This window comes from Rhinoderma darwinii, unplaced genomic scaffold (assembly GCF_050947455.1).
Source record: "Rhinoderma darwinii isolate aRhiDar2 unplaced genomic scaffold, aRhiDar2.hap1 Scaffold_122, whole genome shotgun sequence".
NCBI lineage: Eukaryota > Metazoa > Chordata > Amphibia > Anura > Rhinodermatidae > Rhinoderma > Rhinoderma darwinii.
Window position 1 is genome coordinate 568734 of NW_027461956.1, and position 72089 is coordinate 640822.

General features: G+C 44.0%; 1 protein-coding gene across 1 annotated transcript; it reads right to left on the reverse strand.

Moving 5' to 3' along the window:
- Window positions 1-610: 610 nt before the first annotated feature.
- On the reverse strand, window positions 611-56077 carry LOC142699062 (uncharacterized). The gene is made up of 4 exons (XM_075847977.1): window positions 55998-56077; window positions 54300-55017; window positions 18170-18463; window positions 611-664 (listed from the first exon to the last, which is right to left on the reverse strand). Exons 2-4 carry the CDS (start codon window positions 55002-55004, stop codon window positions 611-613), a joined length of 1053 nt encoding a protein of 350 aa, XP_075704092.1. The 5' UTR covers window positions 55005-55017; window positions 55998-56077.
- Between the last annotated feature and the right edge of the window lie 16012 nt (window positions 56078-72089).

Sequence of the window (72089 nt, forward strand, 5' to 3'; positions counted from 1 at the left end):
AGAGAGCTCATTTCTCATCAATTTTGGTAGCCAGCCATGGTCCAGGATGTTCAGGACTATGTGGCTTCCTGTTCCTTCTGCTCCCAGAACAAAACCTCCAAGTCCAGACCATCTGGTCTTCTTCTACCTCTTCCAGTCCCTGATTCTCTGTGGCAACATATTGCGATGGACATTGTGAGGGATCTACTCCTTTCATCCAAATGCAATACCATCTGGCCGGTGGTAGATCGCTTATTTAAAATGGCACATTTTGGTCTTTTGTCTTGTTTGCCTTCTGCTCCTCATCTTGCCGGTCTCTTTATACAGCATATATTTCGCCTGCATGTTCTTTCCCATCATATTGTTTCAGGCCACGGTGTACAGTTCACCTAAAGATTTTGGAGAGCTCTGTGTGGCCTGCTGGAAGTCAAGTCAGATCTTTCTTCTGAATACCATCCACAGTTCAATGGCCAAGTGGAGAGGGTCAACCAGATCCTAGAGAACTTTCGACACCATTTCAGGCAACGTGTCCGCTAGTATCAATTGTATCAGTTATTACAAAATGTTTCTTCACATTTAAGTGTTTTATCTGCTGCTGGGGCGCAATCGCCACCTCCTCAATTTGCTGCCTTCAGTCCTGGATTGCATCTTCCAACTCCTCCACGTTACAAAGGCGACTCCAAGCCTTGTAGAGGATTAAATCAATGCACAATCCGTTTTGAGCTAGTAGCGCAGCAATTAGCTTCCGACCACGCTAAGGTAGCCAACATCTTGTCTCTACTGTCTGGTGAGGCGCAGGCCTGGGCTTCACCTCTATGGAAAAGGAAAAACCCATCATCTTTGTTATCCAAGAATTTTTCACGACTTTTAAAAAAGTCATCATCTGCTTCTTCGTCACTACTCCAGTAGGACAATATGCCATCCAGTTTTGCACATTATCCACAGAGTTACAGTGGAACATTGATTCTCTTGTCGCTATGTTTTGGAAAGGTCTGGCAGACCGCATCAAGGATGAACAGGCCCTGTATTAACTACCGAGGTCTTAATGAAATCACGATAAAAAAAAAAACACGTTCATTTCCAAGCTCTTTGACTGACTGCAAGGTGCTAAGATTTTCACCAAGCTAGACTTACGTGGTACTTACAATTTGATTCACATCTGTGAAGGGAATGAGGGAAAAATCATGTTTAACACTAGAGATGGAAACCATGAATATCTAATTGTGCCTTTTGGTCTCAGAAATCCCCCGGCTGTCTTTCAAGAACAAGTTAACGACATTTTGCAAGATCTATTATACGGCTGTGTTTTGTTATATTTGGATGCCATTTTTGTTTTCTCCCTAGACCACTATACTCATCGCAAGCAATAGAGTCTTGTTCTGCACCGACTTACAGAGAATCATCTATATGCCAAGCTTAAAAAATTGCTTTTTGAGTGATCCAGACTGTCTTTTGTAGGATATATCTCTGATCAAGGAATTCAAATAGATCCAGCAGTACTTAAATTGTCTAGTCCCCATGGACTCAAAGCCATACAACGACTTCCTGAAGTTACTAATTATGATCGACAATTAATTCCTAAATTTTCTTACCTGGTGGCACCCATCTCTGCTATCACCAAAATGGGTTTCATTGCCAAAATTCGGACTTCTAAAGCTGTTTCTGCTTTCCTCAGCCTTAAACAGGCATTCTCCTCTGCCTTAGTTCTCCATGGACCGGACTACAGTAAAACCTCCATCTTGGAGAAGCAGGTCTCATCGGTAAGGAGTGCGTGCTGTTCTTTTTCAAAAAAATTATAAAGCAAAAACGCTTTCCTGTGGATTCTTCTCCAATGCCTTGTCCCCTACCCAGAAAAATGATGGCATTGGAGATCAGGAACTCTTGGCCATAAAATTAGCTCTCGAAGAATGGAGACGTTTGCTAGAAGGTGCTCATTATGCCATCACTGTCTACACCGACCACAAAAATGTATTGTATCTGCAAACGGCATATAAACTAAACCCTCATCAAGCAGGTTGGACTTGGCTTACCAAGTTGCTCTGGTTGTACTGTAATCTGGTTCGTAGTTGACTGTTTTTTGAAGATGGCACACTTTATTCCTCTGACCGGCCTTTCTTCTGCTAAAAGTCTGTCTAATCTCTTCAGTAAACACATTTTTCGTCTGCGATGACTCCCTAAGCATATCGTGTTCGATAGAGGAGTGAAATTTACTTCAAAGTTCTAAAGGCCACTCTGCAAGTTGTTTGAAGTTAAGTTGGATTTTCTTTCCGCCTACCACCATTAATCTAATGGAGAATTGGAATGGTTCAACCAGGTTTTGGAAAACTTTTTCAGCAATTTTGTGTCCGCACTTCAAGATGACTGGACTAGTCTCCTTCCGTGGGCAGAGTTTGCTTATAATAACTACACCTGGGAATTCACACCTTTTTTCTTGATTTATGGACAGCATCCAAGAATCCCTCTGCCAGTTCCAACACTGTCCAAAGTTCCAGCAGCCAGTTTCACTCAATTCTTGCATAGAGGGCAGGAGGCCAAGGAGTCTATAAGTAAAGGAGTAGGCCGATTGAAGGGAAATGCATACAAGAAGTATAGAGTTCCTCCACAATTCCACCCAGGAGACAAGGTCTAGTTATCCACCAAGTACATTTGTTTGAGGACCCACTGTTTTAAATTGGATCCTTGGTTTTCTACAAGCTCCGACTCCCACAGTCTTTGAAAACTCCCAAATGTTTTCATGTGCCTCTTCCCAAGTCTCTGTTCCGGAATCACTTCTCCAAGAAGTTTCCTCGTTCTCCTGCTTCCTCCACTCCTGATAGAGAGTATGAAGTCAACGGGATTCTGGGCACCAAGAGGTCCAGAGGGAAGCTCCGGTACCTGGTCAATTAGAAAATCTTTGGTCTGAGGAGAAATGTTGGGAACCTGAGGAAAATGATCATGCTTCATCTCTCCTCTGGAAATGTTGTCTTCACTTTCCCCACAAGGCTAAAAAGAGGGGGCATAAGGCTCTCTGCGGCTGCCATATACTTACCTCTACATGACGTCCTCTGGCTCCTGGCCACCACCACATACCTCCATCACTACGTGACATACACCTACTAACCCACACTTACTATATTGCACACATCCATTACATACCTACCTTCCTACCTGCACTCACTATATAACACTCATCCATTATATACCTACCGATCTGCACTCACTATATTACACTCATCCAATATATACCTACCTATCTGCACTCACTATATTACACTCATCGATTATATACCTACCTACCCAAACTCACTAATTTACACTCATCTATTATATACTTCTTTGCACTCACTAAATAACACACTTCCATTTTACACAAACCTACCCACACTCACTATATTATACTCATCCATTACCATTTATTTTAGCCTCTTTAGGGCTCTATGTGCTCTGACCCTTTTCTAGGGCATCTGTTTTTGGCCCCACGCAGGCACCATTTCAGTGGTCCTCGGGCACTATTTATATAGTCCTTACTCGGGAACCATTTCTATGGTCTTCATCTAGGTACCATTTATTTTGCCTCTTTAGGGCTCTCTTTGTTTTGGCCCTTTTCTAGGGCATCATCTGTTTTTGGCCACAGGCAGGCACCATTTCAGTGGTCCTCGGGCACTATTTATATGGTCCTTTCTCGGGCACCATTTCTATGGTCCTCATTTGGGTACCATTTATTTTGGCCTCTTTAGGGCTCTATTTGTTTTGACCCTTTTCTAGGGCATCTGTTTTTGGCCACACGCAGGCACCATTTCAGTGGTCCTCGGGCACTATTTATATAGTCCTTTCTCAGGAACCATTTCTATGGTCTTCATCTAGGTACCATTTATTTGGCCTCTTTAGGGCTCTCTTTGTTTTGGCCCTTTTCTAGGGCATCATCTGTTTTTGGCCACACGCAGGCACCATTTCAGTGGTCCTCGGGCACTATTTATATAGTCCTTTCTCGGGCACCATTTCTATGGTCCTCATTTGGGTACCATTTATTTTGGCCTCTTTAGGGCTCTATTTGTTTTGACCCTTTTCTAGGGCATCTGTTTTTGGCCACACGCAGGCACCATTTCAGTGGTCCTCGGGCACTATTTATATGGTCCTTTCTCGGGCACCATTTCTATGGTCCTCATTTGGGTACCATTTATTTTGGCCTCTTTAGGGCTCTATTTGTTTTGACCCTTTTCTAGGGCATCTGTTTTTGGCCACACGCAGGCACCATTTCAGTGGTCCTCGGGCACTATTTATATAGTCCTTACTCAGGAACCATTTCTATGGTCTTCATCTAGGTACCATTTATTTGGCCTCTTTAGGGCTCTCTTTGTTTTGGCCCTTTTCTAGGGCATCATCTGTTTTTGGCCACACGCAGGCACCATTTCAGTGGTCCTCGGGCACTATTTATATGGTCCTTTCTCGGGCACCATTTCTATGGTCCTCATTTGGGTACCATTTATTTTGGCCTCTTTAGGGCTCTATTTGTTTTGACCCTTTTCTAGGGCATCTGTTTTTGGCCACACGCAGGCACCATTTCAGTGGTCCTCGGGCACTATTTATATAGTCCTTACTCGGGAACCATTTCTATGGTCTCCATCTAGGTACCATTTATTTGGCCTCTCTAGGGCTCTCTTTGTTTTGGCCCTTTTCTAGGGCATCATCTGTTTTTGGCCACACGCAGGCACCATTTCAGTGGTCCTCGGCCACTATTTATATAGTTCTTACTCAGGAACCATTTCTATGGTCCTCATTTGGGTACCATTTATTTGGCCTCTTTAGGGCTCTCTTTGTTTTGGCCCTTTTCTAGGGCAACATCTCGTTGTAACCTTTCATCTACAGCGTAATCTCGCGAGATTACGCTGTGCTCTACTGTAACTACCATAGACACATTAACGAAGTGCAGGGATTGTGAATAGACATCCCGTGGAATGTCTATTCACTGTCAAAACTGTCTTCGGTATTGTTAATGTGTTAGTATAAGACAGCACATAGCGATCTAAAAGGATCCCTATGCGCTGCCTAAATGAATGGAGAGGAGTGCATGACGCTGATTGGTCAGCGTCATACACTCCTCTGTACAACGCCCACTTGGTCTGAAGTAAAAACACGCCCACTTGGGCATTAAGACACTCATTAGCATAAATCTAAAATCGCTAATAAAGTGGTGAAAATAGATCGTTTTTTTAAAAATAGAAAGCATTACTGTCACCTACATTACAGCGCCGATCTCCTAATGTATGAGATTGGGCACTTATAATGTGGTGACAGAGCCTCTTTAACCCCCTCCCGCTGTGGCCACTTTTGACCTTCCTGACAGAGCCTCATTTTTCAAAGCTGACATGTTTCAATTATGTGGTAATAACTCCAGAATGCTTTTACCTATCCAAGCGATTCTGAGGTTGTTTTCTCGTGACACATTGGACTTTATGTTACTGGCAAAATTTCCCCGATACATTCAGTATTTAATTGTGAAAAACACCAAAAATCTGCATTTTTCTCAATTTGAATGTATCTGCTTGTAAGACAGGCAGTTATAACACACAAAAATGTTGCTAATTAACATCCCCCATATGTCTACTTTAGATTGGCCTCTGTTTTTGAAAATCCTTTTATTTTTCTAGGACGTTACAAGGCTTAGAAACTTAGCAACAATTTCTCACATTTTCAAGAAAATTTCAAAAGGCTATTTTTACAGGGGCCAGTTCAGCTGTGAAGTGGCTTTGAGGTCCTTATATATTAGAAACCCCCAATAAGTCACCCCATTTTAAAAACTGCACCCCTCAAAGTATTCAAAACAGCATTTAGAAAGTTTCTTAACCCTTTAGACATTTCGCAGGAATTAAGGCAAACTAGAGGTGAAATTTACAAAGTTCATTATTTTTTTCCAGAAATTCAATTTGAATCCATTTTTTTTGTACCACAGAAGGTTTTACCAGAGAAATACAACTTAATATTTATTTCCCAGGTTCTGCAGTTTTAGGAAATATCCCACATGTAGCTCTAGTGTGATAAAGGACTGAAGCACCGGCCTCAGAAGCAAATTAGCACCTAGTGGATTTTGGGCCTCCTTTTTATTAGAATATATTTTAGGCACCATGTCAGCTTTGAAGAGGTCTTGTGGAACTAAAACAGTGGAAACTCCCCAAAAGTGACCCCATTTGGGAAACTACACCCCTCAAGGAATTTATTTAGGGGTTTAGCAAGCATTTTGAGCCGCCAGTTTTTTTGCAAACATTTTTGGAACTAAGCCATGAAAATTAAAATCTACATTTTTTACCACAACATTTGTGGAGCAATTTCTCCCGAGTAAAACAATACCCCACATGTGGTAATAAACGGTTGTTTGGACACACGGCAGGGCTGAGAAGGGAAAGAGCGCCATTTGGCTCTTGGAGCTCAAATTTAGCAGGAATGGTTTGCGGAGGCCATGTCTCAATTGCAAAGCCCCTGAGGGGACAAAACAGTGGAAACCCCCAACAAGTGACCCCATTTTGGAAACTACACCCCATGAGGAAATTATCTAGGGGTATAGTGAGCATTTTGACCCCACAGGTTTTTTGCAGACATTTTTGGAAGTAGGCTGTATAAATGAAAATCGAATTTTTTTTAAATAAAATGTAGGCTTAGCTATTTTTTTTTCATTTCCACAAGGACAAATGAGAAAAAGCACCATAAAATTTGTAAAGAAATTTCTCCCGAGTAAAACAGTACCCCACATGTGGTAATAAATGGCTGTTTGGACACACGGCGAGGCTGAGAAGGGAAAGAGCGCCATTTGGCTTTTGGAACTCAAATTTAACAGGAATGGTTTGCGGAGGGCATGTTGCATTTGCAAAGCCCCTGAGGGGACAAGACAGTGGAAACCCCCAACAAGTGACCCCATTTTGGAAACTACACCCCATGAGGAAATTATCTAGGGGTACAGTGAGCAGTTTGACCCTACAGGCGTTTTACAGAACTTATTGGAAGTAGGCCGTAAAAATGAAAATCTACATTTTTTCAAAGAAAATGTAGGTTTAGCTAATTTTTTTTCATTTCCACAAGGACTTAAGGAGAAAAAGCATTTGTAAAGCAATTTCTCCCGAGTAAAACAATACCCCACATGTGGTCATAAACATCTGTTTGGACACACGGTAGGGATCAGAATGGAAGGAGCACCATTTGGATTTTGGAATGGTTTCTGGGCGCCATGTCACATTTGCTGAGCCCCTGTAGTACTAGTAGTCATTTGTGTTGCACATGATTAGAAATTCCCATGTAGCCCCAACCTAAAGCATAAAGTTCCTTCATGGGCAAAGCTGCCAACAAAAATAGGTATTTCCCATGATGCAGTAAAGTGATTTGGAAGGATATGGGGGCTGTAGATGGGATCTGCTCCCAATCGTACACGCATTCTCATATGTCTCACTATAGAGACTCTCTTCATGTAAGGGGCAGACATTACAAGATATCTGCAACCCCGGCATTATTCCCCATGTAGAAGATCATTCCCACAAAAATCCTTCATGTGTCTACAACTGTCCATAAAAGAGAGTCATTCATTCCTAAATATGTCACCAATCTTTCCTGATTACGCCATTTTATGGGTGCAACACGTCCGGCCATGTGTAGCAGTATACATATATACTCTATGTGAATAACGCAGACAATACATTCATATTAAATAGTCACCTACCTCTTGTAACTTACCTGTTCACCACATAGGAGTAGGACTGATGACATCATATGAAGACACGTCATCTCTAAAAAGGGAAGAAAAAACAGTAAATAGATTGTAAATAAAAATAATAATTCTCAGTTAGACCCCGTTTACACAGAGTTTTTTTGCAGGCAGAAAAATCTGCCTCAAAATTCATTCAGGAATGGAAAATCTGCCTGCAAATTCTTGCCGCTATTTTCGTGGCCTTTTTCGCTGCATTTTTCGGGTAAAAAACGGCGGAAAGAAAGAGTATGCCGCTTTTTTGTAACACAAGCGGCTGAAAGCCGCCGCGGAAAAAAACGCCTCCGCCTCCCATTGAAATCAATGGGAGGTGGTTTGGGACTTTTTTTTACACTAAATCTGATACGGTTTCCGCATAAAAAAACTTTGTGTGAACTGGGCCTTACAGATGTGTTAACCCTTAACTTGCATCAAGTTATACAATGTATCATAATACCAATTCAATACAATCTCGTGCCATCTAGCAAAAAAAAGCAACATACACTTGTTTTTAACATGGGAGTCTATGGGCGACATATGGCATCCGTCGGAGTAAATACTTTCTTTTACATCTTCGTTTAACATCTCGCGCCATATATCTCGGCTTAGGCCCCATGCACATGACCGTATTTTCATCTATCCGTAAATACTGTCGGTAAATACGAATCCGTAGTCATCCGTATATATATGGAACGATATCCGCAAATACGGTCTATAGTGCATCCGTATTTGATCCGTATATACGTATACGTAAAAAAAAAGGGAGGCTGCAAATGATGTCACTAACATGTTGCTTAGCAACGCTTCTGTAAATACGGATGGTTTATGCATACACATCCGTAGCCGTCCATATATACGGAAGCGCCCATAGGCTTCTATGGGAGAGTGGCAGGTTCTATCATTTTTTCAGCAAAAATACAGAAAGGTGTCCGTGGCCAATAGAAATGAATGGGTCCGTAATTACGGATGAAAAATACGGTCGTTTGCATGGGGCCGAAGACATAAGTTAAAGAGGCTCTGTCACCAGATTTTGCAATCCCTATCTGCTATTGCAGCAGATCGGCGCTGCAATGTAGATTACAGTAACGTTTTTATTTTTAAAAAACGAGCATTTTTGACCAAGTTATGACCACTTTTGTATTTATGCAAATGAGGCTTTCTAAAGTCCAACTGGGCGTGTTTACAGTAAAAGTACAACTGGGCGTGTATTATGTGTGTTACATCGGGGCGTGTTTACTACTTTTACTAGCTGGGCGTTCTGACGAGAAGTATCATCCACTTCTCTTCACAACACCCAGCTTCTGGCAGTGCAGACACAGCGTGTTCTCGAGAGATCACGCTGTGACGTCACTCACTTCCTGCCCCAGGTCCTGCATCGTGTCGGACGAGCGAGGACACATCGGCACCAGAGGCTACAGTTGATTCTGCAGCAGCATCGGCGTTTGCAGGTAAGTCGATGTAGCTACTTACCTGCAAACGCTGATGCTGCTGCAGAATCAACTGTAGCCTCTGGTGCCGATGTGGCCGACACGATGCAGGACCTGGGGCAGGAAGTGAGTGACGTCACAGCGTGATCTCTCGAGAACACGCTGTGTGTCTGCACTGCCAGAAGCTGGGTGGTAACGAAGAGAAGTGGATGATGCTGATTCGTCAGCATCATACACTCCCATTCCTAACGCCCAGCTAGTAAAAGAAGTAAAAACGCCCAGATGTAACACACAATACACGCCCAGTTGTACTTTTACTGTAAACACGCCCAGTTGTACTTTTGCAAGCCTCATTTGCATAAATACAAAAATGGTCATAACTTGGCCAAAAATGCTCGTTTTAAAAAAAATAAAAACGTTACTGTAATCTACATTGCAGCGCCGATCTGCTGCAATAGCAGATAGGGGTTGCAAAATCTGGTGACAGAGCCTCTTTAAGGAAGGACACTTCTGTATATCTGCCCAGAGAAAACCCAGACAACTGTTATCACCCAAATTGTCCACACTCCTGAATGGCAAGACTGCTTAGTAATGTAACGCTACAGTATGGTGAGGTGACATATCACTTCATAACTAGACAGATTTACTATTTATATAGAGATATGATAAAATCAATGCTACGGGGGCTGAAGGGAGGCAGAAAAGAAGAACGTTTTGCTTCTGAGTTATTTCCTGTTAACCCTTTCCTGTCGCTGCACTGGCTATTTATGTAAAGGAAAGGGTATTTAAATATGGCGCCAGCTCAGAAGCAGAGCGGGCGTCATAGCCGCTGGGTCTCTGCTGTGTAACACCGGCTCACACGCGGCAAGATGGTGGGAGCCGGCGTGTTCCTCTAGCAGCTGGCCGCCTTGTGAACGCTCCCAGCCCTGCTATAGGAAGATTGCTATTAGGACCTGCCTGTGGCAGGTCTCAATAACAAAGTACTGATTTCACCATAGACTGCAATACTGTGATATTGCAGTCTATGGCACAAGCGATCCAATGATCGCAGGTACAAATCCCCTAGAGGGGCTAAAAAACAATAAAAATAATTCCCTAGATCACAATATAAAAATAAACATAAACACATTAGGTATCCCTGCGTCCGAAAATACCCAAACTATAATAATATAAAAATATTTATCCAATATGGTGAACACCGTAGCGTGAAAAAAAAAAAAATGTCTGAATCGCTATTTTTTTGCCACTACAACCGCCCACAAAATTTAATGAAGTGTTTGAAATGCCCGATATTCCCCAAAATGGTATCAATAAAAACCACATCTTTCCACGTACAAAAAGACGCCTTACACAGCCCTGTACACAGAAATATAAAAACGTTATTATGGGGGTCACAATATGGTGCAAATATTTTTTTCAAACTTTGTCGTTTTTTTAAAGGTAATAAAACATAACAAAAACTATATAAATTTGGTATCACCGCGATCGTACTGACCCTCAGAATAAAGGTAACACGTCACTTTCACTGTACAGTGAACACCGTAAAAACGAAATCCATAAGAAAATGCCGGCCTGCTGTTTTTTTCCAATTCCACTCCATTCTAAAAAAAAAATTCCAGCTTCCCAGTACATCACACATAATATTAACCCTTTCCCTCTTTAGCCACTTTTGACCTTCCTGACAGAGCCTCATATTTCAAATCTTACATGTTTCCCTTTATGTGGTAATAACTTCGGAATGCTTTAACCTATCCAAGCGATTCTGAGATTGTTTTCTCATGACACATTGGACTTTATGTTACTGGCAAAATTTGCTCGATACATACAGTATTTAAATGTGAAAAACACCAAAATGTAAGGAAAAATTGCAAAAATTAGCATTTTTCTAAATTTAAATGTATCTGCCTGCAGATAGTAATACCACACACAATTATTGCTAATTAACATCCCCCATATGTCTACTTTAGATTGGCCTCGTTTTTTGAACATCCTTTTATTTTTCTAGGATATTACAAGGCTTAGAACTTTAGCAGCAATTTCTCACATTTTCAAGAAAATTTCAAAAGGCTATTTTTACAGGGGCCAGTTCAGTTGTGAAGCGGCTTTGAGGTCCTTAGATCTTAGAAACCACCAAAAAGTCACCCCATTTTAAAAACTTCACCCCTCAAAGTATTCAAAACAGCATTTAGAAAGTTTCTTAACCCTTTAGACGTTTCACAGGAATTAAACAAAAGTAGAGGTGAAATTTACAAACTAAATTTTTTGTTGTTGCAGAAATTAATTTTTAATCCTTTTTTTTGTAACACAAAGTTTAACCAGAGAAACGCAACTCAATATTTATTGCCCAGGTTCTGCAGTTTTAGGAAATATCTCACATGTGGTCCTACTGTGCTAATGGACTGAAGCACCGGCCTCAGAAGCAAAGGAGCAACTAGAGGATTTTGGGGTCTCCTTTTTATTAGAATATATTTTAGGCTTCACGTCAGTTTTGAAGGGCTCTTGTGGTACCAAAACAGTGGAAACCCCCCAAAAGTGACCCCATTTGGGAAACTACACCCCTCGAAGGAATTTATTTAGGGGTATAGTGAGAAATTTGACAAGACAGTTTTTTTGCAGAAATTTTTTGGAAGTAGGCTGTGAAAATGAAAATCTACATTCTTTCAAATAAAATGTAGGTTTAGCAAATTTTTTTTTATTTCCAAAAGGACTAAAGGAGAAAAAGCACCGCAACATTTGTAGAGCGATTTCTCCCGAGTAAAAGAATACTCCACATGTGGTCATAAACGTCTGTTTGGACACACGGCAGGGCTTAGAAGGGAAAGAGCGCTATTTGACTTTTGGAGCTCAAATTTAGCAGGAATGGTTTGCGGAGGCCATGTCGCATTTGCAAAGCCCCTGAGGGACCAAAACAGTGGAAACCCCCCACAAGTGGCCCCATTTTGGAAACTGCACCCCTTGAGGAAATTATATAGGGGTATAGTGAGCATTTTGACACTGCAGGTTTTTTGCAGAAATTATTGGAAGTAGGCCGTGAAAATGAAAATCTATATTCTTTCAAAGAAAATGTAGGTTTAGCTAATTTTTTCTCATTTCCACAAGGATTAAAGGAGAAAAAGCATTTGTAAAGCAATCTCTCTAGAGTAAAACAATACCCAACATGTGGCAATAAATTGCTGTTTGGACACACGGCAAGGCTTAGAAGGGAAAGAACTCCATTTGGCTTTTGGAGCTCAAATTTAGCAGGAATGGCCAGGACACATTTTCAGAGCCCTTGAGGGGACAAAACAATGAAAACGCCAAAAAAGTGACCCCATTTTGGAAACTACACCCCTTGAAGATCTACGTGTGTGGTGATCATTTTGACCCCCACAGGTGTTTCATAGAATTTATTAGAATTGGGCAGTGAAAATAAAAACAATCCTTTTTCATCAATAAGATGTAGCTTTAGGTCAACATTTTTAATTTTCTCAACAAATAAAGGAAAAAAAGAACCCCCCCCCCCAATATTTGTAAAGCAATTTCTCCTGAGTACGGCAATACCCCATTTGTGGTCATAAACTGCTGTTTGGGCACATGGCAAGGAACAGAAGAGAAGGAGCAGCATTTCGCTTTTGGAGCCCAGATTTTGCTGGATTGGTTTCTTGACTCCATATCACCATTGCAAAGCCCCTAAGGTACCAGTACAGTGGAAACTACCCAAAAGTGACTCCATTTGTGATACTACACCCCTTCAGGAATTAATCTAGGGGTGTAGTGAGCATTTTGACCCCACAGCTGTTTCATAGATTTTATTTGAATTGGGCAGTGAAAATAAAAATTACATTTTTTTTCCCAATAAGACGTAGCTTTAGCTCAAAAAATTTAATTTTCTCAAAAAATAAAGTAGAAAAAGAACCCAAAATTTGTTAAGCAATTTCTCCCGACTACGGCAATACCCCATATGTGGTTATAAACTCATTTTTGGGCACACAGCAGGGCTCAGAAGGGAAGGAGCGCAATTTAGCTTTCAGAGTACAGATTTTGCTGGATTGGTTTCTGGTCGTTATGTCGCATTTGCAAAACCCCTGTGGGACCAAAACAGTGGAAACCCCCCCAAAAGTGATCCCCATTTTGGAAACTACACCCCTCAATGCATTTACATAGTGGTGTAGTGAGCATGTTAACTCTGCAGCTGTTTTGCATAAATTAGTGTGCACTCGATATTGCAGAGTGAAAATGGGATTTTTTCCATAGATATGCCAATATGTGGTGCCCAGCTTGTGCCACCATAACAAGACCGCGCTCTAATTATTATGCTGTGTTTCCCGGTTTTAGAATCACCCTACATGGGGCCCTAATCTTTTGCCTGGACATTTGACAGGGCTCATTGCGAGAGTACCATGCGAAATTGAGGCCTAATTTGGCGATTTACACAGAATTGGTTCACAATTGCAGAGGCTCAGATGGGAAATAATAAAATAAACCCCCCAGAAGTGACCCCATTTTAGAAACTACACCCCTCGAGGCATTTAGTAAGGGGTGTAGTGAGCATTTTCACCCCACAGGTTTTTTCCATAAATAAATGTGCTGCGTATGGTGCAAAGTAAAAATTAAATTTTTTCCCCAGAATTGCCAATTCAGTGGCAAGTATGTCGTGCCCAGCTTATGCCACTGTAGACACACACCCCAAAAATTGTTAAAAGGGTTCTCCCGGGTATGGCGGCGCCATATATGTGGAAGTAAACTGCTGTTTGGGCACACTGTAGGGCTCAGATGGGTGGGAGCGCCATTTGGCTTTTGAAGCGTAGATTTTGCTTTGTAGTAGTTTTGTTTGAGTATTACTGGTGTTTCCATTTATAATGTGGGGGTACATGTAAGCTGGGCAGAGTACATCAGGGGCATAGCCAGGTGGCATAATAATGGGGTAAAAAAATAATAAAATGATCCATAGATGTGTGTTACGCAGTGAAGCAATCCTTTCTGCACAGGCCCGTGTCGCACTCATATATGGCGTCCTTTCTTATCCCCCTTTGGTCCACACTCCGCACCTTTGCAGTTTGTGGAATTTTGCTGTGAAATGTTGTCCTGGTATAATATGGGCACCCTCGCTTCTAGCAGATATGTTTGGGCCCCCCCTTCATGGGTCCCTAATTTGAGGGCCCTGATAAATCGTATCTTGAAACAGATGAAATGTTCCCCTCTGATCTGCACAACTGCATGTTTTTATTTCCTGACTTATTGGAGCCATAACTAATTTTATTTTTTCATAGACGTAGCGGTATGAGGGTTGTTTTTTTGAGGGACAAGCTGTAGTTATTATTGGTACCATTTTGGGGTACATGCGACTTTTTGATCACCTTTTATCCTATTTTTTGAGAGGCAAGGTGACCAAGAAACAGCAATTCTGCCATAGTTTTTTTAGGGTTTTTTTTATACAGTGTTCACCATGCGTTATAAATTACATGTTAACTTTATTCTGCGGGTCGGTACGATTCCGGCAATACCTAATTTATGGCACTTTTTTATGTTTTACAACTTTTTGCACAATAAAATTACTTTTGTAAAAAGAATGTATTTTTTCTGTCGCCAAGTTGTGAGAACCAAATATGTATGCTTTATTTATTTTTTTCAATAATAAAGGACTTGATAAGGGAAAAAGGGTGATTGTGTTTTATTTTATTACTTAAAACTTTTATTATATTTTTTACAACTTTTTTTACACTTTACTTTAGTCCCGATAGGGGACTTGAAGGTCCAACTGTCAGATTTTTTTTTCTAATACATTGCACTACCTACGTAGTGCAATGTATTAGATCTGTCAGTCATTCACTGACAGCAAGCCGATTAGGCTTCGCCTCCGAGCGGGGCCTAATCGGCTTCCGTAATGGCAAACAGGAGGCCATTGTTAGGTCTCCTGGTGTCATAGTAGCAGTCGGCAGTTGTGCGATTGCAGGGCACAGCTGCCAATCTGCTAGCAACCACAAAGATCCAGCGATCGGATCTGATCGCTGCATCTGAGGGGTTAATGGCAGGGATCAGCGCTAGCTCCAGTTCCTGCCGTTACATGTGGATGTCAGCTGTAACATAAAGCTGATATCCACCGCTGATGGCTCCGGCTCATCTCCTGAGCCGGCGCCATCTTGCCGGCAGCTACGGAAGCCTTTCAGGCCACGCCTCCGGGCGGAGGCTGGAAGTTTTCCGTGCTAGGCACACCGGGAGGCCACTATTAGGCCTCCGGTTGCCATTGCAGCCACCGACACCCCAGCGATTTCATTGCTGGGGTGTCGATGAGATGCAAACACCTTTAATGTAGCCATCGCTTTTGACGGCTGCATTTAAGGGGTTAATGTCGGGGATCGAAGTTAACTTCGGTCCCGCCGTTACAGCAGGATGTCAGCTGTCAGATACAGCTGACATTCGGGGATGATGGCACCGACTCAGCTTCTGAGCCGGTGCCAAACATTTGGCGTAAGTATACGACATTTTGCGGGAAGCACTGGCTTTCCATGTCGTATACTTACGACAAATTCGGGAAGGGGTTAAATAGCACCATTAGAAAGTACAACTTGTCTCATAAAAATTAAACCCACACATGGCCGTGTCAACGAAAAAATAAAAAAGTTATTACTCTTGGAAGGCAGGGCGGAAAAAAAAAGCATAAAAACGAAAATCAGTCTGGTCCTCAAAGGGTTAAAGGGCTATTCCAGTTTCTGCGAATAAAAATTATTTTTTGTATAAAGGAAAGATATAACATTTTTCAATATACTTTCTGTATTATTTCCTTACGATTTTAATATCTCTTCTTGCTGTCATTGAATAGTAATGTACTTTTTTTTTACTTACATTGGATAAAAATCTGTCAGATGTCAGACCCAAAAATTAAATTCAGACCCCAGACCAGAACCCTAAATTAATTCAGAACCTGATATTAATACTGTCTCTAGACCAGACACCGGAATATATTCAGACCCCTGACTAGACCCCAAATTCAATTAAGACACCAGACCCAGAGCGGCCATTAGTAGTATCTGGGCCCTGTACTGACAAATGGTTAGGGCCCCTTTGGCTCCCAACCTCCATTGTTTACTTTTGGTGGAGACTTGGGTATTACATGATCCTGCTCCAGTATAATAATTGGGGGATCCCCTCACACAGTGCTCCTTGATTTGTGGGTTTATATTGCAGTTCAGTGCTAGAAACAAGTGCTGAATTATCAGAGTGTCTGTATTATTGGATGCCGGATTAAAGGAATTACACTCTATGTTTATATTAACACACAACCTGTAGACATATGAACATTATATACACAACATATATACAGCGTGGCTGCGGGGGAGGGGGGGCTGCTCTGTGTAATGACGGCCATGTGGTGTAATAGAGTATATGGACAGGGGGTGTATAAAGCAGATAGACCCTATAAGTGAGCAGGTGAGAGGGGTAAAGACAAGGAGAATTGTGGGTAAACCAGTGGGCGGACAGGTGTGAAGCTCCACCCCCGCTCTCACCTGTCTTACAGGAAACCTCCGGCCACAGATGAAGACTTCCCAGCGCTCCTGAATCCTCCGCTGCGGTATCTGGGTGACGTCTTTCTGTTCAGGGCTCGGCCGTTTGCTGTACTGACGTCTCCTGCCTCCTAATGCAGAAGCAGGAGGGTCTGTCACACGGGAGGACTTGATGGAGGGGCTGCTCGGTCCTCTGGTCTGGACGCTGCTGCCGTCCCCTCGTCCTCATTTCCATGGAGTGATTGTCACCCCCAGAATCATGGAACTGCTGAATAGTGACGTCACTGGGAGATCCTGAAGCTCCGGCGTCTGCAGAAATGGAGGGATCGCAGGTCCTTGTGCAGCTTCACTCAGATCCAGATAAGATAAAACCGCTCTCCTGCAGGAGTGTCCCCATAATCCAGCGCTTTTATTATCTCCCCTGTGGACATGTCCTGGCGTCTTCTTGTTATAGTCACCGGACGTCTGATTTACCCTCTAACACTGAGATGTCGGCTTCTGATCAGAGTTATGGCGCTCTACCTGCCCCCGATATGTCACCTGAATGGCGCCGTTCTGGAGATCCCCCGCTGTCCTCTACTAGGCCGCAGCTGAAGCCGGTAATAACCATGACAACAGAGCAGCTCTGCCATGAGCCACCCAGGAGCTCGTATAGGAAATATTACAACTGCCATTACCAGTGAGCGGAGATATTGGAAGAGATTTATTATTAGTGTTGAGGCACTAAATCAAATAGAGAAAGTGCCTGGGACTGTATGTGATAGGGGGATGGAAGGGGGGAAAAAGTGCGGGAAAAAATCAGGAGCAGGGATTGGTTGGACAAGGGGATAGAGGAGGGGTTAGGAGCAGATAAATAGTTGAGGTCAAGGGCAGTTCACTATCTTACCTGCTGGAGCTGCAAACGTCAGACGTCTGGTCCTGTGAGAGATCTTCCTCTGCGGTCCAGGGCATTTTCCGGAGTACAGATGGCGGATGAGCTGATGAGGCAGGTGGCACAGCGGGTTGCCACGGAGGGTACAAGCTGGCTGGAGGTGTTCCTGGCAGGGGATCGCAGGCAAGAGGTGTTACCTGCGGCGGTCGTCGGTGTCAGCAGCGGTGGAGTCCCGTCGGCGTCGGCAGTTAGAGGTAGGCCGCGCCGGGTTTCTCGGCCTCCTCCCCGTTTGAGCCCCAGTCCACCTTCAGCCACCCAGAGGCGGGCCGGCACCGTTCGCTCGTCAGGAGCGGGACGGAGGCGCCATCGCCTGCTCTCCCCTTCACCCGGTCCCGACGTCGTGCCACCCTGGCTGGGGGAGCTTCTGCAGTTCTCCCCATCCGGGCTGCAGGCAGTGCAAGGCCACAAGCAGCCGCAGAAGCCGGGGCCGTGATTAGTGCACCGCTGGTTCTTCTTCCCGGCCCGACAGCTTTTTCCCTCTCACAGCAGGCCGTGGTTGAGAGGGGAGCTGGAGGGGGCGGTCTCAGGAGAGCAGAGACGCAGGCCTCAGGCACCAGCAGGTTAGGTGTGCATTTGCTGCCACCTGCTGGTGGTTCTGAAAATGACACAGAGCTGGGGAGAGAGCTGGTGAGTGGCCTGTTTTTACCAGGCACTGTGAATGAGAGGAGTGCGCTGGGTGGATTGTCGTGCGGTAGCAGTGATCTGTTGCCGTGCAGGCAGTCTGCGGAGCAACGTGATTTGCCAGTTTCTCTTTCGGAGTTTTCTCTTCCAGGTGCGGTGTCGGCGAGACGCAGACGGCGAAGGAGACGGCATGGAAGAGGACATCGTCGTGGTGGTCACGGGCGTCCACGCCATCAGGTTGAGAGACGTCGCCGTTCCCGGAGTAGGAGTGTGTCTTCCAGTACAGCATCTTCTTCGCCGTCCCAGTCGTCGTCGGGAGCTAGTACACCCAGCCGCACGGGAAGGAGATACACGAGGAGTCATCGGCGGGAGCACAGGGATCGTCATTCGTCTTCGCTGGTTCCAGTTCCAGAAGTCGCCTCAGCCTGTCCACCTGGTGGGGATCTGTCTGTGGTTCCGGTATCTGGGAGAGTTGATGCACCCTCGGAAGTGACGAGGACGCCCTTCTCCGGTGAGTCTCCATGTGGGAACGCATGGCTACCTAAGGGTGATTTATCTGCTATTGATTTAGTTTCGGCATTAAAAAGCTTGTTGGATGGTTTGGGTACAAAAGGCGGAGCTTCGGTTCCGTTGGTTTTGCCAGGGGGGGCTCAGCCTCCGCCTGAGCGGGCGGCCAGTATGTCTGGCTTGGCATTCCGTGATTCGCTGTTTTGTGGTGTTGCTCCTTTAGGTACTCACCTGTCTGCGGAGATCAAGGACAAGATATGGGCACATGACTTTGTGGATGTTTGGTCATTGGTGTCGGTCGATCATGTGACGATAGATAAGGAGCGTGTTTTCGAAAGAGGTTCGGAGAAAAAGGTGAAAGTCGCGAAAACTTTTGGCAATTGGCTCCAGGGTTTTTCTACCTTGGCTCATGTCATCTGTCAACGTTTTCCGGAAAAAGGGGCCGAGCTGTTTGTGTATGTAGACACTATATTCAGTGCCCACAAATTGCACGGAGGTGCAGCTTGGTGGAGATATGACGAGGAATTTCGCCGTCGGTTGGCGATGACGCCTGACATTGGTTGGGCGTCGAAGGCGACGGATGTGTGGTTACAACTAATTTTGGCTCAAAAGCAGGCTCGGCCCTTTCAGGCAGGAGTCGCAGTTTCGGGTTCAGCACCCGGGATTGCGGCGCAGCGCCCAACAGGAGCATGTTGGCTCTACAATGAGGGACATTGCAGGTTCTATTCTTCCTGCAAGTTTCGTCATGAGTGCTCCATCTGCAGGGGTGCCCATTCCGCGCTTCGCTGTTTCCGACGGGCAAAACAACCTTCCAAGGTGGGTCCTGCCGGTGCAGCGGAGAACTCCGGTGAGCGCTCTCGCGATGGAACCGTGGCTCGCCAGGTATCCCAAGAGACAGGAAGCAGACTTGTTAGGTCGGGGCTTCAGTGAAGGTTTTTTCATTCCGCATGTTTTTTCTTCGGTTTTGATGTTGTCAGATAATTTAAAATCGGTGAAAGAAAACATGTGTTTGGCACGGGAAAAAGTGCTGAATGAGGTGTCTTTAGGCAGGATGGCGGGCCCCTTTGGGGAGCCACCTTATACGAATTTACGGGTTTCTCCTCTTGGCTTGGTCCCCAAAAAGGAACCGGGGAAGTTTAGGTTGATTCATCACCTTTCCTTCCCTCGTGGGGATTCGGTCAACGATGGGATTTCCAGAGATGAGGCTGCAGTGTCTTACACATCTTTTGATGTGGCTGTGCGGTTGGTACGGGAGGCAGGCGTAGGTGCCTTGCTTGCTAAATCGGACATAGAGTCAGCTTTTCGTTTGTTGCCTGTGGATCCTGCCTGTTTCCATTTGTTGGGATGTCGGTTAGATGAGCAGTTTTTTGTAGACATGTGTTTGCCTATGGGTTGTGCCATCTCATGTTACTATTTTGAAGTTTTTGGTTCCTTTCTGGAATGGACGGTTCGTTTCAAGACAGGTATTTCTTCAGCCATTCATTATCTAGACGACTTTTTATTTGTAGGTCCAAGTGATTCAGGAATATGTGGTTATTTGCTGAAAACCTTTCGAGTTTTAATGTCCGAATTTGGTGTCCCGATAGCAGAAGAGAAGACGGTTGGTCCGGCTACGATTTTGTCGTTTCTGGGTATTGAAATTGATACGCAAGAGATGGTTTTCAAATTACCTGACGACAAGCTTGCGCGTCTGCTTTGTACCATTGACGAATTTGTTTTATCAAAAAAGGTTACCCTGAAGCATCTTCAGTCACTGTTAGGGTTGCTGGTTTTTGCTTGCAGGATCGTTCCCATGGGTCGCGTTTTCTCTAGACGCCTATCATTGGCGACTAGGGGTATTTCGCGCTCAAATCATTTCATTCGTGTCACTAGGCAAATGAAAGATGATTTGCGCGTGTGGCAGACTTTTTTGCGATCTTTTAATGGTAGGGCGATTTGTCAGTCGGAGGAGGTTTCCAGTTTTGAGTTACAGCTGTTTACAGATGCTGCTGGCAGTGTCGGTTGCGGTGCGGTTTTTGGAGCGGAGTGGTGTTTTGCATGTTGGCCTGTGGGCTGGAGTAGTATGGGTCTGACATTGAATTTGACACTTTTGGAACTCTTTCCCATTGTGGTTGCAGTGGAGTTGTGGGGTTCAAAGATGTTGAATAGTCGCATACGTTTTTGGACGGACAATATGGCAGTGGTGCAGGCTGTTAACAATTTGTCTTCTGGATCATTGCCGGTTTTGGCGTTACTTAGGCATCTAGTTCTACGTTGCATGCAATGTAACATTTGGTTTCGGGCTACACATGTGCCGGGTGTTGAGAATAAAATCGCAGATGCCTTATCTCGTTTGCAGATGGGGGTCTTTCGGGAGCTTCACCCGGGAGCACGGCTGGAAGGGGAGCGTTGCCCGAATCACTTATGGGCCCTGGTCGAGGGGAACTTGCCCGGCTAGTTCAAGGTTCTGTGGTACCAGGTACATGGCGGAGCCATAATAAGTTTTGGGCGGAGTGGTTGGAATTATCTGGCGGGGTTTTTCCTACAAATGATGAGCGGCATTATGAGGTTACGTTGGAGTATTTGTCTCGGATGCGTACTAATGGTTCTTCGGTGTACACGGTTTCAAAAGGTTTGACTGGTATTGCGTTTATGTTGAAGTTGTGGGGTTGTACTGATGTGACGAAAATGTTTGTTATTAGACAGGCATTGAAGGGGTGGAAGAAGGAGCATATTGTGAAGGATGCTAGGAGGCCTATTACATATGCTTTATTACTAAGGATGTTGATGGTTGTTCCGGCTGTTTGCTTTGATCCTTATGAGTCTGTTTTGCTGCGTACTGCTTTTTCTTTGGCCTTTTTCGCAGCATTGCGGGTGAGCGAATTGGTGTCACCGAGCGCAAAGCGGTTTGGGGGTCTTCTGTTTGCGGATGTTTTATTGGAGGAAAAAGTGGTCCGGGTATGTGTGAGACGGTCCAAGAATGATCAGATGGGCGTTGGTGTTTGGTTGTGTGTGAATTCATTGGGTGGTGAATTCTGTCCAGTTCGTTTGGTGCGTGAGTTTTTGTCTTTTCGAGCTGATGGGGTTCCTTTCTTGGTACATTCTAATTCTTTGCCGCTTACTCGATTTCAATTTGGAGCCGTTCTTAAGTCTTGTTTGGAGCATTTGGGCGTTGATCCTGCTGAGTTTGGGACTCATTCGTTTAGAATAGGGGCAGCCACGGAGGCTAATGCTTTAGGTATGGAGGAGGAAGATATTAAACGTCTGGGTAGGTGGAGTTCAACTTGTTATAGGTCCTATGTGCGTCCGGATCTGGTGTTGTTTTGATTTTCCTTGCCATTTCAGAACATCGGCCGGAAGTATGGATAGTTGGCCATTCTTTTATTTTCTGGGCAGCTCGTCGGGCTGAATATCGGCCTTTAGGCCTCAGTCTTGGGGTGTCATCGGCCGAGGTGCACTGGAAAGATATCAGAGGGCTGAGGTGGGTTCAGCTGTTGCCGTTAATAGTTGAAGTTAGTCGGGAATGCCGTGGTCCAATTGTGCTCGTTATACATGTTGGGGGAAATGATTTGGGAAATGTGAAATTGTCGGAGTTGTTGTCCCTTATCAAGGCTGATTTAGGTCATTTCAAACAGCTTTTTTCTGATTGTGTGATTGTCTGGTCTGAGGTGATTGCACGAACTCATTGGCGAGGAGCTAGAAGTGCTGTGGCCATCGAGCGGTCAAGACGGGTGTTGAATGTTCGTATTTCCAGGTTTGTTCGTTCCATTGGGGGGGTAGCAATTCGTCATTTGATGTTGGAAGGTGACAATGGGGACTTATTGTTATCTGACGGCGTTCATTTAAATGACATTGGGATCGACATCATGCTGTCGGGTCTGCAAGATGGAGTGGAGGCTGGTTTGGCATTGTGTGGTGGGGGTGGTCGGAGTACCGCGTAGGTGTTCGCGGTATCCTCCTTGGCGGAGATAGGCTCTGAAGAGTAAAATCCGGAGAAGAACCTACATGCGCGCCGCTTCACAGTGGGCGGCATCACAGGAGATGTGAATAAATTAAGTGGTTACTTCAGGGCCATCTGATACAAAAATGTTTGGTTGTGTTAAATAAAGCTGTGGCCATTCCCACATTCTCCAAGAAACAGGTTTCGTTGCTTTATTGGTTTATTAAATGGGGTAATGATGCATCAGCGACACTTAATATGGGGATAACATTAGTACATGCAGTCTTGAGGCACTAAATCAAATAGAGAAAGTGCCTGGGACTGTATGTGATAGGGGGATGGAAGGGGGGGAAAAGTGCGGGAAAAAATCAGGAGCAGGGATTGGTTGGACAAGGGGATAGAGGAGGGGTTAGGAGCAGATAAATAGTTGATGTCAAGGGCAGTTCACTATCTTACCTGCTGGAGCTGCAAACGTCCCTCCCGCCCTCCCTCTTTGGGAAAATTTGGGTGTGTAGTTATGGTGTTTTCTCTGTCTTTTAATTTCTTTGCTTTTCTATGCCGTCTATTATGGCTCGTCAGTTGCTTCCTTTTTCTTTGCGTAGGCGTGTTTCTGTGGTTTTTCTTTGTTTTTCAGATGTCACAGCAGGCGGAGATAGGCTCTGAAGAGTAAAATCCGGAGAAGAACCTACATGCGCGCCGCTTCACAGTGGGCGGCATCACAGGAGATGTGAATAAATTAAGTGGTTACTTCAGGGCCATGTGATGCAAAAATGTTTGGTTGTGTTAAATAAAGCTGTGGCCATTCCCACATTCTCCAAGAAACAGGTTTCGTTGCTTTATTGGTTTATTAAATGGGGTAATGATGCATCAGCGACACTTAATATGGGGATAACATTGTACATAATAAATGACTTGTGACACGTTTCTCTTCTTTACGACACCTCATGACTGACATTTATATGCACCCCAAAAAATTGGACAGCTGCGTGTATGGTAAAATAAAAAAAAGCCCATAGTCCCCTGGAAATTCCCCGCTGCTCCAGCGCCGATGACCCTGTGGTCACCCGCCAGTCTCTGTTTTTTTTCCTCAAAACCTGGACAACCTCTTCATTTATGAGAATTGAGAACCTCCAAGAAGAAAGGCCGAAATAAAGAGCTTAAAGAGGCTGTGTCACCACGTTATAAGTGGCCTATATTGTACGTGATGTGATCGGCGCTGTAATGTGGATCACAGCAGTGTTTTTTTATTTAGAAAAACGATCATTTTTGGCGGAGTTATGACCTATTTTAGCATTATGCTAATGAGTCTCTCAATGGACAACTGGGCGTGTTTTACTATATGACCAAGTGGGCGATCACATCATGTACAAGATAGACCACTTATAATGTGGTGACAGCGCCTCCTTAAGGTTTGTCTCATGAAGAACAGCCTCTTCTGCAATCAGGGTATGATCACACGGAGTGTTTTCAGGCGTATTTTGGGGCGTTTACGCATCGAAAAATGCCTGAAAAAAATGGAAGAACGCCTACAAACATCTGCCCATTGATTTCAATGGGAAATACGGCGTTCTGTTCCAACGGGGCGTTTTTTTACGCCTCGTTTTCCAAAATAAGGGTATTCCTTTAACATGGAATATGCTGCGATCACTTTTTGAGTCATACCTGCCATACCTGCCCACAGGTTGTGTGTGTTATTGCAGCCCTGCCTCTTTTACTACAATGAAGCTGAGCTGCAATACCAGGCACGACCCATGGACAAGTGTGGCGCTGTTTTTGGAAGAAAGCAGCCATGTTTTTCTAATCCTGGACTAGGGATGCACGGTGCATCGAAACTTCGATACTGTTTCGATACTCTGCATCCCTAAACGGTTCGATACCGCTATTTCCTGTATTTCGATACTGAGCTGCGCAGCCGCACAGCTCAGTATAGTAATACATGAATGTATGGGAGCGCGGCTGCGGCTGTGTAATACAGCCATTGCCCCGCTCCTGAGACCTGATGCGCGGGGTCAGGATGATGCGATACGGCCAGCGCTGCACTAATGAGCGGCGGCACTGAAGACAGAACATGGCGGGCGCACTGCAAAACACCCCCATGTTCTGTCCTCAATGCCTGAACCGCCGCTCATTAGTGCAGCTCGGCCGCATCACCTCATGCTGACCGAGCGCGCACTTCCTGTCAGGAGCCGGGCAATGGCTGTATTACACAGCCAGAGCCCCGCTCTATAACGGTGGAGATCAGAGAAACCTCTCATCTCCGCCGTTATTACCCTGAATGCTACGATCACAGCTGACTGCAGCATTCAGGGGAAAGTGAGAAGGGGGGATGCCCCTGGATCCGCGTCACAGGGAATTCCTGTGACGCGATCGAGGGCCATACCATATATGGGCAGACAGCCCAGGGTCTATTGACGGACCCCAGGGCTGTCTTACCATATTTCTTGTTGTTAGGACATACCCAAGTATGTCCTAACAACTGCCTGTGTGCTCTCTGTCCACAGGCTAATGTACTGGGATATATCTGATATATGTCAGTACATTAAAGTTTAAAAATAAAGTAAAAACAAAGTATTGTTAAAATTTAAAAAAAAATACACATTCACCTTTTTTACAATAAACATTAAAATAAGTCTCAATACATAAAATATTCACACATTCAGTAATGGCGCGCACAACAATTTTTTTGCATCATTTATGATGTGTACGCTGTAAAAAAATGAAATAAACACGGCTTTCATTCACTTATTAATGTGAGGTGCGATGAATTTAACCTCCATGTTCCTCACATTAATAGTAATTAACCCCATCATGTACCTCGCACATTAACCCATTATGACAGAGAAACATGATGGGATTAATTACTATTAATGTGAGGCGCGTTCAAAATTCATCACACGCTGCGCCTCACATCAGAAAACGGAAGAATTTTTTTTTTTATTACTGTTGGCAAAAGTATCGAAATTGGTATCGAAATCGCAATACTAAACGAAGTATCGGTATCGAAGTCCAAATTCTGGTATCGTGACATCCCTATCCTGGACAACTTCTTTAACCCTTCCCTGTCAAGATGGGAATCTCATACGTCCCGGCAGGAAGGCACCTTGGTAGACAAGGACGAATAAATCAGGAACCAACATGAAGTTTAACCCCTTCCCGACATTTGACGTATCCATACGCCAAAGTCGGGAAGGGGAAGTATGGAACAGGCTCACGGAGTGAACCCGCTCCATACGATGCCGGTGTATATGTATATGACACTCGTGCACGATCCCGCTTGTTTAACTCGTTAAATGCCGCGGTCAATAGCGACCACAGCATTTAAATCGTTAGAAAGAGGGGGCGACCCCCTCTAACAGCTCATCACGCCCCCCCGCAATGCAATCGTGGAAAGCGGCAGTTATGGGAGCACTCGTTGGCACTTTTATGGGAGCACTGGATGGCAGTGTTATGGGAGCACTGTGGTTGGCACTGTTATGGGAACACTGTACTTGGCACTGCTGTGGGAGCACTGTGGTTGGCACTGGTATGGAGACACTGTGGCTGTCATTTATTATGAGGGCAATGTGGTATTTCGTTGCACTGTGAATGTCCTTAACCCCTTCCCGCTCCTGGACGTACTATTAGGTCATGGTAGCTGTATCGTTCGCGCTCCATGACCTAATAGTACGTCTCGGGAGTAACGGCCATTTCGGCCATCCTCCCGACACATACAAGAGCTGTGACAGCTGCTGTGTCGTACAGCAGCTGCCGCAGCTCCTACAGCGGCGACCGATCGCTGTGTCCCCGCTGATTAACCCCTTAAAAGCCGCGTTCAATAGGGATCGCGGCTTTTTAGGGGTTAAGCTACAATCGCCGGCCTGCTACACGATAGCGGCCGGCGATTGTAACTATGGCAACCGGACACCAAACAATGGCGTCCGGCTATGCCATCGACAAAGTCAGGACCCACTATGCTTGCTGTCAGTGAGTAGATGACAGCTCTAATACACTGCACTACGCATGTAGTGCAGTGTATTAGAATAGCGATCAGGGCCTCCTGCCCTCATGTCCCCTAGTGGGACAAAGTAATAAAGTTAAAAAAAAGTACAAAAAAGATGTGTAAAAATAAGAAAATAAAAGATGCAAAAGTAATAAAAGTAAAAATCCCCCTTTTTACCTTATCAGTCCTTTATTATTAATAAAAATAGATAAATAAACAAATAAACTATACATAATTGGTATCGCCGCGTCCGTAACGGCCTGAACTACAAAATGATTTCATTATTTATCCCGCGTGGTGAACGCTGAAAAGAAAATAATAATAAACCGTACCAGAATCACAATTGTTTGGTCACTTCACCTCCCAAAAAATGGAATAAAAAGAGATCAAAAAGTCGCATGTACCGAAAAATGGTACTGATGGAAACTACAGTTCGTTACGCAAAAAATAAGTCCTCGCACGGCTTTATTGATGGAAAAATATAAAAGTTATGGCTCTTAGAATAAGGTAACACAAAAAGTGAATGATTTTTTACAAAACGTATTTTATTGTGCAAACGCCATAAGACATAAAAAAAAACTATAAACATCTGGTATCGCCGTAATCGTATCGCCCCGCAGAATAAAGTGAATATGTCATTTATAGCGCACGGTGAACGCTGTAAAAAAAATAGAATAAAAAAACAATAGTAGAATTGCTGTTTTTTAGTCACCGCGCCACCTAAAAATAGAATAAAAACTGATCCAAAAGCCGCATGCACCCCAAGAAAACTACAATGGATTCCTCAAGGGGTCTAGTATCCAAAATGGGGTCATTTTTGGGGGATTCCGCTGTTTTGGCACCAAAAGACCTCTTCAAACCGGACATGGTGCCTAATAAAAAAGAGGCCTCAAAATCCACTATTTTATTGCTTCGGAGGCCGGTGCTTCAGTCCATTACCACCCGAGGGCCACATGTGGGATATTTCTCAAAACTGCAGAATCTGGGCAATAAATATTGAGGTTTCTCTGGTAAAACCTTTTGTGTTATAGAAAAAAAAGGTATCAAAATGATTTTCTGACAAAAATAAATATGTCAATTTCACCTCTACTTTGCTCTAAATTCCTGTGAAACACCTAAAGTGTTCATAAACTTTCTAAATGCTGTTGTGAATACTTTGAGGGGTCTAGTTTCTAAAATGGGGTGTCTAATTTATAGGCCCCTCAAAGCAACATTAGAACTGAACTGGAACCTAAAAAAAAAAAAATCCTAATGAGCATTGGCTACTCCAAGATGACCCCAGTTTTGACCGTTTGTATAAACGGAGACCCCTATTAGACCGTTTCAGTGCCCGGTTTTCCCAAGCATACACCCCCGAGAAGTGTATTTCTATTGATGAGTCCTTGGTACATTTTAAAGGGAGGCTTCAATTCCTCGAGTACCTGCCGGGTAAGAGGGCAAGGTATGGCGTGAAGATGTGTAAGCTGTGTGAGTGCATCAGGGTATACCTACAGATTTAGGATACATGAAGGGAAGGGCACCAGTATTCAGCCCCCAGAATGCCCCCCCCCCCTTACTGGGAGTTATGCAAAAATTGTGTGGGATTTGGTGCACCCACTGCTGGACCAGGATTACCACCTCTACCTGGATAATTTTTATACCAGCGTCCCACTCTTCAAGTGCCTCGCTTCCAGAAGTCCGGCGGCATGTGGCACTGCTAGAAGAAATCTGAGAGGCCTCCCTAAGACTCTGCAGGGCAAACACTCAGAAGGGGTGAGAGCAGGGCACAATCTAGCAGCAACAGATTGTGTGTCAAGTACAAGACAAGAGAGATGCCACACCAGTACCCATGTACCTGTACGAGGTACCAGTACAGAGACCCCCAAACCAGACTGCATCCTGGACTACAATAGGTACATGGGAGGGGTGGACTTGTCAGATCAAGTCCTGAAGCCCTACTGCGCCATGCGGTGTGGTATGAGAAGCTGGCCGTGCACATCATACAGATGGCATTGTACAATGCGTACGTGCTACATCCATGTACAGGCCAGACGGGAACTTTCCTGGAATTTCAAGAGGTGGTTATCAAGAAACTAATTTTTAGGGACCAAGAAGGGGGGACACCCAGTACTTCTGGAAGCAAGGCCACACGCATCGTACCAGGGCAACACTTTCCAGGAGAAGTTCCCCAAACTGGCAAGAAAGGAAAAAGTAAAAAGAGGTACAAAGTCTGCTATAAGAGGGGGATAAGGGATGACACAATATATCAATGTGACGTGTCCCGAAAAACTAAGGCTCCGTATGAAAGAGTGCTTCAAAATGTATCATACATCACTTGATTTTTAATCTACCCCAGTTTTACTTACCCTGATGCACTCCGCACAGATTATACCCCTTATCTTTCCCTTCTGAGCCCTGCCGTGTGCCCAGGCAGCTGATAACAGCCACATTGAGGGTATTGCCATATCCGTGAGAACCCACATTACAGTTTATGGGGTGTATGTCCCGGTAAAAATGCTCACTACACCTCTAGATGAATGCCTTAAGGGTGTAGTTTTTAAAATTGGGTCACTTCTCAGAGGTTTCAACTGTACTGGTACCTCAGGGGCTTCTGCATACATGACTTTGCACCAGAAAATCCCCAGTAGACCAAATGGTGGTCCTTTCCTTCTGAGCCCTCCCATGAGCCCAAATGTCAGTTTATCACCACAAATTGGGCATTGCCGCACTCAGGACAAATTGGGCAACAAAATTGGGTATTTTATTTCTTGTGAAAATAATATATTTTGAGCTAAAAAAAACATATTATTGGAAAAAATTATATTTTTTTAAATTCCCAGCCCAATTCAAATAAGTTCTGTGAAGAAACTATGGGGGTCTAAATGGTCACATAACCCATCATTTAATTCCTTGAGGGGTGTAGTTTCCAAAATGGGGTCACTTCTGGTGGGTTTCCATTGCTTTGATACCTCTGGGGCTCTGCAAATGCGACATGGCACCCAAAAACCAAACCAGCAAAATCTGGACTCCAAAGAACACACAGCGCTCCTTCCCTTCTGAGGCCTCCCATGGGCTCAAACGGCAGTTTATCTCCACAAATGGGGTATTGCTGCACTTAGTAGAAATTGGGCAACAAAATGGTGTATTTTGTTCCCTGTGAAAATAAGAAATTATGATAAAAAATGTTATTGGAAAAAATGTAATTTTTTTTATTTCACAGCCCAATTCAAATAGGTGCTGTGAAAAAACTGTGCAGTCTAAATGGTAAAAACAACCATAAATGAATTCCTTGAGAGGTGTAGTTTCCAAAATGGGGTCACTTCTGGTGGTTTTCCATTGCTTTGATACCTCTGGGGCCAGGGCCGATTCTAGCTTTTCTGCTGCCTGAGGCGAAAATGGAAATGGCGCCCCCCCCCCCCCCCACACAAAAAAAAAAAAAATTGTAAGTAAGAAACAACTTGTAAAACGAAACAAAAAAATTAAAGCTGTGTGAACAAAAAAATACATTAGGGCCTGTTCACATCACCGTTCGCTTCTGTTCCGAGGTTCTGTCGGGTGAACCCCGCAACGGAAAGTGAAAGTGACAGCACAGCTTCCGTTTCAGTCACCATTGATCTCAATGTTGATGGAAACATCGCTAATGGCTTCCGTTCGTCACCATTCCGGCTGGTTTCCGGTTTTCCGACGGAATCAATAGCGGAGTCGACTACGGAACGGAACGGAATCGAACGGTGATGTGAACAGGCCCTTATTGAACATCATTGTTATAAACTGCAAGGTCTCATAATGCTACAGGCAATTGTGTAGTAAATATCCCTATATTGCCCCAGCTATAAATACTAGTAAAATGACCAGGGCAACGTGTATCCAAAATTCAAACACAAAAATGAAAGAACAATGTCAGTGTTCAAACTTGTGTCAGGGCTCCTTTAATGGCTCTTTACAGTCAGTATAGTAACACATGCTGCTCTTTACAGTCAGTATAGTAACACATGCGGAACTTTACAGTCAGTATAGTAACACATGCGGCACTTTACAGTCAGTATAGTAACACATGCGGCACTTTACAGTCAGTATAGTAACACATGCGGCACTTTACAGTCAGTATAGTAACGCACGCTGCACTTTGCAGTCAGTATAGTAACGCATGCGGCACTTTACAGTCAGTATAGTAACACATGCGGCACTTTACAGTAAGTATAGTAATACATGCGGCACTTTACAGTCAGTATTGTAACACATGCTGCTCTTTACAGTCAGTATAGTAACACATGCGGCACTTTACAGTCAGTATAGTAACACATGCGGCACTTTACAGTCAGTATAGTAATACATGCGGCACTTTACAGTCAGTATAGTAACACATGCTGCTCTTTACAGTCAGTATAGTAACACATGCGGCACTTTACAGTCAGTATAGTAACACATGCGGCACTTTACAGTCAGTATAGTAACACATGCGGCACTTTACAGTCAGTATAGTAACACATGCGGCACTTTACAGTCAGTATAGTAACACATGCGACACTTTACAGTAAGTATAGTAATACATGCGGCACTTTACAGTCAGTATTGTAACACATGCTGCTCTTTACAGTCAGTATAGTAACACATGCGGCACTTTACAGTCAGTATAGTAACACATGCGGCACTTTACAGTCAGTATAGTAACACATGCGGCACTTTACAGTCAGTATAGTAACACATGCGGCACTTTACAGTCAGTATAGTAATACATGCAGCACTTTACAGTCAGTATAGTAACACATGCGGCACTTTACAGTCAGTATAGTAACACATGCGGCACTTTACAGTCAGTATAGTAACACATGCTGCTCTTTACAGTCAGTATAGTAACACATGCAGCATTTTACAGTCAGTATAGTAACACATGCGGCACTTTACAGTCAGTATAGTAACACATGCGGCACTTTACAGTCAGTATAGTAATACATGCGGCACTTTACAGTCAGTATAGTAACACATGCTGCTCTTTACAGTCAGTATAGTAACACATGCGGCACTTTACAGTCAGTATAGTAACACATGCGGCACTTTACAGTCAGTATAGTAACACATGCGGCACCTTACAGTCAGTATAGTAACACATGCGGCACTTTACAGTCAGTATAGTAACGCACGCTGCACTTTACAGTCAGTATAGTAACGCATGCGGCACTTTACAGTCAGTATAGTAACACACGCGGCACTTTACAGTAAGTATAGTAATACATGCGGCACTTTACAGTCAGTATTGTAACACATGCTGCTCTTTACAGTCAGTATAGTAACACATGCGGCACTTTACAGTCAGTATAGTAACACATGCGGCACTTTACAGTCAGTATAGTAACACATGCGGCACTTTACAGTCAGTATAGTAACACATGCGGCACTTTACAGTCAGTATAGTAATACATGCGGCACTTTACAGTCAGTATAGTAACACATGCGGCTCTTTACAGTCAGTATAGTAACACATGCGGCACTTTACAGTCAGTATAGTAACACATGCGGCACTTTACAGTCAGTATAGTAACACATGCGGCACTTTACAGTCAGTATAGTAACACATGCGGCACTTTACAGTCAGTATAGTAACACATGCGGCACTTTACAGTCAGTATAGTAACACATGCGGCACTTTACAGTCAGTATAGTAACACATGCGGCACTTTACAGTCAGTATAGTAATACATGCGGCACTTTACAGTCAGTATAGTAACACATGCGGCACTTTACAGTCAGTATAGTAACACATGCGGCACTTTACAGTCAGTATAGTAACACATGCGGCACTTTACAGTCAGTATAGTAACACATGCGGCACTTTACAGTCAGTATAGTAACACATGCGGCACTTTACAGTCAGTATAGTAACGCATGCGGCACTTTACAGTCAGTATAGTAACGCACGCTGCACTTTACAGTCAGTATAGTAACACATGCGGCACTTTACAGTCAGTATAGTAACACATGCGGCACTTTACAGTCAGTATAGTAACACATGCTGCACTTTACAGTCAGTATAGTAACACATGCGGCACTTTACAGTCAGTATAGTAACACATGCGGCACTTTACAGTCAGTATAGTAACGCATGCGGCACTTTACAGTCAGTATAGTAATGCATGCTGCACTTTACAGTCAGTATAGTAACGCATGCTGCACTTTACAGTCAGTATAGTAACACATGCGGCACTTTACAGTCAGTATAGTAACACATGCGGCACTTTACAGTCAGTATAGTGACACATGCGGCACTTTACAGTCAGTATAGTAACACATGCGGCACTTTACAGTCAGTATAGTAATACATGCGGCACTTTACAGTCAATATTGTAACACATGCTGCTCTTTACAGTCAGTATAGTAACACATGCTGCTCTTTACAGTCAGTATAGTAACACATGCTGCTCTTTACAGTCAGTATAGTAACACATGCGGCACTTTACAGTCAGTATAGTAACACATGCGGCACTTTACAGTCAGTATAGTAACACATGCGGCACTTTACAGTCAGTATAGTAATACATGCGGCACTTTACAGTCAGTATAGTAACACATGCTGCTCTTTACAGTCAGTATAGTAACACATGCGGCACTTTACAGTCAGTATAGTAAGGGCATAACCACACGTGGCGGATTTCCTCCGCAACTGTCCGCATCAATGCCGCACAGAATCTGCGTTGCAGATTCTGCTGCGGATCTGCACAAAATGTGCAGTAAATTGATGCGGACTAGCTGCTGCGGACTGCGGTAAAAGTACTTCCCTTCTCCCTATCAGTGCAGGATAGAGAGAAGGGACAGCACTTTCCCTTGTGAAAGTCAAAGAAATTCATACTTACCGGCCGTTGTCTTGGTGACGCGTCCCTCCTTCGGCATCCAGCCCGATCTCCCTGGATGACGCGGCAGTCCATGTGACCGCTGCAGCCTGTTATTAGCCTGTGATTGGCTGCAGCCGTCACTTAGACTGAAACGTCATCCTGGGAGGCCGGACTGGAGACAGAAGCAGGGAGTTCTCGGTAAGTATGAACTTCATTTTTTTTTACAGATACATGTATATTGGGATCGGTAGTCACTGTCCCGGGTGCAGAAACAGTTACTGCCGATCGCTTAACTCTTTCAGCACCCTGGACAGTGACTATTTACAGACGTCTCCTAGCAACGCTCCCGTCATTACGGGAGCCCCATTGACTTCCTCAGTCTGGCTGTAGACCTAGAAATACATAGGTCCAGCCAGAATGAAGAAATGTCAAGTTAAAAAAGCAAGACGGATACGCAGCACACATAACATGTGCATGACAGCTGCGGACTTCATTGCGGAACTTAGAATCTCCATTGAAGTCAATGGAGAAATTCCGCCATGAGTCCGCCACTGCTCCGCAACAGACAGAGCATGCTGCGGACACCAAATTCCGCTCCGCAGCCTATGCTCCGCAGCGGAATTTTACGCCTCGTCTAAACGAACACTGCTAAATTAAAGTGTAAGTCAATGGACAAACGGCTCCGCTGCGGATTAACGCTGCGGAGTGTCCGCAGCGGAATTTAAGTGAAATTCCGCCACGTGTGAACCCAGCCTAACACATGCGGCACTTTACAGTCAGTATAGTAACACATGCGGCACTTTACAGTCAGTATAGTAACACATGCGGCACTTTACAGTCAGTATAGTAACACATGCGGCACTTTACAGTCAGTATAGTAACACATGCGGCACTTTACAGTCAGTATAGTAACGCACGCTGCACTTTACAGTCAGTATAGTAACGCATGCGGCACTTTACAGTCAGTATAGTAACACATGCGGCACTTTACAGTAAGTATAGTAACACATGCGGCACTTTACAGTCAGTATTGTAACACATGCTGCTCTTTACAGTCAGTATAGTAACACATGCGGCACTTTACAGTCAGTATAGTAACACATGCGGCACTTTACAGTCAGTATAGTAACACATGCGGCACTTTACAGTCAGTATAGTAACACATGCGGCACTTTACAGTCAGTATAGTAATACATGCAGCACTTTACAGTCAGTATAGTAACACATGCTGCTCTTTACAGTCAGTATAGTAACACATGCGGCACTTTACAGTCAGTATAGTAACACATGCGGCACTTTACAGTCAGTATAGTAACACATGCGGCACTTTACAGTCAGTATAGTAACACATTCGGCACTTTACAGTCAGTATAGTAATACATGCGGCACTTTACAGTCAGTATAGTAACACATGCGGCACTTTACAGTCAGTATAGTAACACATGCGGCACTTTACAGTCAGTATAGTAACGCACGCTGCACTTTACAGTCAGTATAGTAACACATGCGGCACTTTACAGTCAGTATAGTAACGCACGCTGCACTTTACAGTCAGTATAGTAACACTTGCGGCACTTTACAGTCAGTATAGTAACACATGCGGCACTTTACAGTCAGTATAGTAACACATGCGGCACTTTACAGTCAGTATAGTAACACATGCGGCACTTTACAGTCAGTATAGTAACACATGCTGCACTTTACAGTCAGTATAGTAACACATGCGGCACTTTACAGTCAGTATAGTAACACATGCGGCACTTTACAGTCAGTATAGTAACACATGCGGCACTTTACAGTCAGTATAGTAACGCATGCTGCACTTTACAGTCAGTATAGTAACACATGCGGCACTTTACAGTCAGTATAGTAACACATGCGGCACTTTACAGTCAGTATAGTAACACATGCGCCACTTTACAGTCAGTATAGTAACACATGCGGCACTTTACAGTCAGTATAGTAACACATGCGGCACTTTACAGTCAGTATAGTAACACATGCTGCTCTTTACAGTCAGTATAGTAACACATGCGGCACTTTACAGTCAGTATAGTAACACATGCGGCAGTTTACAGTCAGTATAGTAACAGATGCGGCACTTTACAGTCAGTATAGTAACACATGCAGCACTTTACAGTCAGTATAGTAACACATGCTGCACTTTACAGTCAGTATAGTAACACATGCGGCACTTTACAGTCAGTATAGTAACACATGCGGCACTTCACAGTCAGTATAGTAACACATGCAGCACTTTACAGTCAGTATAGTAACGCACGCTGCACTTTACAGTCAGTATAGTAACACATGCGGCACTTTACAGTCAGTATAGTAACGCACGCTGCACTTTACAGTCAGTATAGTAACACATGCAGCACTTTACAGTCAGTATAGTAACGCACGCTGCACTTTACAGTCAGTATAGTAACACATGCAGCACTTTACAGTCAGTATAGTAACACATGCGGCACTTTACAGTCAGTATAGTAACGCACGCTGCACTTTACAGTCAGTATAGTAACACATGCTGCTCTTTACAGTCAGTATAGTAACACATGCGGCACTTTACAGTCAGTATAGTAACACACACTGCACTTTACAGTCAGTATAGTAACACATGCGGCACTTTACAGTCAGTATAGTAACACATGCGGCACTTTACAGTCAGTATAGTAACGCACGCTGCACTTTACAGTCAGTATAGTAATGCAGGCTGCACTTTACAGTCAGTATAGTAACACATGCGGCACTTTACAGTCAATATAGTAACACATGCGGCACTTTACAGTCAGTATAGTAATGCACGCTGCACTTTACAGTCAGTATAGTAACACATGCGGCACTTTACAGTCAGTATAGTAACACATGCGGCACTTTACAGTCAGTATAGTAACACATGCGGCACTTTACAGTCAGTATAGTAACACATGCGGCACTTTACAGTCAGTATAGTAACACATGCGGCACTTTACAGTCAGTATAGTAACGCACGCTGCACTTTGCAGTCAGTATAGTAACGCATGCAGCACTTTACAGTCAGTATAGTAACACATGCGGCACTTTACAGTAAGTATAGTAATACATGCGGCACTTTACAGTCAGTATTATAACACATGCTGCTCTTTACAGTCAGTATAGTAACACATGCGGCACTTTACAGTCAGTATAGTAACACATGCGGCACTTTACAGTCAGTATAGTAATACATGCGGCACTTTACAGTCAGTATAGTAACACATGCTGCTCTTTACAGTCAGTATAGTAACACATGCGGCACTTTACAGTCAGTATAGTAACACATGCGGCACTTTACAGTCAGTATAGTAACACATGCGGCACTTTACAGTCAGTATAGTAACACATGCGGCACTTTACAGTCAGTATAGTAACACATGCGGCACTTTACAGTAAGTATAGTAATACATGCGGCACTTTACAGTCAGTATTGTAACACATGCTGCTCTTTACAGTCAGTATAGTAACACATGCGGCACTTTACAGTCAGTATAGTAACACATGCCGCCCCCCGTTTTTAGCTCGGTGGCGCCGCCTGAGGCCGCTGCCTCACCTCGCCTAATGGCAGGTGCGGCCCTGCCTGTCGTCACTGTCCATATATGTACAATTACATCAAGGTCTCCTCCTGGAGTGCGATCCCTGGCCACAGTGTGGCCGACGCTCTGGACAGGGATTCTGCTCCTATAGGGAATGCCTTACGTCACTGTCCATATATGGACAGTGACAGCAGGGGCTCCTCCTGGAGTGGAATACCTGGGGTGTGTGGCACCATCTACATGGGCACTGTGTGTGACACTATCTATATGGGCACTGGCGCTTTATATCAGCGCACTGGTACTAGGGGCAGCTAAGGGGGCATTAAACTGTATGGGGGCAGCTATTTGTCATTACACTGTGTGGGGGGTCCTATGGGAACATAATACTGAGTGGGCTGAACAGGTTATGTGTGGGCAGAGACTACTTAGATTAGATACTTGAAAGTTGGTAGGTATGTTTACTGGTGTGTGCTGGGGCAGAGCGAGTGTGTCTACTCCAAATTTGCAGCATAAGGCAATGAGGTTGCTTTACCACATGCCAATGCTGCAATTTTGGGATTTGCTCCCTCTAGTGACCAGCACATGGAAATGTTATAAATTAGAATCTAATTTATAATATTTCCTGAATTGTGAAAAAATTAAAAAAATTAAAACAATGTGTAATCACTTATATACTAACTGTTTAACTGAAAAAAATAAAAATAAATTCCTAGCGATACATTCCCTTTAATACTGGCGTTTCATACACCAGTCCTATTAAACAGTTTGCTGGAGTAAGATGCAACACATTTATTAACAGGCGAACGACTCTTAATAAATGTGTCGCATCTTTTAGCTGCAACGCGGCCTGTCATCAGTACTTTCTACGTGCTGCGGCCTGCTGTACATTTAAAGTACATTTTTAAAATGTATTTTATGGTCTGATTGGGGGGGGCATAGAGTCCGATTGGGGGGAGGTATGGGTCTGGCACGGACCTTTGCCTTGTTACGCCCCCCAGAGATAAATCTGGGCCGCACTATACATATAGATTTCTGCTATAATTTACATCAGTTACTGGCGTAAATTATAGTAAAATTGTTGGCCATTTCTGCTAAGCCCCGCTCATTTTTTGCCCCCTAAAATTTCAACATTTGCGCATTTTGTGAATTTTCTACGCTAGTAAACTGTTGTAGAAAGGTTAATATATTCCCCCCAAAGGCTACAGACCGTAATACAATATCTTAATGTAAGGATGTGTACACTTAATAGTGCTGCAACGCTTGTTGTCTCCATTCTATGTCAGTGTGGGAAGTAGATGTCCGGCCTTATGATTTTGTGATATGTGATAGACCCAGAATCCCAATCACCAAACCAAAGAATGCAAAATAAAGACACAAAACATTATAATTGGGTGTTAAATGGTCAAAACTTTTATTATATTATATGACCAAACTCAAAATGGCAAACCTCCGACTCACGAAGAGTCACCCTCCAGCACGCAGGAAAGGAAAAACCCCCTGTGGGGGAAACCTCTAGGGAAACCATGGCTGGAGGATTGCCCTTCCTCTAGGCTTAGCAGGTGCCAAAATAGAATTTGTAACAGAATTTGGACGTTTTCTCAGATTTTCAAGGAAAGACAATACAATGAACGAACGACATAAAACACATAAATCGGCTGATCTGGTTGGCAAGGCGGATGTCTCTCTTCCTGGGCACCCATTAAAATGAATGGGTGATCCACGGATGAGACGGGTCCTCCAGATGCCTCCTTGTAGCACCTGTCTCCGCTCCGGCCAATAGGGGGGATCTCCTGCTGGAAACCTCCTCTATTACAGACAACCCGTATGAAGAGGATGGCATCACTGTGATGAAGAAGTGCTCTTGGGTGAAGGGTTTCCCTGCTAGAACGTACAAATTACATCAGGTCGACATTGGTGGGGAAGTCAAGCTCAAGGTCCTCAGTCCCATCCAATATGGCGCTAAATGTGGCAGTAAAACCTTCTAATATGGAATCTTCTTTATGTCATAAACATTTGTATTTATGACATCAGCGCATTCATCATCATTGCTACAGGAGTTTCTTACCACTGCCGCCTCGTTCATTGTGACATCACCCACAGTGGTCTGAAGTGTTAACCCTTTAATGACTGGCAGTGTACTTACCACAGAGGCCATAAAGCTGAATAGTACATATCAGCGGCCATAAAGGAAAAGGGATAATGCAGGGAGCATCTCCGCACAAGAACAATCCATGACAAAGAGTTCTCCAGGATAAGATAACTTGTCTGCTTTCTCCAAAAACCAGCACCACACCTGTCCATAGGTAGTGTGTGGTATTACAGCTCATTACCATTCACTTCAATGGAGCAAACCTGCAATACCAAATACAACCTGTGGATAGGTGTGGTGCTGTTTCTGGAAGAAAGCAGCCATATTTTTCTAATCCTGCACAGCCCCTGTTAGAAATAGTTCAAAAAAAGGGGGAGAGAAGAAATTAAAAAAAGGGAAAAAAAGGAACTCCGAGGTAAAAGAAATCAAACTAGACTGAAAGGAGTCTGCTGGAGGTGCCAGATGGAAAGACATGTTTCTGCCATGGGGACCAGATTAGTTGAAAAACTATGCAGTTCATCTTCGAATGCAGCGTCACAAAAACAAATTATTTTGTAAAAAAATTAAAAAGTGTTTTTATTGTGCAAAACTAGGAAAACTTTTACATACATGTTGGTTCAGGAGTCCTGGTGGTCCTCCATGGGCTTTACCCATGGAGTGTTTGGAGACATGTTGGAGCTGTGGGGGAATGGTAGGTACGCTTACTGACATCTGATGGGATTGTAGGCACATCGCACCATTTTGGTTGGCAATAAATGCTCTCTTTGAACATGCCCTCTCCGCTCCATTCTCTCTAGATCTATTTCTTTCCAGAAGAAGGTTCTCCTCCATTTATTCAGACTAGGTTGTGCCTAGACATTGGAAGTCTACAATTCCCCGGTACAAATCTAAATATTTGGCCACATTCACTGATATTCAGAATCCAGCAACTCTGCCGATTGTTGAAGTAATCTCAGGCATTTTCTGAGTAGTTGACCGCTAACTCCCTCCACTCTGCTACCTCGCTGTAGTGCCCGACCATTCAATTTTTTTCTTCTCTCTCTGTAATTGTCGTTTGTCTATTGCTTGTTGTTTTAACCTTTCTCATTGATAAAAGTAAAGATTTGGTAAAGACGACGCTTACATTGTTTCCTAATTGTCTTTTGGTGAGCTGCATTTTTTTTTAACATTTTGTACTGCTTTATGGTTTTAATAAAGATTGAGCAGAGTTACTGCAGTTAAGCGGTGATAAATATTCTTCTACGTCCTGCTCCTGAGATGACCTCAGGGAGAACAGAAGCCTCCCATAAAGCAGAAGGAGACCGGGGTGGTGGACATTGTTAGGTAAAAGTTAAACAGACTTACCATCAGGGGTGCTCAGGGATATGCCGCTAATCCCCAAGTCAAGACTAGCTAGGAGGTCAAGGCTTCCTGAGCCCTGCTCACACCATAGTCAGGAGCCCCCAGCTTGACTGTCTGATCTGGGACAGGTAGTGGCCCAATTACTGGCTGGTGTTAGAGAGGCTTTGGTGCAGCGTGAGGTCCCACCACCTGTGGTCCCCCTTGCTCCTTCTCCTGTTGCGGCATGGTACGGTTCGGTATCTGGGGCTGCGGCGCTAGGTTCTAAAGTCACTGGGAGTGCTGGTGGGTCTGGCGCTCCTGTGGCGGTTCAACTGCATGGGGTTCGGTTAGCCAAATGTTTGTTTTGAGAGCTCCCTTAAGACGGAGATTAGAGATCGTATTTGGCGTGATGAATATGTTGAGATTTTCTCTCTTTTGCCGTTAGAGAAATTAAATTTGAATAGAGGAAAGTCTGACGAGAGTAAGGCTGGATTCACACGAGCACATTACGTCCGTAATGGACGGAACGTATTTCGGCCGCAAGTTCCGGACCGAACACACTGCTGGGAGCCAAAATAAGTGTCAAACAATATTAGCACCATACAATACAATACTGCTATAGTACAGTGCCCTAATAATACAGTGTACTTAAAGGAACAGTGTCATCACAAATTATTTTTTTATATGTTAAAGATGTTAGTGCTTTATTAAAAACGTTTATATTCATTTGTGTGTTTGTGTTTTACTTTTTCTTATTTTTACACTTTTTCTTCCCTATGGGGGCTGCCATTTTTTGTTCCATTTCTGTCTGTGTCGATTAACGACACATACAGACATGGAATACGGCAGCCACAGTCCCATAGGGACTGCGAACGGCTCCCGTCCCATTGACTTCAGTGTACGGCGTCTGTGTGGGAACTGCGCATGCGCCGCTCCCACACAGTCCAATTCGAAATTGGCGCCGTCCGGCGCCATTTTCCTGTGGACCGGATGTAGCGGCCGGACAGTAATATTACTACTTCCGGTCGCGGCTTCTGGATTTGTGCACTTGGACCAGCGGCAGCAAACGGAGCGGACAGGCCGGAGGGAGCCGCGGCGGCAGGAGCAGGTAAGAGATTTCAATGTATGTTCGTGTTTGTGTGTGTTTACTACTGTATGTAAACCTACTACACTGTGTGTTAGCTCAAAAAATGGCGACACACAGTGTAGGAGGTTACACCGTTCAAACCCCTCGTTTATCCCGGCACTAGCCAGGATAAAGGAGGGGGGGATGCTGAGAGCTCACTAGAGCGAGGGCTTTTAACCCAATGTTGCAATGCTGCAATTTTGGGAATAGCTCCATCTAGTGACCAAAAATGGGTAGTATTATAAATTAGAATTAATTTATAATATTTCCTGACTCGTGAAAAAAATAAAAAAAATTTGAACAATGTTTAATCACCCACACACTAAATGTTTAATTTAAAAAAAAAAAACATGTTTTCTGGCAACACATTCCCTTTAACACTAAATGAAATTTACTACATATTTCAAGGAGTTTTCCAGGAACATTTAAATGGGTTTATATGGCCACAAAACATAAAAAAAAAAAAAACCTTTACAATATACTGATGTTCTCCATTCCAGGCTGTATCACGTGCTTGTATTGTCAGGTCAGTTTGATCGCTGTTGTATCTGATCCCATCAGAGGAAAGCAGGAAAAACCTTCCCACATCTCTCCCTTATGGAAAAGTTTTCCCTTCATTCCACTAATGGGAGCCATATAAAAAATACACAATGCTCACATTGCCTAATACGACAGAATACATACAGGAGAAAATAAGAAAACAGCGTCTAAGCTTTACAATATAGTACCGGGGGGGATTGTGTACAAAAAGGAAAAATAAGTTGTACGGCCACCAAGACGAGCTGGAGATCCTTCAGCTTCAATTAGAGTATGTTCACATATGGATTTTCACCACATTTTATTAAATTGGCATTAGAATTTTAGTGATCTGAATAGTAATCTGAAAATTGTTAACTGTTTTCCTGCCATTTTTTTTTCACTTTTCAAAGGTTTAATTTATAATTTTGCAAAAAAAAAAACGGACAAAAAAACTACAAAGCATGAAAAGCAAATAATAACACATTGAATTCTATTTAACCAACAAACCCAACCAGTCACACAGAGAAGCGTCCATTTCCTCATCTAAGGCTTCATTCACATCTGCATCAGGACTCTGTTCATGGGTTCCGTCGAACCTTTCCGTCAGAGGAACCCATGAACGGAATCCAAACTGAAACAAACAGAAACCATAGGTTTCCGTTTGCATCACCATGGATTTCAATGGTGACGGATCCGGTGCAAATGGTTTCCGTTTATCACCGTTGTGTGAGGGTTCCATCGTTTTGACAGAATGAATAGCACAGTCGACTATGGTATTTATTCCGTCAAAATAACAGAACCCTTGCACAACGGTGACAAATGGAAACCATTTGCACCGAATCCGTCACCATTAAAATCAATGGTGAGGCAAACGGAAACCTATGGTTTCAGTTTGGAGTCCGTTCATGGGTTCCCCTGGCGAAAAGGTCAGACGGAACCCATGAACGGAGTCCCAACGCCGATGTGAACGAAGCCTTAGTTGTAAGGATAGATAATGATTTCCCTCACATTTGAGCTACAAGTTACGTAGCCGTTCCTTTCAGCTTAACCCATCGGGACCAAATCTTTTCTAATTTGTAGGGACATTTCCTACTCATATATAAAATGTTATACAGGAGGACATATTTATTGACAAGTTGTAACTAATGAGAAAGGGCAGGGGGGAAGGGTCTGTGGATGTCCAGGTCATATTTCCCTGTGTTTTTTAAATGTTATAAGAATCCTCGAAGGAAACACCACGTTTGTTACATATCTTATAATATGTCCCTGAAAAAATCTGAGAGCTCAAACTATGCATGAAAAGATTTAGGCCTCGGTCACACAGTGCAGAACATGCTCTTCTATTAAATACAGGATTGCTGACAACATGTTGCCAACTGCAATTTCGCCATAGCAGTTTCTTCTGGGGCCAGTGTGAGGAATGGGGGAAACCACTTTGTCCATTTTGCTGCAGGTGGACAGAGACTTTTTCTGTTATTTGCCCCTTGTCCTGAGCTCAGGAGGTTCTTAATTCAAATGAGACAAGCAGCCGATCAAACTGAGAAACCAGTGAACCAGTCCAAACCAGTGTAGAAGTGTCTGAAAATAATCCTCTCCACTGTCACCTTCAGACTGTCCGACCACAATGGTGAGGATATGCGTAGCAGCAGCCGCAGGTGGGCATGGATTATAAACTTATAGTTGATGATACTTTTGATTGTTGTGTTTTTATTTACAAGTTGAGCACCAAGCGCGTCACCTATGTAAACATGTATGCCACCTATGTAAACATGTATGTGTATATCATTTCAGTGCTTTGCTGCCATCTAGTGAACAAACTGCATAAATAGTTTGTGTAGTGCTGTTGTGTTACGTGTGCAGGACCTGTGATCACATGACCAGAGAGGCAAATTCTCAAATTCGTGCAGGTGCTGCACAGCTACTCAAGTAGGGGAGAAGCTGAATCTTTATTTAACAGGAGTTTAGCACCATATTTAAATATGCAATATTTAAAAAACAAATCGACATAAAAGTCATCAAACTGTATATTATGAGAGGAAAATGACTGTTATGCTATGTCGTTGATATATACATTGTGTAGTAAGTGTTATTCCACTTAAGTAAACATATAACAGATCATTCCTCCAATTAAGACCCTTCGGGAATCTTGTATGAAGCTGCAGATCGCAGAACGCCTCCCTATTCAGGAAGTTTCTTCTCCAATATCCACCCGTCTTTGGTTTCTTCACTTGTTCAAGGCCATAAAAACATTGGGGGGAATTTATTAAGATGGCATTTCATATGCCAGTCTTAATATAAAGAAAGTTGGAGTAAGATGCAATACATTTATTAAATGTGTCACATCTTTCGGCCGTTCTTGCGCCACAATCGTTATGTAGCGACCGCGGCCATGCTCCATCTATTCCCCCTACCCATCAGACATAATGTAAAATAAAAAATAAGTATAATCTTTTCTCCGCTTCTCTTCTTCCCCCTTGATCCCCTAAGGCTCCCTGCTGCCCATACAATGCACTGACACCGAGCAGCGTCAGGTACTTTATATGCGACACAGCACTCAACGTCATCAGTGCATTGTTTGAGCCGCAGGCTGCGGAGAGAACATGAGGGGACCAGAAGAGGAGTGGTGAGGTGAGCATTCATTTTTTATTTAATTGTCCGATAGAGGGGACGGAGAGGAGCCTGGCATGGGCCTCTACCTTGCTACGCTCCACATAGTGACATTTTTGCCAGTTATTAGCAGGAGTAGATTTCGACTATAGTTTACGCCAGGTGTAAATTATTATAAATTTGTTGTGCTGCTGTCACCTTGCCCCCTTTTGGGAAGCCCTCTTTTAGAAAACTGGCGTAGAAAGGTTAATACATTTCCCCCATAAGCTTTAAAAATTACCATTATGTGTTTCTAAGAAGTGTTTTTCTGCACCAGAGAGGCATTAGTGGTTTTTTTTGTTTTTGTATCTGAAATGTGTTCTACAATGCACGTTTTGAAGTTTCTAATCGTGCGCCCTACAGATGTAGCCGGCTTTATCTTGACTTTCAACGCCTTAAAGAGGCTCTGTCACCACATTATAAGTGCACTATCTTCTACATAATGTGATTGGCGCTGTAATGTAGATTATAGCAGTGTTTTTTATTTAGAAAAACGATAATTTTTGACGGAGTTATGACCTATTTTAGCTTTATGCTAATGACTTTCTCAATGGACAACTGGGCGTGTTTTACTATATGACCAAGTGGGCGTTGTACAGAGGAGTGTATGACGCTGACCAATCAGTGACAAATCAGCGTCATACACTTCTCTCCATTCATTTACTCTGCAGATAGCGATATATCTATATTGCTATGTGCAGTCACATAAACACACTATAACGCTACTCATGTGTCATGACCATGAATATACATTACCTCCAGCCAGGACGTGATGTGTATTCATTCTCCAAACCACTTCTCTGCACGTCTCTGTGATTTACAGCACAGCACAGCGAGATCTCGCTGTGAATGACAGTTTACAGCGTAATCTCGCGAGACTACCCCTGCTATGCTGTAAATCACAGAGACGCTACAGAAGTGGTCAGGAGAATGAATACACGTCACGTCCTGGCTGGAGGTAATGTATATTCATTGTCATGACACATGAGTAGCGTTATAGTGTGTTTATGCGACTGCAAATAGCGATATAGATACAGTATATCGCTATCTGCCGTGTAAATGAATGGAGAGAAGTGTATGACGCTGATTGGTCGCTGATTGGTCAGCGTCATACACTCCTCTTTACAACGCCCACTTGGCCATATAGTAAAACACGCCCAGTTGTCCATTGAGAAACTCATTAGCATAAAGCTAATAAAGGTCATAACTCCGTCAAAAATGATAATTTTTCTAATTAAAAAACACTGATGTAATCTACATTACAGCGCCGATCACATTATGTAGAAGATAGGGCACTTATAATGTGGTGACAGAGCCTCTTTAAATACACAGTGGCTGTGTTTTTTCAATGACTTTTTAACGACTTTTGTTGTGTGATATCACGCTTCAGCAAGTTATCCGAGTCAAGATAAAGATGGCTACATCCGTACATACACGCGATCACATTGTTTGCATTTAATGGCATAAATTACATGATGCTTAGTACAATTTTTATAAACGCATTAATATCGTAAGTACTTTTGAAAAAATAAAAAACTTTTTGGGAAAGTCAAGTTTTGTTGTTAGCGACACTGTAGAAAAGACTTGTAACAACATGTAACTAAGAGATCTCATCCTCTAGGTGACCCAAGGGCTGCCTTTACCCACAATTTGTGTCAGGACTGGATCCGGATTTAACATGGGTTCATTTTTTCTGAATAATGTTTTGATATTTCTCCAAACTTTTGGCTCTATGCCGTTGAAGAAACTGGTAATTGATCTCTCGTGCTTCAGTATTTATTATTAAACAAGATGGATTATTGTGTCCTTTGTTTTGATGCCCTTCTTAACATCCATTGTTAACCCCTTCCCGACATTTGCCGTATAGGTACGTCATGGAAAGCATTGACTTCCCGCGTCTTGACGTACCTATACGCCGAATGTTTGGGAGCGGCTCAGAAGCTGAGCCGGTGCCTTCCATCACCGGATCTCAGCTGTATCTTACAGCTGACATCCGGCTGTAACGGCGGGGACCGAAATTAGCTTCGATCCCTGCCATTAACCCCTTAAGTGCAGCGCTCAAACGCGATCGCTGCACTTAAGGTGTTTGCAGCTCATCGGAACCCCAATAATGAAATTGCCGGGGTTCCGGTGGCTGCAATGGCAACCGGAGGCCTAATACTGGCCTCCCGGTCTGCCTAGCACCGAAGCCAGTCAAGATCTGCCCGGCGGCGGAGCCTGATAGGCTTCCGTAGCTGCTAGCAAGATGGCGCCGGGTCAGGAGCTGATCCGGCGCCATCAGCGGTGGAAGTCAGCTGTACTGTACAGCTGACATCCACCTGTAACGGCAGGAACCGGAGCTAGCTCCGATCCCTGCCATTAACTCCTTCGATGCAGCAATCGAAAGCGATTGCTGCATCGTAGCGGTTACTAGCAGATCGCCAGCCCTGACAGGCAATCAGGACTTGTGACTGCTGTTATGGCAACAGGAGACACAATGGTTTCCTGCTCTGCCATTACGGAAGCCGATTTAGGCCCTGCCGGGAGGCGAAGCCTAATCGGCTTGCTGTCAGTGAATGACTGACAGATCTAATACATTGCACTACATAGGTAGTGCAATGTATTAGAAAAAAAAAAAATCTGACTGTTGGACCTTCAAGTCCCCCAGTGGGACTTGAGAAAAAGTGTAAAAAAAGTATAAAAAAGTGTAAAAAAAAGTGCAAAAAATAAAAGTTTGAAAACAATAAAAGTTTCAAGTAATCAAATAAAACACAATCCCCCTTTTACTCTTATCAAGTCCTTTATTATTGAAAAATAACAATAAACCATATGTATTTGGTATCGCCACGACCGTAACGACCGGAGGTATCAAAATATTATATTATTTATTGCACGCGGTGAACAGTGTAAAAAAAACCCCGTAAAAAACTTTACCAGAGTTTCTGTTTTTTGGTCACTTTGCCCTACAAATATTAGAATAAAAAGTGATCAAAAAGTCGCACGTATCCAAAAATGGTACCTATAAAAACTATAGCTCGTCCCGCAAAAAACAAGCCCTCATACAGCTCCGTCGACAAAATTTTTTAAAAGTTATGGTTCTCACAACTTGGCGACAGAAAAAATACATTCTTTTTACAAAAGTAATTTTATTGTGCAAAAAGTTGTAAAACATGAAAAAGTTCTATAAATTAGGTATCGCCGGGATCGTACTGACCCGCAGAATAAAGTTAACATGTAATTTATAACGCATGGTGAACGCTGTATACAAAAAACGAAAAAAGCTGTGCCAGAATTGTGTTTTTTGGTTTACCTGGCATCCCAAAAAATAGGATAAAAGGTGATCAAAAAGTTGCATGTACCCCAAAATGGTACCAATAATAACTACAGCTCGTCCCGCAACAAACCAGCCCTCATACCGCTACGTCTATGAAAAATAAAATTAGTTATGGCTCCAATAAGTCAGGAAATAAAAAAATATGCAGTTGTGCCCGAGGGGAACATTTCTTCTGTTCCAAGAGGCGATTTATCAAGGATCTAAAATTAGGGAACCAGGAAAGGGAGGGCCCAAACATATCCGCTGGAAGCGAGGGTGCCCGTATTATACCAGGACAACACTTCCCAGCAAAATTCCCCAAACTGCAAAGGCGCGGAGTGTGGACCAAAAGGGGGATAAGAAAGGACGCCATATATCAGTGCGACACTGGCCTGTGCAGAAAGGATTGTGTCACAGCGTAACACACATCTATGGATCATTTTATTGGGTTTTTTACCCCATTATTATACCACCTGACTATGCCCCTTTTATACCCTGCCCGGCTTACATATGCCCCCACATTATAAACGGAAACACCAGTAAGACTCCAAACAAAACTACTACCAAGCAAAATCCACGCTCCAAAAGCCAAATGGCATTTCCTCCCATCTGAACCCTACAGCGTCCCCAAACAGCAGTTTCCTTCCACATTTATGGCATCGTCATACCCGGGAGAACCCTTTTAGCAATTTTTGGGGTTTGTCTCTCCAGTGTCATAAGCTGGGCACGACATATTTGCTACTGAATGGCATATCTAGGGAAAAATATAAATTTTGAATTTGCACCATCCACAGCGCATTCATTTATGGAAAAGACCTGTGGGGTGAAAATGCTCACTACACCCCTTAATAAATGCCTTGAGGGGTGCAGTTTCCATAATGGGGTCACTTCTCAGGGGTTTATTTTTATTATTTCACATCAGAGCCTCTGCAGTTGTGAACCAATACTTTGTAAATCGCCAAATTAGGCCTCAATTTTAAATGGTACGCTTTCACTCCTGAGCCTGGTCGACTGTCCAGGCAAGAGATTAGGGCCACATGTATGTGTTTCTAAAACCAGGAAACCCAGCATAATAATTAGAGAGCTGTCTTGTTATGATGGCACAAGCTGGGCACCGCATTTTGGCATATCTATGGAAAAAAATCCCATTTTCACTCTGCAACATCGAGTGCACACCAATTTCTGCCAATCACCTGCAGGGTTAAAATGCTTACTACACCCCTAGGTAAATGCATTGAGGGGTGTAGTTTCCAAAATGGGGTCACTTCTGGGGGGTTTCCACTGTTTTGGGCCCACAGGCGCCCAGAAACCAATCCAGCAACATCTGCACTCCAAATGGTGGTCCTTCCCTTCTGAGCCCTGCCGTGTGCCCAAACAGCAGTTTATGACCACATATGGGGTATTGCCGTACTCGGGAGAAATTGCTTTACAAATTTTGGGTTCTTTTTTTTCCTTTATTTGTTGCGAAAATGAAAAAAATGTCATTGTTTTTTCCCCTCAGGGGCTTTGTAAATGTGACATGGCCTCCGCAAACCATTCCTGCTTAATGTGATCTCCAAAAGCCAAATAGCGCTCTTTCCCTTCTCAGCTTCGCCGTGTGTCCAAACAGCCGTTTATTAACACATGTGGGGTATTGTTTTACTCGGGAGAAATTGCTTTACAAATTTTATGGTGCTTTTTCTCCTTCAGTCTTTGTGGAAATGAGAAAAAATTAGCTAAACCTACATTTTCTTTGAAATAAGTTAGATTGTCATTTTCAGGGCCTACTTCCAATAATTTATGCAAAAAACCTGTGGAGTCAAAACACTCACTATACCCCTAGATAATTTCCTCAATGGGTGTAGTTTCCGAAATGGGGTCACTTGTGGGGGTTTTCCCCTGTTTTGTCCCCTCAGGGGCTTTGTAAATGTGACCTGGCCTCCGCAAACCATTCCTGCTAAATTTGAGCTCCAAAAGCCAAATAGCGCTCTTTCTCTTCTAAGCCCTGCCGTGTCTCCAAACAACCGTTTATTACCACATGTGGGGTATTTTTTTACTCGGGAGAAATTGCTTTACAAATTTTACGGTGCTTTTTCTCCTTTAGTCCTTGTGAAAATGAGAAAAAAAATCGCTAAACCTACATTTTCTTTGAAAAAATGTTGATTTTAATTTTCATGGCCTACTTCCAATAATTTCTGTAAAAAACCTGTGCGGTAAAAATGCTCACTGTACCCCTAGATAATTTCCTTGAGGTGTGTAGTTTCCCAGATGGGGTCACTTTTGGGGGATTTTGACTGTTTTGGAACCGCAAGAGCCCTTCAAACCTGACATGGTGCCTAAAATGTATTCTAACAAAAATAAGGCCCCAAAATCCACTAGGTGCTCCTTTACTTCTGAGGCCGGTGCTTCAGTCCAGTAGCATGCTAGGGCCACATGTGGGATATTTCCTAAAACTGCAGAAACTGGGCAACAAATATTGAGTTGCATTTCTCTAGTAAAACCTTCTGTGTTATAAAAAAAATTGTATTAAAAATGTATTTCTGCAAAAAAATATGAAATTTGTAAATTTCACCTCTACTTTGCTTTAATTCCTGTGAAATGTGTAAAGGGTTAAGACATTTTCTAAATGCTGTTTTGAATACTTTGAGGGGTGAAGTTTTTAAAATGGGGTGACTTTTTGGGGGTTTCTAATATATAAGGCCCTCAAAGCCACTTCACAACAGAACTGGTCCCTGTAAAAATGGCCTTTTGAAATTTTCTTGAAAATGTGAGAAATTGCTGCTAAAGTTCTAAGCCTTGTGATGTCATAGAAAAATAAAAGGATGTTCAAAAAACAATGCCAAACTAAAGTAGACATATGGGGGATGTTAATTAGCAACAATTTTGTGTGCCCGAAGAGGGTTCACAAAATTATTCCTTTTCTGTATTACAATTCCCCTGTAACATAATCTCAAAGAAGGTAACAGAATCCATGGATGCCGAGCCTGTAACATTGTAAATTAAATATATTGGTTTTATTGTATTCCATAAATGGTGGTACAGACGCCACATCACGACCCCTAAACAAAAAAAAAGTGATCGATGTATCGTCCATCCCACACAATCCACTCGTAAAAGGTATTATTGGCTGAAAAAATGTTGTTCTCCCACCATGTCATAAACAAATTGTCCATGGAGAGGGAAAATTTTGACCCCATCAGGGCGTCTTCTATCTGCAATAAAATAACACTATCAAGGCAGAAGTAATTATGTGAGCGCAGATACTCCACTCACATTAAAATAAATTCTTGTAGATATTTGGAATACCTGGTGTATTTCCGCAAATGGAATTCCATTGCCTTGATTGCCGGAATATGTGGTATGCAGGCAGGCCCGCCATCAGAAATTTCTGGGCTTCATACAGTCAGTGGAATCCATTTGAGGAAATACATCTGGGTCCCCCATTATTAGGGGATTTGGAGAGGTGGAAACGGAAAGTCGTGGGATGGGAGCAGGAAGCAAAGTGCCAGGGACTCTGTGAGCGGGCGGAGGAGTAGGCTAAGAGAACGGAAGGTGGCCGAGGCGGGAGTTGGGCCAGAGTGGATATGACGCTTGACCGGGGTCTGGGGAGGGGAAGGGGAGAGAGACCGGTGGAAAGGGGAGTGAGGCCGGTGGGAAGGGGAGAGAGACCGGTGGGAAGGTGGGAGAGAAGGGGCAACATAAAAAAATAATTAAACTGAATCTACTGCTTTAAAACAGAGTCACTCACCAAGTTGCAGAGCTGGCCGCTGCTTCTGGCCCCTGCATGGGTCTCATTCCTTTCTACAAACCAATTACCGCTGATCATAACCTTGATGAGCGGCAGCTGCCCCCTTTATTTTACTTTTGTGGCCAGGCCCCTGACAGTAGTACCAGCGGTACTACCCTGATGGCAGGACTGTTTGCAGGAGTACTAGCCAACTATGTCACAGATAACCCAAGTTTCAAGACCATGAAAAGTTATGGATTTTTGGCATCCCATGGAATATGGGAACAATAGGGAATTCTATCAGTAAGTATTCAGCCTGTTTCTTGGCTAATACTTCTAATTCAATTCCTTCTTCTAGCAGATTTTTTAAAGGTTCTTTACATGTGGTGCTTGGTTTCGCCACAAGTTTGCGATATGTCGATTCATTGTCTAAAATGGTATGAACGTGTCTGGGATATAAACAGGAATCTAGAACAACTCCTGCTCCATGCACTCCTAAGATTTGGAGGACACAGTTATACGCTGGATATATGGTGAGCACCTCTGTGTTTTCACCTTTAGCCCTTATGTGTATATAGTGAACCTTTTAGATGGTTAATCTTTACCCGCTAAGGTGGAAGGGTTGGTTCCAATGCCTAATTATGGTGGTGTCTGAGGAAATAAAGGTCCTTTTAGATGTCCCGATACTGACCATTAAAACCAGCGCCAATCGACGATACAGCGTATCACAAGGAGCAATCATCAGTAATGTATGGGGAAAACAATTGTTACTACACGAGACCCCGCACCGATCTGCCAGTCCAGCTGCCTCCGGGCACTGGACAACACTGCCGGAAGCAAATGGTTCCGACCACTGCATAGCGGCCGTTCAGCAGAACTGCAGCTCGGCCTCTATTCTTGTGTACCTTTTGTACCATTTGTGACCCGCTTAAAAACCTTTTACGATATGAATCTCAGTGTAAAAAATTCAAGTATCTAGTCTACAATAAAAAACAATGAGTGCTCTATACTTTTTATTAGCTTCAGTCACTTGCAGGCTGCACACCCATTAATTTCAATATAAAACAGAGTAGACTTTTATTTTTTGACGTGTCATTACATCTGTATATTATATGTGGAGTTGTTATTATACACCGTCTCTATGATCTGATGACGGGCATATTCCCCAAACTGCACCACCATGCTGCCCATACACTGACTGTATAGTCTGTCTCGCCAGCTAAGTCCTTGGTCTCCGTCATCTAATGTTGACGGATAACTGGCATCGCTGGACTCCACCGGCCGGTGAGTCTGCACCTTGTTCACACTCCTCGATGTAGGCCTGAGGCTCGTTCGCAAGTCAGACTGCAAGCTCTGCCCCCTAGATGTTAATATTGATGTTCAAGTCTTGACAGCTGATATTGATGTTCACAACCATTGGATAGTACATGGGGAAGTGATCTACAACCTTGATGTCTCTGTCCTCAGCGGTTCATCCCTGATAAATGCATTTTATTTGTTGGCACTGCCGATGTAAAACCACTTGGTGGCCAGAATGGAGACGGCCCTTTCATTTGCTTTTCTGATATTACATGAGAAGCCTTCGCAGTGCAGTGTGGCCAGAGCTAGGCTGAGACTATATAAGTCCAGGTCTTACATGACATCATGGTTGATGGCATCTTTAAGAAATTCAACATGTCTGACTACAGCCTCCTTGTCCTCTGAGTTGACCAGATAGCTTGGGATCTGGAGGAGCATGGTCTTCATCAATTTTGGGTGGTTATGAGCCAGACAGCTGTAGATGGATTTCAGGTCATTGATGTTTGGAGAGATTTCCGTCCGGAAAAATCCCCGAATGTTGGTTCCTTTGATGTAGGAGAGGCAGCTCTGCAGAGATGAAGTACTGGCTGCTACTATCTCCTGGTTGTCACTATGTAATTTCAGGAGTAAAGTTGGTATACAGCTCCTGACTTTGTCTGTAAAATATCCAAATAGCAGAAGGCGGCAGCTCTCTGTCAGATCCCTTAACAGGTTTATGGCCGCAATCTGGACTTCTCCATCCGGATAGTCCATATGCTCCCGGGATATTTTAATGAATTGTCTACTGAGGACAGAAAGCTTCAGGCGTCTGATAATGGAGGACAGCGCCCTCAGTGCCGCCATGATGATCTTGATGCTGCTGGTTTTTGATAGTCTAAACTCCATGTGGGCAATGATCTTATTCTTGTAGCTCTCCACCAGTCTTGTAGCTCCGGTGGTGGCATTCCCCAGTGCCTCCATGGCGATGCTGCACAAGATGTTATCGTCCTCTTCTATTGATCTTCAGCAGATGTTGGATTGCGCACTCTTGGTATTTCTGCTTTATAAGTCTTGGATGCTTCAAAGCCTCATTGAAGAACATAGCTGCTGTCATTTTGGCCTTTGGGTCCGCATTCTTCAGGGCATTGAGCAGAAACTGAAGGAAATCTTTTGTTATTTTCCTGCCAGATACCAGAGATGTCACAAGCATGTTCATCCCAATACGCTGCTTCTCTGTATCTTCCAGTTCCTTATTCTCCGCAGCAAATTGCTCCCTGTACTTTTCTAGGAGCTCGGCGTGAGGAAGGGTCTGTAACTCGTCATTGCCTGGCTCGGTCGGCTGGTTTTCCGATGATTCGGGTACAGTAAAGAATTCCAGGGCAACTTTGGTGGAGTCTTGAAGCTCAGCATGGACATCAGGCAACCAGGTGGAAATGTTGGCCTTCATGTTGCTTATGGCCTTCATAAGTTGCACTTTGCAGCTGCCACCCTTCACAATATATTCTTGGATGCTGCCGCATAAACGTCTTATAGCATAGCACAACGTCTCCTTAGATAGTTGGTCAGGAGCATTTTTGACCACTTGGCCCAGCACTGGCAGCATGTCCAAGATGTGTGGCATGATGACTGTAGCACACAGAGATGTCACTTCTGTCAAAGTGTCGACAATGGCAGCATTGAAATCCTCATAAACGATGTTGTATCTCAGTTCCCCGAGCACCGCTTCAAGATGGAGGATGCTCAGCCAGACAATAACCTTCTTAGTCATGGCGTAGGAATAGTATTGTCCCTTCATGTACTCCACCTTCAAGTGCTCACATAGCACATTGATTATATATTCCTTCAGGTAGTGTGCCGCGTCTCTTCTGTACTGAATGACTCTGATGAAGAAGCGGCACATGGCGGCGTTGTATTGAGATGGTAACAGGCTACTCAGAATGGCTTTCTGAAAAACATCCGTATAAGTGAAGAGATCTTCAGCCACCTTCTCCTGGATGAAATAAGGGACACAGGCTCCTAAGACGTCTTCTTCCACCAAATCCCAGGTGTCCAAAGCATTTCTGAGCTCTTGATTTGTGTCCACACAGAATGTCTGATGTTTTCTATTCATGATCTTCATATCCACAAATCTGCTGAGGCGAGAAATCATCGTGTGGTTACTTGTTTCTAAATCATCTTCCAAAAAGAAAATAGATTCTAGACTTCTCTGTCCTCAATTATCAGCCCCCTCCCCAATAAACATGTGATAACTGCATGAAGAGCGCCCTCCCAAGGCAGAGACAGGACAGTGCAGCCAGAGGAGACAGCGGCACTCCTCTACACTGCGCCCTCTGGTGGTGTAAGAATTTAAAGGTTTCAGAAAATGAAAGCCACATATAAGATTATATGTAATATTATATAGGGTATTTTATTTGGGTAAATCAAAGATGGGTATAGTTGCATTTCTTAATGAAATGCGTCTCATCAGTTTGCAAGATTCCTATTGTTTACCCTGATTCTCACAATAAATGACCCAGAGGTTCACAGGTATGTCTTACAGGTGCTAACCAGTAGTGTGAACCCAGTCTTACCCATGGACAAACTCAGGATGTCATAAATGCTAAAGGTGGTTGATAAGTGGCACCAGTATTCTATATCCGCATGTTACATGAGGGGGGAAGTTCTTTTTATCAGGAAGGTCACACTATTTGTCTCTAAGAGGGGCAGACAAGGGGGCATAAAAGACCCAAGCATGACATGAGGGCAGCCACTTGGGAGGCCACTTGAGGAGGGACATACTGGAAAGGAGACTTCCTGGAGTGTGGGGAGACCATGGATGGTAACTATAACCTGTCATGTAATTATTGATGATAAGGAAAAAGTGTCTCTGTAAAGGTCATTGTTTATGGCTGTCGCTATGTACAAATCTCCATAGAAGTCTCAGAATAACTAACAGTCATTTCACTCTTTATACAATATACATTTTCATACACTCAATCTTGTATTTCATTTATTGCGCCTGACCTTAGAATCTAACCCAGTAAGAGGGTGAAAGAGAAACATTCTTACAGTGGCAGCACATGGAACTCGCTGCAATACTTCACAAGAAACATTCTACATGTTCTCCTCTTACCTCTGAATCGTGGATCTGAAGCTTCTGGATAAAGCAAGATTTCTAGAAGTCACAGGACTCAAGAAAAAGTCAAGTGAGAGCGACGACCTCACACTTACCTTACAGTCTAACACACATCAAATGTTTTTGTTTTTTTTCTCATATCTTTATTGAATTTCAGTAATAAAAACATTACAACATTTCAATATCCAGTGATTATAAATATCATAATGCTCAACAATTTATCTGCACAATTTACATCAGACAACATATATCTCCCCAATCCCATCCCCCTCCCACCCCAAAGATCATTAAGTACCATAAAATTATAACCTTCTTATGATAAAATAATAATTATACCTTCCTATAGAACACCAATCAATTCCATATCCCCAATATTTCCTCCCACTTTTTTATACAATTTTTCTTGTCTGCTCTTATTTTCTCATATTCTTTAATTGTCTTAACCAACTTCAACCAATCCATAACAATTGGGGATTTACCAGCCATCCAATTTCTTGCAATTATTATTTTTGCGTAAAAGAGAACATTAACCCCTTTGTGCACCGTGATGTGCTATTACATCCGGGTGCGGGTGGTGATGTTTAGAGTGCGCTCCATATGCTGCGTGTGTCGGCTGTGTTTTACAGTGGACACCCGGGACTAACAGTCAGGAGCAGTGATCGTGCTGTTCCTAGCTGTTTAACCCCTCAAATGCTGCGGTCGATCGCGAGCATCTGAGGCATTGAAAAAAGGGGGGGCGGCCCCCTCTGACATTTCATCACCCCCCCCAGTTAGATCAGGGGGTGACAATGATTGTAATGGCAGCTCATGGGCCTAATGATGGCACCCAGAGCTGCCTTCACTTAACTTAAGCCTGTAAAAATGACAATATACTGCAATACGTTAGTATGATCGCTGGTTCAAATCCCCTAGGGAGGCTAATAAAGTGTGTAAAAAAAATGCAAAAAAGTTTTTAGTAGTGAAAAAAATTAAAAACAAATAGTTAAAAAAACCTTTTCCCATTTTCCCCCTAAAGTAATGTAAAAAATAAAAAAAGTAAACAAAATTGGTATTGCTGCATGCGTAAAAGTCTGAACTATTACAATATAGCGTTATTTAATGGGAGGCGCGAGAACAGCACCGGCGGACGTCATTGCTCATCAGCGCATGGGTCGGCAGCCTGCGCTGATGCGCTCCCCTCCCCCCTCTTAGACGATGGGGATACAGCGTGGGGGGAGAGCTGTTGATGTCTGCCCCTGCTGTAATAAAGCAGAGGGCTTCGGGGGGAGCGGCGGCTGCTCAGGCTAGGTCACCCCGCCGCTCCCGTAGAACTCGCCCACCAGAGCGCCTTAGTCCAGACATGGCCCCGCGGGCCCGGCGTCGCAGGGGGAGCCCTTCAAGGGACGCTGCAGGCCAGGCTGCTGGGACGGGCGCTTCCTCCCAGGGCCTGCGTCCTGGCAGGAATCCCCAGCCGCGACGGGGCTCGGCGGTTACCAAGGAGTCGCAGGCCGGGCTCCATGTCACACCCCCGCCTTCAGCTGCTGTGTTCGGAGGGCAGTAGACGGCCGCCCCGCATGGTGATGTTCTGGCCAGGGGGCAGGCTTCCTCGAGAGCATCGATGAGGACGCCAAGATCAGCGAAGACGACGAGGCAACAGGTCCGGTCGGAAGTCTGGGTCCCTGCGGTCGGGCGGCAGGTTGCCGGCCCATCGGTCAGCGTGCCGGGATCCCCGTGTCGTAGATGTCGGTGCGAGTACCAGTCGGCGGCGAGAGAGGATTTGGAAGATTGAGAGCTGGATGAGTCGCATCGCGGTCAGGATTTTCCGGCTGGCGGGAATACAGCGCCTGGGCAGCCTGGTGAGTGTGTAACTCCTACGTTACCGTATCCAGCAATTTTCATGTCGGGTGTTGGGGGTGGGTCAGCGAGCGGGGTAGCGGCTGTCGGTAGTGGCGTTGCCGGGCGCGATGGTTTAACAGATTTAGTGGGTTGTTTGCGCGAGCTAGTCGGGCGCTTAAATAGGACAGCGGCGCCGGTAGCGCCGGCGGGGTCTCCTGTGTTGGTATGGGAAGGGCCTCGTGAGGTACAGTCGCGGTCCATGGTCGGGGAGGTCCCGGGGGTGGCAAAGGAAGCGGTAGCAGTGTCGGTCCAAACCGAGGCGCTGAAGGATGGGGATAGGATTCGGCTTGATGATCGCGCTCGGGGCGAGGTTTACGTCTGTTTCGAGGGCCCGTTAGGGGCTCACCTGAAGCAAGAGGTACGCAAACGGATTTGGAAGGATGAATACGTGGAGATATTTTCTCTTCTGCCGCTTGCAAAGTTCAATTTGGATAAGTGCAAGCGGGACGAGAGTAAGAAAGAGGAAGAAGAACGCCGGCGGTATAGGCTTATCCCGCAGACGTTCGCCAACTGGTCGCAAGCTTTCACTATTTTGGCAAGCGTGATCGGGGAAAAGGCGCCGGAAAATTGCTCGGCGTTGTTTTGTTACTTTGATGCCATCGGGGAGGCCTATCGGGCGTACAGGGGCCAGGCGTGGTTGCGGTATGATGAGCAATTTCGCCAGCGGAAGGCAGTCCGGACGGCGATCCGGTGGGATCAAAAGGATATTGCGTTGTGGTTGCGGGTTACGGCGCAGGCTAAGCAGTCCTTTCCCGGGAGTGTTGGCCAAGGGGGCCAGTCTAGTCAATCCGGGCAAGGTTCCGGGTCAAAACTGGGGTTCTGCTGGCAATTCAACGATGGCCAGTGTAAGTTCGGGGCCACCTGTAAATTTAAGCATGTCTGTTCGGAGTGCAATGGCTCCTCACACGGGGCCTCAAAATGTATGCGGAAGGGTAGGCGGTCAGGCCCTCAGTCCGCTTCAGTTGGTCAAGGGGCGGTCGCCGGTGAGGGTGGAAAGGATGCCCCCGTATCTAAGTGAATATCCGGATAGGGTTGCGGCCACGTTAATTTACGAGGGGTTTTTGTTTGGTTTTGTTATCCCCCCCCTCCATATGAGGTTCCGGTGACACGGCGCAACCTTAAGTCAGCTTATCTGCACTCGGCGGTCGTTTCAGAAAAGCTTTTGAAAGAGGTGTCTTTGGGTCGGATGTCCGGTCCTTTTGATGAGCCGCCGATTGAGAATCTAGTGGTATCACCCTTGGGAGTTGTGCCAAAGCGGGAGCCTCACAAATTCCGGTTGATACAGCATTTGTCGTTTCCCAGGGGAGCGTCGGTGAACGATGGGATAGATCACGAGTTATGTTCGGTTATTTACACTTAGTTTGACAAAGCGGTGGCGTTAGTGCGGGAGGCGGGGCCCGGTGCGTTGTTGGCAAAAACTGACATTGAGTTGGCCTTTCGCTTGCTGCCGGTACATCCAGATAGCCAACGGCTGTTGGGTTGCTTCTGGAACGGGGGGTTTTATGTTGATAGGTGTCTTCCAATGGGGTGCTCCCATTCTTGCGCATACTTCGAGGCGTTTAGTAGCTTCGTGGAGTGGGTGACGAAGGGTGTGGCCGGGGTCGATTCCTTAATACATTATCTTAATGATTTTTTGTGCGTAGGCCCTAGCGGGTCCCCGGTTTGCGGGAATTTTTTGTATTCCTTGCAGAAGGTTGCGACGGATTTCGGATTCCCTTTGGCGCCTGGAAAGACAGAGGGTCCGGTATCTACCATCTGTTTTTTGGGGATCCAAATTGATTCGGTGGCAATGGAGTGCAGGCTGCCTGAGGATAAATTATTGCCATTGCGACAGGAGGTCAGGCGGGCTTGTCAATTGAAGAAGATCACGTTGCGCGATCTTCAGTCGCTGCTTGGAAAGTTGAACTTTGCCTATCGAATTATGCCAATGGGTAGAGTTTTTAGCAGGAGGTTGGCGTCAGCGACGGCGGGGATTCGGGCGCCCCATTATTTTGTGAGGATTGGTGGGGATCACAGGGCGGACCTGCGGGTCTGGGATGAGTTCCTTGGGCAGTATAATGGTAGATCATTGTGGATGTCGCAGGTACAGGAGATGGGAGAGTTGGAACTGTTTACTGACGCGGCAGGGTCTGGTGGTTTTGGCGCGTATGCAGGAGGACAATGGTATTGCTGATGCTCTTTCTCGCTCGCAGTGGGATCGTTTTCGGCAAATGGCACCGGGAGCGGAGCTGGTCGGTTTGGCTTGCCCGGAACATCTCTGGGGTCTGATTTCGGTCCCGTGGAACGGTTGATTGAAAGGTTATTGGCTAGCGCGACGTGGAGCGCTTATTCGGCGTGTTGGCAGCAGTGGGAGGAGTGGGTAAGAGTGTTGGGTAACGTCAGCACGGCGCAAGACAGGTTGGTGGCGTTATTGTACTGGTTGGGGGATGCTGGGGAGGCGGGGTTTTCCCCGGCAAAAGTGAATCGTTTTGTTGCTGGTTTGGCGTTTGGATTCAAATTACGGGGTTTCCAGGATGTGACCAAACATTTTTTAGTACGGCAAGCTTTAAAAGGTCTGCGTTGGGGTAGGGCGGTAGCAGATCAGAGGCGACCCGTTTCTTTTTCCCTGCTTGGGTCGTTGGGTGCATCGCTGGGGGCTGTTTGTAATTCGCCTGATGAGGTAGTTTTGTTCCGGTTGGCTTTTTCCCTCGCGTTTTTCGGAGCACTCAGAATTGGGGAGTTGGTTTCTCCTAGTGCGGCTAGAGCTGGGGGATTGCGGCAGGCTGATGTGGGTCTATATGAGGATAGATTTGAGTTGTTTTTGCAGCGGTCCAAGACTGATCAAGCAGGTCGGGGTAAGCGGATAGTGTTGTTTGCCCTCCCAGGGTCGGCAATGTGTCCAGTCGCTTGTATGGCGGTTTTTAAGCCACTGGTTGGGGGGCCTGAGGCGCCATTGCTCCGTCATAATAATGGCTCGTTTTTTTCCAGGTATCAATTTGGTGCAGTGTTTAAAAAATGCTTGACTGTGGTTGGCGTAGGGCAGGGGTATTACTCGTCTCACTCGTTCAGGATTGGCGCTGCTACTGAAGCGGGGCGGTGGGGGCTGGATGACGAGGGTGTGCGGCGCATAGGCCGGTGGGAGTCCAATAGGTTTCGGACTTATGTGCGCCCTCATTTGTTGGGAGTCGGTCAGGTGTTTTGATTGTTTGACATGTGCGGTTTTGTTTCTCTTTTCAGATCATCAACATTGCTTAGTGTGGATTTTAGGACATTCTTTTGTGCACTGGGGGGCATTGCGGGCGCACGTTCGCCCAGATGGCTGCCAGCTTCGCATTCCGCGGCACGATGCGGTTGTACACTGGCTGGGCTTCCGAGGTATGTTGTGGAGCCGGGTACTTGCTGAGTTTCAGACATACTCTCAGTTAGACAGGGTTCCGGAGGTTCTGGTGTTACATGTGTGGGGGGGAATGATCTGGGGGTGCGCCCGTTTCGCGAGTTAGTGTGGGATATTAAACACGATCTATTGAGTTTATGGGTATCTTATCCTCAACTGGTGATTGTTTGGTCGGACATCGTTCCGAGGAAGTTTTGGCGTTTGGCAAGATCGGTCGAAAGGGTTAACAAAGCCTGCATTAAGGTAAACCGGGCGGTGTCACGTTTTGTTGCTAAGAACGGGGGCATTTGTGTTTGTCACAAGGATTTGGAGTCAGGGGTCGGTAATTATTGGAGAAGTGATGGGGTACATTTGACCGAGGTTGGAATTGATATGTGGAGCCTGGCTTTAGCAGAAGGAATTGAGAGGGCGGTGGTGGTTTGGAGGGACTCACAGGCTTGAGGTGGTCAAGGCCTGTTTCGCTGTGGCGGGGGGAGTCCTTGAGGTTGGTCAGTACAAAATGGTGGGGGGGTCGCATCGGGGGTATGCGTCCCCCAAAATGGTACATCATTTGAAGACTTCATAGGGTGTTATCTCTTTGAAGTGGTCTTCTGGTGGTTGGAGCCATCTGCAGGGGTGAGCGGTGCTTCCGAGCTGGTTTACGGCTGGAGGTAAATAGTTGGTGGTGGTTTGCAGATGGCTAATTTAAAGGAAATCGGAAAAAATGGCTTCAAGGACTTCCCCTGCTCTGTTTAGTGTTAATTGACCCATGTTGGGTCATGTGAATTATAGTAGGAATTCTCTGGTCGAATTCCTAAAAGAGTTATCCGAATGTTTCGGATTAAATTGCATTTAATTTATGTTAAATAAATAAACGGCTGCTGTAGCCATTTCACATCCAACCTCGGTTGTCACGTGTCTTTATTGGGAAGGGGGCGAAAGAAGGGGAATAAAGGTAAAATGGTTAATCAGCACATGACTCTACTTAGGCTAGTCAAGCAGAGGCTGGACGGCAGCACGGAGGGCTTAACGGGAAGCCTCCATGACTGCCGTAGGAGGGAGGGTTCAACCAATAGGAAGACAGGTGGGTGAAGTAGGAGGGGGAGTGGGCAGGAGCCGGGGTGTGGTAACTGTTCCTCCCGCTGTTTTCGGCATTGAGCCGGAAGCAGCGGGAGGAGAAACAAGAAAAATTAGTTCCCACCCACCCACCCTGAATTAGGTCCGGTTATGAGATCAGGGTGTGGGTTTATCTGTTTTCGTGTTTTGAAGTATGCTTATGTAACTTGTGTTTGTTTTATTTCTTTTAAGCAGGTCTGGGTGTCATGGCAGCTGGCGGGGGGAGTCCTTGAGGTTGGTCAGTACAAAATGGTGGGGGGGTCGCATCGGGGGTATGCGTCCCCCAAAATGGTAGATCATTTGAAGACTTCATAGGGTGTTATCCCTTTGAAGTGGTCTTCTGGTGGTTGGAGCTATCTGCAGGGGTGAGCGGTGCTTCCGAGCTGGTTTACGGCTGGAGGTAAATAGTTGGTGGTGGTTTGCAGATGGCTAATTTAAAGGAAATCGGAAAAAATGGCTTCAAGGACTTCCCCTGCTCTGTTTAGTGTTAATTGACCCACGTTGGGTCATGTGAATTATAGTAGGAATTCTCTGGTCGAATTCCTAAAAGAGTTATCCGAATGTTTCGGATTAAATTGCATTTAATTTATGTTAAATAAATAAATGGCTGCTGTGGCCATTTCACATCCAACCTCGGTTGTCACGTGTCTTTATTGGGAAGGGGGCGAAAGAAGTGGAATAAAGGTAAAATGGTTAATCAGCACATGACTCCACTTAGGCTAGTCATGGTTTGCGGAGGCCATGTCACATTTACAAAGCCCCTGAGGGGACAAAAGAGTGGAAACCCCCAACAAGTAACCCCATTTTGGAAACTACCCCCATTGAGGAAATTATCTAGGGGTATAGTGAGCATTTTGACCCCACAGGTTTTTTGCAGAAATTATTGGAATTAGGCCCTGAAAATGTAGGTTTAGCTAATTTTTTCTCATTTCCACAAGGACTGAAGGAAAAAAAAGCAGCACAAAATTTGTAAAGCAATTTCTCCCGAGTAAAACAGTACCCCACATGTGGTAATAAACGGATGTTTGGACACACGGCAGGGCTTAGAAGGGATGGAGCACCATTTGGCTTTTGGAGTTCACATTTAGCAGGAATGGTTTGCGGAGGCCATGTTGCCTTTACAAAGCCCCTGAGGGGACAAAACAGTGGAAACCCCCCCCCACAAGTGACCCCATTTTGGAGACTACACCCATTGAGGAAATTATCTAGGAGTATAATGAGCGTTTTGACCCCACAGTTTTTTTGCAGATATTATTGGAAGTAGGCCCTGAAAATAAAAATCTACATTTTTTTCAAAGAAAATGTAGGTTTAGCTAATTTTTTCTCATTTCCACAAGGACTGAAGGAGAAAAAGCACTGCAAAATTTGTAAGTCAATTTCTCCCAAGTAAAACAATACCCCACATGTGGTAACAACCGGCTGTTTGGACACACGGCAGGGCTTAGAAGGGAAAGAGCGCTATTTGGCTTTTGGAGATCACATTTAGCAGGAATAGTTTGCGGAGGCCATGTCACAATTACAAAGCCCTGAGGGAACAAAACAGTGGAAACCCCCCACAAGTGACCCCATTTTGGAGACTACACCCATTGAGGAAATTATCTAGCGGTATAATGAGTATTTTGAAACCACAGTTTTTTGCAGAAATTATTGGAACTATGCCCTGAAAATAAAAATCTACATTTTTTCAAAGAAAATGTAGGTTTAGCTAATTTTTTCTCATTTCCACAAGGACTGAAGGAGAAAAAGAACCACAAAATTTGCAAAGCAATTTCTTCCGAGTAAAACAATACCCCACATGTGGTAATAAGCGGCTGTCTGGACACACGGCAGGGCTTAGAAGGGAAAGAGCGCTATTTGGATTTTGGAGATGACATTAAGCAGGAATGGTTTGCAGAGGCAATGTCACATTTGTAAAGCCCCTGAGGGGACAAAACAATGAAGACGCCCAAAAATTGACTTCATTAAGGAAACTACACCTCTTGAGGAATTAATCTAGGGGTGTAGTAAGCATTTTGACAGCACAGATGTTTCATAGAATTTATTAGAATTGGGCAGTGAAAATAAAAACAATCCTTTTTCTTCACTAAGACATAGCTTTAGCGCAAAATGTTTCATTTTCCCAACAAATAAAGGAAAAAAAGAACCCAACATTTGTAAAGCAATTTCGCCCAAGTACGGCAATACCCCATATGTGGTCATAAACTGCTGTTTGGGCACACGGCAGGGCTCAGAAGGGAAAGAGCGCCATTTGGAGTGCAAATGTTGCTGGATTGGTTTCTGGGTGCCTGTGGGCCCAAAACAGTGGAAACCCCCCGGAAGTGACTCAATTTTGGAAACTACACCCCTCAATGCATTTTAGTAAGCATTTTAACTATGTAGGTGTTTTGTAGAATTTAGTGTGCACTCGATGTTGTAGAGTGAAAATGGGATTTTTTTCCATAGATATGCCAATATGTTGTGCCCAGCTTGTCATCATAACAAGACAGCCCTCTAATTATTATGCAGTGTTTCCCGGATTTAGAAACACCCTACATGGGGCACTAATCTTTTGCCTGGACATTCGACCAGGCTCAGGAGTGAAAGTGTACCATGTAAAATTGAGGCCTAATTTGGCGATTTACAAAGTATTGGTTCACAACTGCAGAGGCCCAGATGTGAAATAATAAAAAGAAACCCCTGAGAAGTGACCCCATTTGGAAACTACACCCCTCAAGGCATTTTCACCCCACAGGTCTTATCCATAAATGATTCCCTAGATATGCCATTTCAGTAACAAATATGTCATGCCCAGTTTCTGCCACACACACCCCAAAAATTGTTAAAAGGGTTCTCCCGGGTATGAAGATGCCATATATGTGGAAGTAAACTGCTGTTTGGGCACATTGCAGGGTTCAGAGCGGAGGGAGCGCCATTTGGCTTTTGGAGAGCAGATTTTGCTTGTTAGTAGATTTGTTTGATTATTGCTGGTGTTTCCATTTATAATGAGGGGGTACATGTAATCTGGGCAGAGTACATCAAGGGCATAGTCAGGTGGCATGATAATGGGGTAAAAAAACAATAAAATGATCCATAGATGAGTCCTTTCTTATCCCCCTTTTGGTCCAGACTCCGCACCTTTGCAGTTTGGTATAATACGGGCACCCTCGCTTCCAGCAGATATGTTTGGGCCCTCCCCTTCCTAGTTCCCTAATTTGAGGGCCCTGATAAATCGTATCTTGAAACAGATGAAATGTTCCCCTCTGATCTGCACAACTGCATGTTTTTATTTCCTGACTTATTGGAGCCTTAACTAATTTTATTTTTTCATAGACGTAGTGGTATATGAGGGCTGTTTTTTTTGCTGGACGAGCTGTAGTTATTATTGGTACCATTTTGGGGAACATGCAACTTTTTGATCACCTTTTATCCTATTTTTTGGGAGGCCAGGTAAACAAAAAAATTCAATTCTGGCATAGTTTTTTTAGTTTTTTTTATACAGCGTTTACCAAGCATTATAAATTACATGTTAACTTTATTCTGCGGGTCCGTACGATTCTGGCGATACCTAATTTATAGTTTTTATAGGTACCATTTTTGTATACGTGCAACTTTTTTATCACTTTTTATTCCAATATATGTAGGTCAAAGTTTTCAAACTTTTTTTTTCACTTTTTTTTCCACTTTTTTTTCCACTTTTTCTCAAGTCCCACTAGGGGACTTGACGGTCCAACTCTCAGCTTTATTTTTTTCCTACGTAGTGCAATGTATTAGATCTGTCAGTTATTCACTGACAGCAAGCCGATTAGGGTTCGCCTCCCGGCAGGGCCTAATCGGCTTCCGTAATGGCAGAGCAGGAGGCCATTGTGTCTCCTGTTGCCATAGCAGCAGTCGCCAGTCCTGATTGCCTGTCAGGGCTGGCGATCTGCTAGCAACCGCTAAGATGCAGCAATCGCTTTCGATTGCTGCATCAAAGGGGTTAATGGCAGGGATCGGAGCTAGCCAAGGTGCAGATGTGACATTCAGGTTAGGGATTTGCAGTATTGAAGTTGTATTGTGCTCCCCTTGGAGCACTGTGCAAAGGCAAAACTCCTTTATTGGAATGATGTGTAGATGGTTGGTACTCTATTTGGGTGCGCAGGCTTACTTTGTTGTGTTCTCACTTGGCTATGTCGGCATTAATGAGTGAAATGTATACAGTACCTTAGGAAAATACATTGTGAGAAAAAGATGATAACAGGAGCGCTCCCTAGAGTAATACCTTGAAAAAAAAATGTAAACTAGTCTTCTCACCTTGTGAACCCCTTTGTTTTTTTCGTTATCAAAATTTTTTATTCGAAAATAAACAGAGCAGATAAAACAGTACACAAAATTGCAAAAGTTGGCACGCAGTGCAATACAATAAAGTCAAACTGTAAGAAATGTTACAGAAACATATGAGTAGTTGTAGGAGGTAGCCTCCCAAACATCAAAAGAATAGGAAGTAAAATAATAAAATCTAATGGTAAGTAACAATACCATAACCACAGCAAAAGTAGTGCAATATTTAGGGAAACCAGTCCCAAAAACGATTAGTAATGACACGGTTAAGTGCAAATTCTAACACAAAGTTACATAAACACAAGACAACAAAGGGGAACACATACGGACAAAAGCACACAGAATTTGGCGAGATGAGTGTTCAATAGAGGCCATCCAACCAAAGAGGCAGATCAGGACCCCCCCGGAATCCGGACCATACTGACCAGGTTCGAACAAAAATCTCGGACTTACCACGATCAGCAGACATCAGCTCCTCCATCCTCATAATCCCATTCAGCTCCGTTACCCATTCCTCCAAAGAAGGCACAGTACTAGACTTCCAATGACGTGGAATTACCGTTCTAGCTGCAGTCAGAAAATGTCTAAAGATCCCGTTTTTGAGGTATGGGAGTGATCCAGGAATCATGGAAAGCAATCCAACAGAAGGCAAGGTAGGAACGTCAGTGCCAAAAAGCTTATTGCCAAGATTTAAAAAAAATTCCCAGAAGGGACGGAGCTTGGGGCAATCCCACCAAATGTGCAACATGGTTCCAGGAGCCTCCCCACACCTCCAGCAAGCTGCAGACACATCAGGAAATATCCTATGTAGAAAGGAAGGACAGCGGTACCATCTGGTAAGGATTTTATACTTTTTCTCCTGAGCAAAACAGGAAGTCGGTAACTTATGAGCCAGGAAGAAAGAAGTTCCCCACTCCTCCTCAGAATATTGAACCCCCATTTCCTCATCCCAAGCTGTGGTGAATGTTAACTGAGAGGAGGAGTAACCAGGTTGGAGGATCCCATGTAAATAGGACAGCACATGAGAAGGAGCAGAAGTCAAAGACAGATAATAGTTCCAGAGGAGTCTTACCCTGTAGCAACACAAGACAGTCACCCATGGAAGAAAGATAGGAACGTAGCTCAAAATAGTACCACCATATTGATCGTCTCCCCGGGCAGGCCTCAGAAACAGCAGCAAGCGACAAAATTGCACCGTCAGGTGTAAGGGTCTGAGCCAAATATCCGCCATCCTGTCTCCCCCAACAGAGGAATGTGTCCACACCCACCGCCGGAGGGAAGGAAGGATTATCAAACAGAGGAGTCAAAGGACCCGGACGGTGAGCAATGTCCAGGGCACCAATGATCCGCTCCCATACCACAAGAAAATGACGTGTGAGGAAAGGCAGAGAGGACGTTGGTCGCTGTACACCAGACAACCAAGGTAAAGAGGACAAGGCAAGAGAGGACATATTATTCACGATTCGCACCCATTGCTTACTCGCAGCCGCACGGTACCAATCCACCAACCTCATGAGGATCGCAGCATGATGGCAGCGCTTAAAGTCCGGCAAGCCCGCACCTCCCTCCACCTTGGGCCTACTGAGAATAGAATATCTAATCCGAGGCCGAGAAGAGCAGACAAATGTGTGGGGATATATATCCCTAAATATTTTAAAGATGCAGTTACCCACTTAAACGGGAAAACCCGAGCGAGATGAGCAGCTAGAGGGGCGTCCAGAGATACATTCAGCACCTCCAATTTAGAATAATTGACCTTGAAGTTACTCAAGTGACCAAATCGCTCAAACTCCCCAGTCAAAGATGGCAAAGAAATCATAGGAGTCGTAAGGTACACTAGAAGATCATCAGCGTACAGTGCTAACTAGTGATGCTGAGCACCAACACATATGCCCTTAATGCTAAGGTTAGTCCGCAGTGCCACAGCCAAGTGTTCCATGACTAACACATATAACAGAGGCGAAAGTGGACACCCCTGTCTTGTTCCATTTGTAATAGACAAAGAATCAGACAAAAGACCATTAACCCCTTCCCGCACCTTGACGTTAATGCACGTCAATGTGTGCAGTCACTTCGCGCACCTTGACGTGCACTAACGTCAGTGCTTTGACAGTTAACCGCCGCGCGGCGCTACATCTCAGCGGCAGTTAACTGTGCATGGTGTCAGCCCTGCTCTCCCCGTTGCCGATCAGTGGCCTGTCGCCGCTGAAATCGACAATTAACCCCTTCGATGCGGTGGTCGATTGCGATCACCACATTGAAGAGGTTTACAGCGGATCGGCAGCCCCCCACATGCATTTGCGGGGGCTGGCGATCCTTATCACGGCAACCAGAGGCCAGACAGTGACCTCCAGGTTGCCATGTACGGAAGCCTCGGAGGATCAGCCTCCGGCCGGTCCTCCGATGCTTCCTGTTAGTGTGACTGTCACGTCACAATGACAGTTAGAACACATTACACTACGTGTATAGTGTAATGTGTTCCAGCAGCGATCAGAGCTGCAAGTCTAAGTGTCCCCTAGTGGGACAAGTGAAAAAAGTAAAAAAAAGATATTAAAAATGTTTTTAAAAAGTGTAAAAATAAAAGTTAGAAGTGACATAAACAAAGAAAGCTTTTTTTCCTATAAGTCTTTTATTATAGGAAAAAAATTAACATGTTAAAAAACGAACACATATTTGGTATCACCGCGTTCGTAACGACCCCAACTATAAAACTGTAATATTATTTTTCCTGCACGGTGAACACCGCAAAAAAAAATAAACGAAAAACAGTGCCCGAATCACAATTTTTTGGTTACCACCCCTCCCAAAATCTACAATAAAAAGTGATCAAAAAGTTGCATGTACGCCAAAATGGTACCAATACAAACTACAACCCGTCCCGCAAAAAAACAAGCCCTTACACTGCGTTTTTGACTGAAAAATAAAAAAGTTGTCGCTCTCAGGATATGGTGACACAAAAAATAATTAATTTTATAAATAAGTGATTTTATTGCACAAACGCTGCAAAACATAAAAAAATTATATACATCTGGTATCGCCGTAATCGTACCTTCCCGCAGAATAAAATATAATTGTAATTTATAGCCCAGGGTGAACGCCATGAATAAAAGAATAAAAAACATTGTCAGAATTGATGGTTTTTGGTCACTTTGCTTGCCAAAAAATGGAATAAAACGTGATCAAAAAAATTTCTGGTACCCCAAAATGGTACCAATGAAAACGACAGATTGTCCCGCAAAGAATAAACCCTCACACCGCTCCGGTGGAGAAAAAATAAAACAGTTCTGGCTCCCAGAATATGGCGATGCAAAATGTGCAGAGTGTCCAAAAGCGGATAAGATTGGGCGCCATTTATCAGTGCGACACATATCTGCGGATAATTATTTATTTACTGCATTATTATACCCTCTTATTATACCCTGATGTACCCCGCACAGATAACATTTACCCTGATGTACTCCGCACAGATAACATATGCCCCCACATTATAAACTGAAACACCAGTAAAACCCCAAACAGAACTACTACCAAGCTACAAAAAGGGGGAGAGACACCTCCAGCTCACCTTAGTTGCTGATGTAGTACCAGAAATAGTCGTGCACGGATCTTTGTGTCGGCACACAGTAGACAAGACCAAAGGAAAGGAGTTTTGGATCCAGCACGGACAATATAGTAAAATGGAAAGGATTTTTCCAATTTTATTAGGCCAAACTTTTGGCTAGTAAAAACAGGGGTGAAGAGCACAGCGTGCCATCCTGATGGTGTAGGGAAAAAATGGTTGATAATGATAAATAGGAAGCCTACGCGTTTCTGACGCTTCAAGCGTCCTTAGTCATGGCTGAAGCTAACTGACTCAGAGGGGTGTGTGTCATATATACTGTGTTACACAGGTGTCGGTAGGTAACACTAATTGATGTATGCGTGTCTTCGCACATTTTCCGTATGTTTCTGTGATGGACGGAGTATATTTTTGAATAATTTATAGAATGATTTTAAAGGAGGATCGGGTATATTGCAGGCGTATTAACAGTATCTCAGTTTGAGCATACGTTTCAACATTATTTTATTTTACGGTGGTCATGTTCATTGATCACTGTATTCAGGCACTTCCGGTTTGTTGTGTCAGTCTTGTTTGTGCTTGCGTTCCATAGAGCATGGTAACGGTGGACCGCAGGACCGGAAGTGTCCCATCTGGTGTTGGAAGCCTGACAGGAGCTGCGCTGATCAATCGTAAGTATAAGACCCATTTTTTGATGCTAAAAAAATGTATCAAACGAACTGTAATGTATTATCGCCAAGAAAAATTAGTTGATCCTTTTTAGATTTAGTTTATACATATATGTATTTATATGAAAGTTGGACCACTGTGCGGACTAGGATCTAGCGCAATAAATATTTTAAATAGATGGAATCTATGGGAGACATTTGGCCCTCGTGAGCTTGGTAGTCAGCTGGTGGGTATAAATTATGAAGGGTGAAAAAATTGTAATAAAAACAACTTTAAATTGAAGATGACTGAAAACAAAAGGAGAAAGTTAAAGTGGCAGAAATTAAATAATTAAATAAGCTCGGTGACTTTAAAAGATGTTACCGTGTAATAAGCATATGACATACACTTAACATCATCGAACATTGTACACTTATTAACAACGAAATAAGAGTGTATTAATATATATATACTTAGTATGGTATATCTCATTGTGACTAGTTTGTCGCAAACGGATGACTCATACCCTTCAATTATATTATTAGTATATTAATACGGGACAGAATATATTATTGTAAACTTAATGTTTAATTTTTAGTTTATTGTATTTATAGTTTTTATTCTCTAACTTTTTTTTGGTCTTTTTAATTTTATGAGGGCAGAATAAGTGCTTTTGGCTTTGAATCATGGGATTAATCTGTCTCAGTTATTGGACATCACGCTATAAACAAAAAACCTTTGGACCATTATCGTGCAATAATTGTTGCTAAGTTGATTTTATTACTGATGGTTTGAAACTGTAATATAAATGTATATCTTGCATGTTACCATTATAAGTATGTATGCAGTAAGGATTTGAATCACATCTTGTTTTTTAGTAATGGAAATTTAGATCGTGTCTTATATTGAGGCCATTAGGAGATCGTGTATTCAGTTTGAAAATCCAGTGGGCTTCGCGTTGGTATATTTTATATTGAAGGTCTCCCCCTCTTTTAGGTAGATGGACTTTTTCTATTGCTTGACATTGGAAAAAATTTGTTGTCCTATTATGTTGATGAATAAAGTGTTTCGCAGCATTTGACACATTTACAATATTGGGGTTGCGAATATAACTTAGATGTTCCAATATTCGAATCTTCAATTTCCTACTGGTGCAGCCCACATATTTCAGTTTACATTGCGTGCATTCTATAGTATAGATAACTGCAGTTGTATTGCAATTTATGTAATTTTGTACTGCGAA

Coding starts and splice junctions, on each gene's coding strand:
- LOC142699062 (XM_075847977.1), bottom strand. CDS start 55,004: ATGAAGATCATGAATAGAAAACATCAGACATTCTGTGTGGACACAAAT. Junction 18,464..54,299: donor TTTCCACCTGGTTGCCTGAT/GTCCATGCTGAG, acceptor TGGGTGTACTAG/CTCCCGACGACGACTGGGAC. Junction 665..18,169: donor CCTCTCATTCACAGTGCCTG/GTAAAAACAGGC, acceptor ATCCTCTACAAG/GCTTGGAGTCGCCTTTGTAA.